A 60,948-nucleotide genomic window follows, 5' to 3' on the forward strand; every position below is an offset into this window, starting at 1 on the left:
TAGTGTTTAGCATGCACGCGAAGTAGAGGATCTGTGCAATCGAATCTCACGAAGCATATAGATTGAGGAGCTTCTTCAACCTTTATTATTTTTTACTACAAATCAAGGTGAGAATTTATAAGTATTATAAAAATTTTAATTGCTAATCTATTCTACCTTCCTGACATCTGATGCAATCGGATGAATTTTTTCTTCAATTGGTATCAGAGCCAGGTCTATATGTCATGATCGCATAGTCAAATTTTAAAATTTTTTTGATTTTTTTTACCTCATTTTGAATTAAAATTTTTGATGTGATTAAACCTTGGTCTCTTCTAATTTCTTCGATATATTTTTTATTTGATTTTGATCAAAGTATCAAATCAAAATCAGCCCCTGAATCTGGACTGCTGAAAATCTGTTTTAGCAAAATTTTTTATACAGATTTTTATGTTGATTTTATACTTGATTATGTATGAATTTAAATCTATTTTGATAATTTTTTTGTGATATAATTCAATTAGAAAATTAAAGTTTGAATCAGACTCATATCTGAATTTGTTTGACAAAGTTTCAGATCTAATTTTAGTATAATATCGATACATGTTTGATCACATCTATAATCAAAATTTTTTTATATAATCATACATATATTTGGAATAGATCTTTAGATTATTTCAGATCTAAATTAATAATTTTATATGCTATATAAAAATAATTTCAGATCCAAAATAATATCTCTGATGCGTTGATCTAATAAGATTAGATGTATAACTTGTATGATATGATCATGTTCATGTGCATGCCTAGTTTGTTTGACAATTTACATGATGATGTAATTAATTTTTGAAATTAGATTTCATATCTGAGTAGCCTAGTACTCGAATTGAGAAGATCACCAAGCCATCCGATCATAAGAGCAAGTAAGATTTAAAGATCTTTTCTTTCTATTCGATGGGGTGCTCTTATGACATGTAGGGGTGCTATTATGATCAAGTCTCATGATGAAGAATGGCAAAAAAAAATTTAAATTTATTTTGATCATGAATATATTTAGATTAGATCTAAAATAATTTATGATTAATTATAATTTTAATAAAATAAATTTAAATATAAAAATTAGATTTTATTATCTGAATTGTATGATTGCATATGATATAGAAATCTAAATTTCTATGATACATAGGATACATATATGAAATTGATATATGTTAAATTATTAAATATAATATTTAAAAAATAGTTTTTAATTTGAAACATATGGTATGCTATACATTAAACTTTAGTAAAATAATTCTACAAATTGAAACACACATTTTATATACTTAATTTAAAATTAAATTTTTAAAAAGATCTAGATTTGAGATTTAAAGATCTTAAGATACCTCATAAATCGATGGACAATGGGTTAGCACATCATCTAATAAGGTTAGACCTAGAGTTAGAAACAAATATGGACCAATTAGAAAAATTGATTATACCTAATCAAATATTGAATTAGATTAGGTTAGAATTTTTTTAGATCAACCTCATATACCTAATCAAATATTGAATTAGATTATGTTAGAATTTTTTTAGATCAACCTCAATAGTTGTAACTTGATCAAGTCCATATTTTTAACCATACCAATTGGACCATGATCGTGGCTCAAAGGTTTAGCCTGAGTCCTTTGGCTAACTGAGTTGAAACTAATCCATCAATTGATGTCTAAGATAAGTTTGGCAATATTACAAGATAATTTGATCGATGATTTTTAATTGATAGTCCACTTACCTGACCATTTCGATGGTGTCTAAGGCAACCCGAGATAGATCCTTCCATCGATCTCACTTATCTGGTCAATTCGATAGATCATATTTTGATTAGATCACTAATTGATTCAAGCTAACCCATGCCATTAAGATAAATCGATAAGACTGATTTAGGTGTCTCTAGACTAGCTTGTATGAAGTCCTCTTCATAACTTGGTGAAGTCAGTGGAAGGATTTATGACTCACAGGTCTATCTCTTTTCTTATTTTCAAATCATTAAATCAAATCTTCTAAATTATTAGATCTTTAAAATGATACAATTATGGAGATAACTAGTTCATAGCCTACCCTTAAGGTGCGTGATAATACGTCCAATATTCTAAATAGGCATTGGAGGCACCACATGCCCAATGTCTATTAGGTATTAGAATTATCATTCATCATATGACCACCTTGTTGTGCCTTTCAGATCAATGATCAGGTTAGCCGAGCCACACTCGGACCTAAACATTCATTTGTTGGATGTACTTGATGTAGTCATGTTAATGATTGGATCTAATCAGAATTTTCAGTGAAGGCACCACACGCCTGCTAAAGAGATGCCTGAGGCAAAACCTAATTGTTAAAAATTATTTGATGAAATAATTAATTAAGAATCTACCCATGGATGCACTAGGATTAGTCAAGTCACACTCAGACCCGAATGCAGTCTGTGTGGATTCTGGTACTCGCTAAGGGATTAATATAATTCTTCGAATTGGAGGTAAAGACTATCAATTCGTATAAAATAGTGAGAGGATCTTTAGATTAAAGTTCATATCTTTAAGATTTAAATAATTCATATACTAATAGGCTTTTAGTTTTCTTTTCAACTATGACCAACATATTATCGCTCTGATCGCTGTTGGACAGTGACAAGCTTATTGGATCAAATTTTGATAGCTGGTGTCAAAAGCTTAAGATTATTCTAGAGCATAAAAAGATCTTTACGTACTTACAGATCCCGCACCTGAAGAATCTGCTGCCAATGCATCCCATACTGTGAGAGACACTTATATGAAGTGGCTTAGTGACCATATTACAGTGGTTTGCAATATGAGGGCAGCCATGAATGATGAATTTAGCCGTAAGTTTGAGGATGTGCAATCCGAGAAAATAATTCAATTATTGAATGAGTCCTTCAGCACCCCTGAGGATGCTGAGAGACACAAAATCTCCTACATTATGTTCAATGCCCATATGCGAGGAGCGTCAGTCACAGATCATGTATTATATATGATCGAGTAGATTGAATGCTTGAGCAAACTTAACTTTCCGTTACATGAACAGTTGGGTAAGGATGCTGTCCTAAACTCGCTATCAAAGTCCTACATACATTTCTTGAGTTATTATAGAATGACTAAGCCTGCAGTGAACTACCATGATTTTCTAGGATTGCTGTAGACATTCGAGAAGGACCATCAGCTCCAGAAGGAGCCAATGCATGTTATGGGAGGATCGTCTGTAGGTCATCGTTCCTCCAAAAAAAGAAAGAAGAAAAGGTGCAAAAGGTTCATGCTGCCGATCCAAAACTAAAGTAGGGCAAAAAGTCAAAAGTCGATAAGAGCCAGATAGAATGCTTCTTCTACAAGAAACTGGATCATTGAAAGAGAAACTATTCTGCATATATTGCTTTCCTTGATCCAAACAGGCCAAAAAATAAGAGAAACAAGTAATTAGTTACTTCACAAGGTACTTATATGATAACTCCTTATAATTTATCCGTATGTGATACTACTTTCTGAGTATTGGATACCAAAAGTTTGATTAATATTTGCAATTTGTTAAAGGGACTGTAGGTTAGTAGAAAATTTAGAGAAGGTGAGTAGTTCCTGAAAGTTAGAGATGGAAGTCTTGTTTTAGTTCTAGATTTAAGAACTATATAGTTTGTTTTTGAATCTAGTAATGTCATATTAGATGAGTATCATTATTGTCCTTCCTTTCTGATGAATGTCATCTCTATAGACCTTTTAACCAAACTTGATTTTAAGTTTTTTTTAAAAAATAATTTTTATGATATCATTATGAATGATACTAAATCATGCAAGGACAATTGAAATATAATATATACTTACTATCACAGTCTGTTGGTATAATGTACACATCGAACAAATATCCTAGGATAGATAATATCAGTAATGCCTATCTTTAGCATTGTAGGCTTGGTCATGTGAACAAAAATAGGATAGACAGGTTAATCAAGGACGGTATCCTTAAAATTAATGATTATGAATCATTACCAACCTGTGAATCATGTCTACTTGGTAAGATGACCAAGTTATCTTTTAATGAAAAAGGTGAGAACGTCAATGATGTTCTAAGTCTAGTACATAGCAATATATGTGGACCTATGAATATAGGTACCAGAGGAGATTATTATTACTTCATTATATTTACTGATGACCTATCGAGGTATGGATACGTCTACCTTATGAAGCACAAATCTGAATCATTTGAAATATTCAAACGATTCTATAGTGAAGTAGAAAAATAAACTGGAAAGAATATTAAAACTCTTCAATCAGACCAAAGAGGTGAATACTTCACCAGTGATTTTTTGACATATCTAGAAGAGAATGAGATTCTGTCATAATGGACCCCACCTGGAATATCTCAACATAATAGAGTGTCAGAAAGGAGGAATCGAATACTATTAGACATGGTTCGGTCCATGATGAGCTTTGCGACTCTGCTAATCTATTTTTGGGGATATACTCTTAAAACTACCTACTACATACTTAATAAGATTTCGAGCAAGTCTGTAAATAAAACACCATATGAGATATGGTCGGAACGTAAACCAGTGCTCTCACACCTTAGGGTTTGGAGATGTCCAGCTTATGTAAAGTGCTTAAAGATAAATAAACTTGGATCTAGATTCGATAAATACTTATTTGTAGGGTACATTAAGAAAATTAAAAAGTACTACTTCTATCTCGCTGAAGAATAAAAGGTGCTCGTCAGCAACATGACAGTCTTTTTAGAAAAAAAAAATTTAGAGAAGAAACTAATGCCATTAAAATCGAACTTAGTGAAGTTTGTGAGGTAGAAATATCGATACATACAGAATCAAATTTGATTGGAGAATCAAATTTAGAGCCTGTAGAGGTACCATTAAGGAGATTCGATAGAGTACCACATCAATCGGATAGATACTATGATTTCTTGATTCGAGATGGTGATCCTATCAAACCAGATGAGAACGATGAGAATCTGATCATCTACATAGATGCTATGCAAAGATCCGACTACCAGAAATGGCTTGATGCCATAAAATTCAAGGTGGAGTCCATAGAGATCAATGGTGTATGGATACTAGTTAATCCATCCGAAGGGATTAAATCCATAGGATGTAAATAGATTTTTAAGAAAAAAAAAAAGCAGATGAAAAGATGGAGATCTGTAAAGCCCATCTAGTTATCAAGGGATACCGTCAGCGTTATAGTATTGACTATGATGAGACGTTCTCTCCTGTGCCAATGCTCAAGTCCATCCGAATCATGCTTACGATAGCGGCATACTTAGATTTTGAGATTTGAAAAATAGATGTCAAAACTACTTTCCTTAATAGGAAGCTGGAAGAAGAGGTGTATATGATATAGCCTGAAGAATTTACATCATCAGATAAATCTAAAGTATGCAAGCTAAATAGATCCATCTATGGACTGAAGCAAGCATCTAGGAGTTGGAACATGCATTTTGATAAGACGATCAAAATATATGGCTTCATTAAGAATGAAGAAGAGCCTTGTATCTATAAATGAGCTAACAATTCTGTAGTCATCTTCCTTACATTATATGCAGATGACATACTGTTAATGAGAAATGACATTTCAGCTTTACAAAGTGTAAAGCTGTGGCTATCATTGTAGTTCTCTATGAAAGATTTGGGAGAAGCATCCTACATCCTAAGGATGAAGATCTATAGAGATAGATCTAGAAGGTTGCTTAGACTATCCCAATCTACATATATCAATATCATGCTAAAACAGTTCAGCATAAAAAATTTCAAAAAGAACTATCTACCGATAGGCCAAGAAATTTTTCTTTCTAAGAAGAATTATCCGATAACTCCTTCGGAGAGAGAGTGTATGAGCAGAATCTCATATGCCTCGACAGTAGAATCTATCACGTACATTATGACGTATATGAGATCAGATGTAGCCTATTCACTAGGAGTGTGAGTAGGTACCAGTCTGATTTCAGAGAGAATCATTGAAAAGTTGTGAAGACAATTCTTAAGTATTTGAGAAATGCTAAAGATCAATGGCTTATCTATAGAAACACTGACTTAAAACTTGTAGGATATACTGATTTTAATTTTCAGTCAGATCACGATGACGGCAAAAGTATGTCGGGCTATGTGTTCATCATGAACGGAGGAGCAATTTACTGGAAGAGTTTCAAGCAACATACGATGGCTGACTCGATATGCAAAGTGAAATATATTGCGGCATCTAATACAGTAAAGGAGACTGTTTGGTTGAAGAAATTCATCACAGAACTTGAAGTAGTTTCCTCCATTAAAACTTGAAGTGGTTTCCTCTATTAATGATCCAGTTTCACTATATTGTAATAGTACTGGAGCTATAGCACAAGCAAAAGAGCCCAAGTCACACCACAGAACCAAAACACATTTTGCGATGCTATCATCTTGTCCATGAAATCATAGATCGAGGTGATGTTGAGTTAAAAAAGATTAATGAAAAGAGTATCTAACTGATCCCTTCACTAAAACTCTCGAGATCAAAGAGTTTGATGATCATAAGTGGAAGATGGGTATAAGATATTGTCCCGATTGGCTTTAGTTCAAGTGAGAGTTATTGAGAATTGTGTCCTAAAATCAATTGGCTTATTGTAAATAATTAGATTTTGTATATGAATTATTAATCAATGAATAAAAATTATTTTAATTTTTTTATCATAAGGTGAACATCTTCATTATTAGAACTCTTGTGTTGTGATGAAGTCCTTAGAACTATATTATGATCGATAAAGGAAGATTTATCGAAGAGTTCTTAAACATGTTCGCGACCAAATGATATGTCATTAATAGAACAATAATATTTATCGAGTGTAAGTTGTTGTGTGCCATATAGGTTGGTTATCTTTGTAACCAAAGAGTATGGAGACACTGGTATAGTATACAGGTGAGATGCAAGAGTACATTGTCACTGAACAAGTGACTCATTTACAGAATATTTTACTGACAAGAGCAGCTCGCGAAACATATGGGTATAAGTGTCCCTCAGACCTGAGATCACCATAGTAACTTGCAAGCAACTCATTGTGCTTGGGTACCGGACTACTTGCATTTCTAATGCAGTGACGGAAAGCTACTGAGTACAGTCAAGTACTTACGAAGTCTGTATGTAGATCAAGATGAGATTGATCCCTATGAATTATAGGAGTTAATGCATCACTGTATTTCAATTTAGTAAAATTTTGATTAGAATAATTTATGTGATAGATTTGAAAGATTGAAATATGATATGGATGACTGTTTCAGGATTGACAGTTAAACCCTAGGTCACTTTGAGTATTAGAATCAAAGAGATAAATTAAATGGTAACTATATGTCGAGGTTCTTGAATATTACTTTGCAAATATTCAACTTATCTGGACGTCGGGTATCATTGCTAGATGGTCACATCGATCAGTATATGAAGGAGTTCCTATGCTACCGACTTAGTGTTTGAACCTATAGAGTCACGCACAAAAGTCAAACAATATAGGAAAGACTTAACCAGATATTTATATGTTCAATTTAGAAGTATGAGACTTGATTGAATATATAGATTAACTTGATTAAAAATTAAGTTATAGGTTATACAGAATTAAACACTGATTATGTTCAGCTAGCACTATGCATGAGGTACGGATTTGATTTCGGAGATGAATTAAATCAAATTAATGATCCTAATGATTATGAAAGAATAGATTGAGTCTTAATTATTTTAGATCAAATCTAATCTAATTGGACTTAATTTTATTAAGAATTGATTGGCTTAATTTATCAAGTTGGACTTGGACATGAATCCTAATTGGATTAGGATCATCAGCCTTTTCAAAATTGGTTCGAATCAGATTTGAATTGAATTCAAATTGATCCAAATCTGATTTGATGTACTTAACCATTTTTTTCAAACATTTTCTCTCCTTATGGGCTAGTTAAGGTGGTTGGGAATGGGCTGGAAACTGCCCCCTCCCTTTGGGTGCATGCCATAATGAAAAGAGATGCTTCTCCTACTCGCATTAGGAATCCTTATGCTTTATGGATTTTAAATTTGATCCAAACATGGAGAGTCCTAATTCTTATACCTAAAGGAGTTTGATTTGATCTAGGATCCTTTGTCTATATAAGGAGGAGTGTGGAGAAGAGAAAGGCAGAACCAACCAAGTGCTTGGTGTGGAGACAATCATCCTTGGGCGTCCCCTCCTTTTGGCGTGTTCCCTTGGGCATATCCTTCGTTCTAGGCATCCTCCCTCCTTGCATGGTGGCGTGTGGGCTGCTCCAAAGGCTTGAGATCAGATCTCAAAGATACTTCTCCTTCTTCTCCGAAGAAAGAGTTCATCCCTCTCTCCTACAATATTTGGCATGCATGCGAAGTAGAAAATCCGCGCATCTGGATCTCATGAAGTATATTAATTGAGGAGCTTCTTCAATCTTAATTATTTTCTACTGTGAATCAAGATGAAAATTCATAAGTATTATAAAAATTTTAATTGTTAATCTATTCTATCTTTCTGGCATCCGTCGGATGAATTTTTCCTTCAAGAGGCCTTGAAGAAGTAAGTCAAGAAGGAGCAGGACAAGGCGGCTAAGATGGTGGAGCTATACAAAGCTTCTGAGGAGTTTGAGAATGAATTATCCAAAAGCTCGGAGGGTGCGTATGATAAACCTTCAATCAATGTCGCAACCTGATTAAAAAATTGTATCTCGAGATAGATATCTCTAAGGTCACTCCGAAAGAAACCGTCGAGATAGGGATAAAGAGAGATCTTGAGTCGCCCTCTGAAGTAATAGAAGAGACAGTGAAGGAATCTGATCGATCTCCCATCGGGGTGAACACAACTGGAGCCATCATCGTGGAGCCTACATCTGTGGTGCCTCTAGTAGAGGTCGAAGTCCTCGAGATCGATAAGAAACCAGAGTCCACCCCAGTCCCAGAGCCTACTACCGCTGATATTACTAAGAAGTCAGAGCAGACCAAGAAAGAACTAATCAAGGAAAGCTCCAATGCACTGGTGATCATCCAGTAAGAATTTTTTTCTTCTCGAAATGTACTGACCTGACATTGGTCATGTTCTTTTTTCTTTTTTCCTTTTTTGTGGAATATGTAAACCTGATATGGGTTTTTGCTTCTATACTATCTTCTCATATAAATGCTAGAAATTTTTTTTTAGGTGTTGTAATTTTATTTATGTATTCTAGTGAATTTCATTGCTTGTCCGGATAAAATAACTACATATATCTTTATAATTCAACAGGATCAAAAAATGATAATTTTAAATTCATCCATCATCAATCAACTAAAAATCAAGATTCGGATGTATCTTTATTTGTATTATCGCAGACGGATCAAGTTTTAAGATTCAATCTAGAAACCACATAAGACTTGTCGGTCGATGGGGAGATCAAGTCCTCCATGGGTTTTTTAGACTGAAATCCAGATCAATACGTATGCCCTTCAGGGCTATACTGGACTGAAATTCAAGTTGATGTGTGCCCTTCGGAATTTTATCAGACTGAAATCCGAATTGACATGTGTACCTTTCAGGATTTTATCGAACTAAAATTTGGATCAATATGTGTGTCCTTCAGAGCTTTACCAGACTGAAATCTGGATTAACATTCATGTCCTTCAGGATTTTATCGGACTGAAATCTGGATCAACATGTATGCCCTTTGGAGCTTTACCAGATTGGAATCCAGATTAACATTCATGCCCCTCGAAGCTTTACAGGATCGGAATCCAGATTGACATGTGTGCCCTTCGAAGCTTTATTGGACTAAAATCCAGATCAACATGTGTGTCTTTCAAGGCTTTACCGGATTGAAATCCGGATCAATATGTATGCCATTTAGGGCTATACCGAACTAAAATCCGGATTGATGTGTGCCCTTCAGGGCTCTATTGCTCTGAAATCTGGATCAACATATATGCTCTTCGGGGCTTCACTGGATTAGAATCTAGATTTCGACAAAAAAAAAACAAGACATATAAGAAAGAGCTCGTTAGAGCATTTTCATTGATAATATTTTTTGAGATTTTCAGAATTTTAAGTACGAAAAATAACAGATCTGTCTAAATTCTCAATTCTATAAGCCCCTGGATGAACTACATCAGTGATCCGATAGGGTCCTTCTCAATTGGGAGTTAGTTTATCTTGTTTAGTAGGCTTTGAGACTTCAGCTCATCTCAGGACGAGACCATCCTTCTGAAATGACTTCGGTTTTATACAAGCATCGTAATATTTGGCAATTCTTTGCTTATAGATCACCATTCTAGCATGGGCTTGTTCTCTTACTTCATCAAGGAGATTCAGATCAATTCTCAACCGGTTAGAATTGATTGCCTCATGAAAGTTTCTGACTCTATGGGATAATAGGTGAATTTCAATTAGAATCACAGCTTCAGTTTTGTAGGTGAGCCTGAAAGGAGTTTCTCCTATAAAAATCTGATATATAGTTTGGTATATCCACAATACACTCTGCAGCTCTTCAACCCACAATCATTTTGCATTGGTGAGCCTTATCTTCAAATCTTGAAGGATAGTTCTATTGGTTGCTTCAGCCTCAACATTCAACTGCAGATATCCAACAGAAGTGAGTCGGTGATCAATATGAAACTTGAAGCAGAATTCATTGAACTTGGGATTGTCAAACTATCGTTCATTATCAGTGATGATGACCTGAGGTAAACCAAACCGACAGATTATAGATTTTTAGATAAAATCCTATATCTTTTTCTCTATGATTTGGACTAAAGATTCTGCCTCTATCCATTTTGTGAAATAATCAATGGCTACCATCAGATTTTTTTTTTTTGGCCGCTACTACTGGGAAAGGTTCTAGTATATCCATCCTCCAAATTGCAAAGGGCCAAGAAGTGATAATAGAAATAAGCTCGACAGCAGATTGATGTTGGATATTAGCATACCTCTGGTATTGGTTGCGTTTCTTGACAAAATCGGCTACATCTTTTTGAATAGTTGACTAGTAGTAACCTTATCAGATTACTTTATAAGCAAGTAATCTACCCCCAGATGGTTTCTATATATCCCTTTATATACTTCTCGAAGTGCATAGTCAGCTTCATATGGTGACAAGCATCGAAGTAAAGGAAGAGAATAAGAGTTTTCATATAAGTGGCCTTCTTGAAGAACATACCATGGAGCTTATCTTTTATTACCTCTGACTTTAGTTGGATTATTGGGCAGAACTTCTTTAGATATATAATCCATAAGGGGATCAATCCAACTCAGCTTATGATCGATCTGAAATATAGAAAGCACCTTAATACTAGCCCTATCCAACTATTCAATCAGTACCTTCTGATTTAGTCCGAAAAAATCCAAAATGGTGAGGTGGGATAAAATGTCAGTTTGGGTAATTTCTAATCTAAGAATCTGGAGTACTTCGAACTCTTCAAAATTTTTGGATAGCTTTTTGATATTCTGCAAGTAACAGGCCATTTTGGAATCCTTGGCTTCAAATTGACTTCAAACTTGGCTGACAACAAATTATGAATTTGTAAAAATCTTTAATTTTCTGACTCCGAGCTCTTTTGCAATTCTGAGATCCATCGTTAAGGCTTCATATTCAGTGTCATTATTGAAAGTATTGAAATTGAACCTCAAGACCTGCTCAGTCACGAACCTTACAGGACTAGCCAAAATCAAATCGATGCCACTTTCTTGAGAATTTGAGGCTCTATCCATATGTAGAATTCAGAATGAATCATCATTTTTGAGACTTATGAGGATTGACCCATCATCTGGGATAGTGTATTCTGCCACAAAATCAGCTAGTATTTGACCTTTAACTACAGTTCGAGGTCGGTAGTGGACATCAAATTCATTGAGTTCAATGGCCTATTTGACGATCCGATCTGAAGTATCAACTCTTTATAATATCAATATGAGCAGCTGATATGTCAATACTATAATAGTATGAGCTTAGAAGTAAGGTCTGAGTCTCCAGACTACCATAATCAAAGCATATATCATCTTTTCGACTTTCTTATATTAGATTTATGTGTCTCACAGTAATTTGCTGGTATAGTAGATAGGTCTTTGAATGTCTATTTTTTTTTGGATAAGAACTGAGCTGACTGCACAAGATGAAATGAAAATATAGATGTACAGTTCTTCACCTTCGACTGGCTTAGAAAAAAGAGGCAGAGAGTCAAGATACTTCTTAAGATCCTCAAAAGCAATTTGACATTCTTTTGTCCAGCTAAAATTTTTGATATTTCTTAATATTTTAAAGAAAAAAAGATATCTTTCAGCTGATCTGGAAACAAATTGATCGAGGGCTGCCACTTGTCCGATGAGCTACTGGATTTCTTTGATAGAAGTCGGACACTTCATTTTCAATAATGCTCTAATCTTTTTAGGATTAGTGTCTATTCCTCTTTGATTAATGAGGAAGCCAAGAAACTTACTTGAGCTAACTTCGAAGGTGTATTTGTTGGGATTGAATTTCATCTGGTGCCTTCTAAGTTCTACAAATACTTTCTTCAGATTGGTAATATGTCTATCTTCCTCAATACTCTTTACTATCATGTCATCAATATAAGTCTCCATATTCTGATCAATTTATTGCTTGAAAACTTTGTTGACGAGACGTTGAAATGTAGATCTACATTTTTAAAATCAAAAGACATCATTTTGTAACAATACAAACCTCTTTTAATGACAAAGGCAGTATTTTCTTCATCTTTTGTAGCCATTTGAATCTGATTATAGCCTGATAAAGCATCCATAAAGTTGAGGAGCTTGTGATCGGAGTAGCATCTATGAGCTGATTAATTCTCGATGGAGAAAAACTATCCTTCGGATAAGTTTAATTGAGATCTTTATAGTCTATGCATATCCTCCATTTGCTGTTGGCTTTCTTGACCATAACCACATTGGCTATCCATTTCAGATAATGAGCTTCCTTGATGAATCATACTTTTAAAAGCTTATCAACTTCCTCATCGATGGCTTTTTGCCTTTCTGGGATGAAGTTTCTTTTTTTCTGCTGAATCAGTTTGAAATTTGGATCCACATTTAGCTTATGAATAATCACATCTCGGGGATGTTAGGCATATCAGAAATCGACCAAGCAAAGACGTCAGATTTTACCCATAAAAACTTGATCATTTTCTCTCTTAAACTAAGCTTGAGGTTTACATCGATCTAGACCATTTTTTTCGGATCATCTCCCAGAGAAATGGCTTCAAGCTTTTCTGTCGGTTTACCTCAAATTCTTTTGATCTCATCTAATGCATCTGGTATATCAACTAGCGCAGTTTCTGTCGATTGGTTTATTTTAGTAGAGATCATAAAATACTGTCGAGCCACCATCTGATCATCACGCATCTCACCAACTCCTTTCTTAATCAAGAAACACACCAATAGATGGTAAGTAGAGACAATAACTTTGAGAATATTGAGACCAGATTGATCGAGGATAGTATTATAACCAGATGGAACTCTAACTATCAAAAAAGTGAGCTACACCATTGATTACCTTGGTTCTTATCCTGTTGTAACTGGTAGAGTGATTTCTTCCTTAGCTGCCATCAGATTTTTTGAGAATCCGATGAGGGGAGTACCGATCCACTTGAGTTCTCCAATCAGATTCATTTTTAAGAAAGCATCATAGAACAATACATCAACAGAGCTTCCATTATCAACAAAAAAAAAATTTATATCATATTTTGCTACCATCATAGAAACGACAACAGCATTATTATGAGGAGTTTGGATGTCTTTCACATCATTTTCAGAAAAAGAAATAACATCTTCGATTCTCTACCTCTTGAGGAGCGGGTCATCAGCGCCAGTTAAGATGTCGGATATCATATTGATAATACCAGTAGTTGGTCGGTTGTGATCATCAGAAGTTTTCTCAACTGGAGGTTTGTATTCTTTGATTTTGGCTGACCTAACATATTTGTCGAGGTAACCCCGACACACCAAGACTTCTATCTCATTCCGTAGTTGCCTGCATTCCTTGGTGTCATGGCCATAATCTCTGTGGAAGCGACAATACTTCCACTTATCTCTCTTCTCTGGAGGGACCTTCAAAGGGCCAGGCCTTCGAAGATATCTCTCCCCTTCAATTTTCATCAAACTCTGAGCTTGAAGAGTGAACACAAGAGCATGAGAATTAAAGTGCCAAGGTGGGCTTCTTGACCTCAGATTTTTCTAGGATCGATTTGAATTTTTAATCTATTCATCATTATCCCTCGACCATTTTTTTTTATTTTTATCCTTCTTTGCTTGTCTTAAGATAGCTTCCTCCTCCTTGATTTGGACGTACTTACGCATCCGACCGAGCATCTCATCATAGGTATCCAAAAAAATTTTATTTTAAAGAAAAAATTAGACGATTGCTCCAGAGTCTCCTCTTTAAAACAGATATGACAACTGATTCATTAATTTTTTTTACTTTCAAAGTGGCCATGCTGAAATGAGCCATGTACTTCTGGAGATTTTCTCCTTTCTTCTGCTAAACAGAAAAAAATCTATCCACATACCTCAAATGTGATCTGTTAGTACCAAAATAAGTGACAAATAATCTCTTAAGCCGCTCAAAAGAAGAGATGGACCCTTATAGGAGTCCGAAAAATCAAATCCTCACTACCTTCTTGAGGGTTGCAGGAAAAGCAATGCATAATAGGGCATCAAATGCCCCTTGTAAGGCCATGAAGGTCCTATAACCTTCGATATGATCCATCAGATTAGCAAAGTCATCAAAAGACTCGATGGCGGACATCTTGAACCGATTCAAAACTAGTTCACTCAAGATCTCATGAGAGAAAGGAGATCAAAGATTGAAACTATCTTTATTCTGAGATCGACCTCCTACCTAGAGCTCCATCAGACGTCTTTCAAGATTCAGGATCTTATGCTCCAGGTCACCCCCTCTTTGAACTTTTAGAGTATTGGGGGTAAATTCGCTGTTAGCCTCATCAATGTAGGATTCATCTTGATGGGCTAGTTGAGGGCTGTACTGGGACAAAGCATTTGAGGGAGGAGCTTCTTTCGATGACTGCTCCTTCTTCTTTTGAAGTGGCTAAACAGCTGCTATCAGGGCTTAGACTTGCTAAACAAGGAAGCTGAATTATTGAGGATCAACAGCAATTGGTTGCTGTGATAGTACCTTAGGTGCTCCTTCTTCTGGAGTAGAGAGGGGGGTGCTGAGCTCATACTTTAACCATCTTTTTCATAAAAAAAAAATCAAACCCTCCTTCTAGTGCCAATCTATTACTGCAGGGCTCAAAATCTGAAGTAGGATGATCGACTTGAGTGAGATTGGACTGGAGCGACCCTTGAGACCTAGCAAAAACTCTCGCAATCTGTAAAATCAGTCAAAAAATTGGATGGGGATTCTTCGATTTTGGACCTTCTGATGCTTAAGTCAATTCGAGCCTTGAGAATAGGGATGGAAAAGAGTGGAAGATCAAATGAGATTGAGTGGAACTGGAGGAGAACTGGGTGGAAGCCAAGAGTCTAGCCTAATTTCTAACCGACAGAGTTTTTCCTAATTTCAAAGAGTAGAACTTACCGATGGAGGATTCCTGATCCTCTATTTATAGAGGAGCTGAGGAAGCCATTTCAGAGTTTGTTAAATCATTAGAGAAGTTTGTTAGAGAGTTAGAGAGCCATCTGTAAGTGAGCTGGCGTATAACTGTGCATATGAGCTGGACATAAGATCGTGGCCAGCTGTGCCTTGGTTGAGAAAACTATCGTAGATGTTTGTAGAATAATTAAGTCCGTCATTATAATAGTTTATCTCGGTAGACAACCGAATGAAATAGAGATGTCATAACATTTATCCCGGATAGTGAGGTATTAGGGTTCAGATCGATAAATTCCCGATCTGAATATTTTTTTACGAGCTGAGATGTCATCCGGATAGAATGCAAAGGCATCCTTCATTCAGGTTGATAAAAATCTGAGCTGAATATGCTAACCGATCAATTGGTCAGCTAGGACCTAGCACTTTCAAATTGACATCTTTTTAATTTTGTATGATGATGTCATATATCTTGAAGCTGGTTTAATGCATCAACAGGACGTAAACTGATAGTTGTTCTCTCCCCTCTTGCACTCCAAGTGCTAGCAAAATCAAGTAAATAAAAATTCTTAGGATATGAGGATTGACTTTGAGACTTTTTCTTCTTTTAGGATTCGATCAAGAACAAGTAGTCAGTGATGCTTTAAATTCAAAGTTTCTGAGCTTGGACTAACCTAGTTTTCTTGTGTCTCCTAGCATAGGTTGAGATATGATTAAAAAACCTAAGGGTCTATTTGGTTGGGGTACGTCAGATTACAGAATAATTTGATAATTTTTAAAAATTATTTATTTAAAAAATAATTATGGAAAAAAATAATTTTTACTATGTTTGGTTGGTAAAAAATTTATTCCAAAAAATGATATTAGAAAAAGATTATTACGTTAGGTTGGAGATAAATCTATATTAGAATATGGCCAAATTTATAAATATACCATTCAACATAAAATAATTTTTTAATATAAAGATAGCATTGTCATCTCTAATTAATTTTTATATAATAACTATAATCACATAACTTTTTACGTAATAGCATCTCCATCTTATTTTTTTTACAAAAGCTTTTTTTTGAATGAATTTGAAAAAATATCCGAACAAATTCAATAATTACATATGCAATATTATTGAGGATATTTTTAATAAGTATTGATTACCGTCACTTAGGAATTTATCAAATACAAACTCTTCATGGTATTTATTTTACCGTCTCTCTCTCTAGCAAATAAGTATGGGGTCCATCAACTTTTTTATCATCTCTTTCTTCTCTTTTTCATATCAAATATGGTAATCTGATATAAGAATCATTTTTTCATACTAGATTACCTCCAACCAAACGGCCCTAAGTTCATTATAACTTTTGAGCTAGGCTCGGGCTTAGATTTACGAAGAAGGCATTGGTCCAATTTGGAATAAAGGCAGATGAAAAGGTCTTGATAGAGACACCCATGGTGGGGGTCACCCTCCTTGGACCACTAGGGCTGCATTTGGTTCCTAAATAACTAATCAGGGAGTGACTAAAGCCAAGCAGCAATAATCATCATTTAACTAATTAATGATGGAGAGGTTAAAGTGTCATTTGGCTACTACTAAATTAAACACACTTTTTTGCTAAGATGGAAGAAATGATGTTCAGTTGTAAAAAGTATGGTTTAGGCCCATTTTGTGCTTTATGGACCATAATGCCCTCATGCATTATCTCCACTTGGATGAAAATGATTAAGAACTTCACCCATGAACTGTGACTGAAGGTCCACTTGTCCCTGCTGGCCATATTGTTTTATAAGTCAAAAATTATCAAAATGATTTCTATTGTGTATCATTGTGAAAACGACTTGAATGCATATCCTCTCATAGTTAATGCTCTCTCAACATGACTTATTACTTCCCTATCATGGTTGTTTTTACCTTTTCCAGTAGTTCACCATGTTAACTATCATATGGTTTGGGTACCATTTGGATAGGATGGCACATGGAAATGTTCAATATATCTGTGGCTCAATCATGAAGGTCATCATCAAGATCCATCCAATTGCTTGACACAAGGATGCAAGGCCATTCCAAAAATGGATCTCCACTAGCCATTATATCATCTCCTCTCTAATCTATGAGTACATTCCTATGATGTGAAAAATATGAAGAAAGAAACATGAAATATGGTATGAGCATCATGCAGCTGGATGAGAAATTATTGGTTGGACCTGATCCCAAGTAGACCATAGATAATTTGGTACTTAGGACGAGAGAAGCGGGATTAAATACATGATGATGCATGTTGTTAAGGAGGGGAAAGGTATTAAATGGATGATAAGACATATATTAAGAAGGGACAATGAAAGAAAAAGGATTAAATAATCTATGATCCATTGTGGACTAGATCCAATCAATAATTGATCCAGCTTGGAGGCCTTGCATATGGCTAGCAGGAGTGGTTGCCCTGAGGGAGGGGGTGATAATATATTGTACAATATAACAACGTGATACTACCAAGTTCACCCTTTAGGATAAGGCAACAAGTCAGAATATGATATGAATGGCATCAGCTACAATAAGTAGGATGAAAAGCAGAGCAATGACTGTCATGATATAAAAGTATCCATAGTTGTATGGACATTGTGATCGGCCTAGGGGCCATCACAGTCAAATTTTTTTACCACTATCTTAGGAATGGGTTCAGGTTTGTATTTTTCATGCCTACGAATGAGTTCTCTTATTTCGCAATGTCAACCATTGAATTTTGCAATAGTTATTTCGAGATCTGTGCAAGTAGATGAAAGAAAGAGATTAAGATGCTTTTGAGAGGTAAGCAGCATGCAATCCAACGGCTGACATTACAAAAGAAGGAGAATCATTTTTTCACACAAAAGATGCAACATAAAATCCCCTACATCCCATTCCCTATCTTCCTTCCCATTCTATGGCTTGTAAATACGTGCATCCATTGGACAAATATACAAGATAATAAACACATGCATTTATAAATTCAATTAAACATTACCTAACCGAAGGAAGTTCTTGCATGATGATCCTATGTAGAATTGTGCCCCTCCACCTCTCATTTGGACCCACTAGAACAAGTGGGTCATCCTCATCTAGATCCTCTATCCACGTATTGAAATATCCTGGTTGCTTCTTACGAAATTATGAGTCATGCAACAATGTCATGACAGTAGTCCCACCTCCAAAGGACATGATGTGGTTGTGAATGCCAAAGGCCTTCTCCATGTCATTTCTAAGTTGAACATGCCAATAATTGAGCCTATCTGTGTCCTACTAGTATGTCCAGTTTTGAGATCTTTGATACTCATTTTAATTGTAGCTTAGCCCTTGATAGGGAGCTACAAACTTATCCATAATAGAATATCCAAAGTTGATGAGATAATAATTTCCTAAAATTGTATGCGAAGATGCTAAGTGGTAACAAGACATGTCATATGAAAAATGCTAGGTGTATACCATGTGGAATAGTGAAGCCTCCCTCTTTACACCATGGCGCTCGGCAATCACATGTTGGCTGCGGAACCCTCCCATAGTGCATACAAAACATAAACTAGTAATCAAATAAGCATACATTCGTGACATTTTGGATGTGATTCCCTTTCTACTTTAATAGCGTCCTTGCTTGCTTTTGTGAACTGTTGTGGAAGATTTCCGATCATGTACAGACAGGGCTGGAATAAGCCAGGGACCATCGGAGCAATGTTCCTACAAAACAAGTTCCGACTGAAGTTGTCTCCAGCAAGGACTCTCCGACGGTCACGTCAGGAATCTAGCACAATAGAGAAGGAGTTGCAAAAGAGCATAAGGTGTATTGAGTACAAGTGGGGTGTACCTGGAGGTCTCTTTCTTACCTCCATTCATAGGGAGATTAATGATGATAAGCCGTACATATTATATCAATTGGAAAATCGTCTTTCATCTGACGTGCAACCGATAAAGGGGACGACATAACATGGGCTCAATAGGCATGTGGGTGGCGACTGAGATGGTAGTGATGTATTCTGACTTGACATATTTAGACAAAAATCTTTATTAATCCTTGGGCTTGTTCGTGGGATGGTTGTCTGCTTTCCAGTGCCCGATCCCTCCTTGAATGCTAAAGTCAAAGGACCAACAAGAGTTTCTACTATTAAATGGGAGGCATCGGCCAAAGAGGAGGATCAATCGATTGGCTTGAGTTTGTCCATCCACTAGTTGGTAGGGATTAGAATCGGTAGCGGAGATATGAACACCAGAAGGCTTCCCACAAGGTTTTGTTCGGAGGGTTGATATTGTAGAAGCTAACCGTTTAGGAATAATTAGTTGTAATAGTAAAAGATCTCTAATCTGATTAGGAATAAGGATTGGTCAAGAATTTCAAAAAATAGTTGCACCTTTTTTGATTCAATACTCAGTGCCTAGAAGTTATCCTAGGGGAGGATCAGCCACCGTATGGTTCGATGAGGCATGAAAATATGTGGCTAAATTGGGGGATTGGTATTGCCACTTTAGCCAAAGTCCTTCCAAGAGAGAATTGAGGTCAAAGGTGAAAAGACAAAAGATTATTATGACTGTACCCTATCGCATAAAGTCATGTGAGGTATTTAAATATCTCTGACAGTAGCCATAAATTGGCTCGGCATGCAGTTAGCCATGAAAGAGACGGTGATAAGATATGGTGTGCAACAAATGAGCAGAGTGACATGACCAGATGATAGAGCTTTTTGGATCAATAGGACGGATCGTCAGACGTTCTTCTACTTGAATTTCGGATAGGGATCTGGGAGGAGATGGTGGTACCGAACCCCTATAAAGGGGATCAGTTCTGTTCAGCGATCGATAAAAATGAATTCAGTTACCGAACCTCTATGGAAGGATCAGTTCTATCCCTTCTAGCAATATGTGGTGTCATCCATCTTCTTTTCTTACGGGTGCTCCTCAAGGACACTTAGTCGGCGGTTCTTCTAGGCCAACCACTAATGAAATCTCAAGACGCATCTTGCCAAACAAGGTTGAGGGTCTTAACCATCCCCATTAATCTGTAGTGGCTAACGTATTATCCCCCCAACATATGCCTCCTACATTCAAATCTGAAGCTTAAAGAGTTCGTAGGATGGGAGTATAGCAAATTATAGAAAGCGTATACTAATTTGGAGTAGAAAGGATATTTTTTCGATGTGAGAGGCTATCAGATTATTCAGCCATTAATGGTCGAAAAAGGAGGATTAATTTGGATGGGGTTCGAAGGGCGGTGTATGCTTCGTTTCCAAGACTTTCTATTATGGGTTGTTTCTTGATTTGCATTGGCCAATAAAAGAGCATCGATGAATGCCTAATTATTAGTCGCCTGAAATTTTATATTTGAATCACCGTCTGCTCTCCATAAAAAAGGAGGTTTAGAGTACATGATTTTTCTTTCAACATTTTAAGTATGCTTTGGGGGGTTTTTTGTTCTTGAAAGATTTTTCGCTCTCAGCTCTCCAGATCATCAGGCACTTTCGCCGGCATCCTCCTCCTTTGCTTTCTTATTCCTTCAATTGATAGGTGGGTTTTTATTTCTTCCCACCACTTTCTCTTTTTCATTTCTTCCTCCTATTTTTAATGGCGGGCACCGAGGGTTCTATTGGGAGCTGGTCTTCTAACCGTTCTCCAACATCCAATGAAAGTGTTGGAGAAAATGATGTCAGATAAAAAGGTGGATCAACCTTCATGCCGGACACAATCAAGTCGGTCATAAATTCAAGAGAGCTAGATTTAGTCCGAGCTTGCTTCAGGATTTCAACTTCCTTCAAGCTAGAATCTCTAGGTGCCGATCGCAGGATTGATAACCCTCCAAAATGGTGGATTGATAAGCCTTTATAAGGAGTTATTTCGAGCCAAATTTTCGATTACCTGTACATCCTTTCGTCGTAGAAGTCTTCCATTTTTTCAACCTCTCCCTTTGTTCTCTTGTTCCCAATTTCTTTCGCTTCATCATAGGGTTCATAGTTGCTTGCTTCTTGGCCAGTGTCTGCCCTTTAATCTCTCTTTTTCGATCCTTTTTTATCTTAAAAAGATGTACCCTAGATTGGTGGTATATTTCTCTCCTGCAGGATGCTTCTGTCCTGCTAAAAGGGGCTCCTACCTCCATTCACGGATGGAAGGAGTGATTTTTTTTTATCTCAGATCCTTCTCTCGAGTCATTAATGTTACTGAACTAGAACCGGCTAAGGAAGGCTGTATTTGATGTTCCGAAACTGAAGGAGGAGGATCTTCGTAATTCTGAGATATTACGGGAATATAAGATCTCTCCCGTGAAGGAGCTACTATTGGAGCAAGCCCTCTTCCGTGCCAGGCTAAGTTTGATCGATCTTGGAGGTCAGTTTGATCGGCTCCAGTTTTTTCCTTTTCATTTAGTCTTTTAATGCGTTAACTATCGGACTATACAGGGATGAGGCCAGAAGAAATGGAGATGCTCTGAAAGGTGAGTGCCCAGTGAGAGGCTGAGGTGCTTCAAAAAGAAGATGCCCAATATCAGTAAAAAAGGAAGATAGTCATTCCAGCTGCAATGAGGGTTGTGAAGAAATCACGCCTGCAAGAGTGAGTGCTGGGGGAGCACCTTTGGCCTCCCAGCCACCGGCTGATACCCCTCCCATGCCACCTCCAGAAGCTGCTATCTTCAATCTGGAGGTTCTTCCTACCCCCCAAGGAGGGATGACGTTAACTGACTCTCCAGATTGAGTGAGTCTATTCGAGTATTTAGCCGAAGTCTCTAACAATACTACTATAGAGAATTACAAGAATACCCAAAGGGCTTTGGAGGGGATGTTGCATGGGTCTGATGTTTCGAGAATAAGACAACAAGATCTCAAGCTACAATAGAAGGAATCAGTATCTTTTCTAGTCCGGATGAGTTCTTTTGAACTCTTCTTTGAACTCTTAATATTTTTACTGATCCATATTCAATTGATTCAGCTGGAGCATCAGATTGCGGCTTTCATTGTCTCGATAATAGAAGTAGAGTCAAAGCTTGCCGAGGCATACGAAAGGCTAAGAACTGTTGAAGCCAAAGCCAAATAGCTGAGGATCGAATTAGAAAGGACGAAGATGGATAAGGAAGAGGCCACAAAGGAAGTCGAAGCAGATGACTGTCAAAAGAAAGAGACGTCAGGCAGCGCAGGCCCTCAACCCTCAACGTTGGGGGGGCAATACATTAGCTAGTACAGATTAATGAGGATGGTTAAGACTCTCAACCCTGCTTGACAAGGTACGTTTTGAGATTTCGTTAGCGGTTGGTCTGGAAGAATCGTCGACTGAGTGTCTTTGAGGAGCGCTCGCAAGAAAAGAAGACGGATGACACCACACATTGATGGAAGAGATAGAACTGATCCTCCCATAGGGGTTCGGTAATGAGATCTGCCTTCGTCGACCGCTGGACAGAATCAATTTTCTTTATAGGGGTTCGGTACCGCCATGTCCTCTCCGATTCTTATTCGAAATTCAAGTAGAAGAATGTCTGATGATCCCTCCTGTTGATCTGAAAGGCTCTTCATCTAGTTGTATCGCTCTACTCACCTGTCGCACACCATATCTTATCATCGCCTCTTTCACAGCTAACTGCGTACCGAGCCAAGTTATGGCTACTGTCAGATATATTTAAATATCTCACATGGCTCTATACGATAGGGTACAGTCATAATGATCCTTTATCTTTTCATCTTTGATCTCAATCTTCTCTTGAAAGGACTTTGACCAAAGTAGCAACATTGATCCCCTAATCCAGCCACATATTTTCATATCTCATCAGACCATATGGTGGCCGATCCCCCCCAAGATAACTTCTGGACATCGAGTATTAAATCAGAAAAGGTGCAACTATTTTTTGAAATTCTTGACCAATCCTTACTCCTAATCAGATGTAGGATCTTTTACTATTACAACTAATCATTCCTAAAAAGTTAGCTTCTATAATATCGATCCTTCAAACAGGATCCTGCGAGAAGCCTTCCGGTGTTCATATCCTCGCTGCCAATCTCAATCTCTACCAAGTAGTGGATGAACGAACTCAAGCCAATCGATCAATCCCCCTCTTTGGCTGATGCCTCTCATTTAATAGTAGAAATTTCTGTTGGTCTCCTGACTTCGGCATTCAAGGAGGCATCGGGCACTAGATAGTAGACAACCATCCCACGAACAAATCCAAAGGTTAATAAAGACTTCTGTCTAAATATGTGAAGTCAGGATACATCACCGCCATCCCAGTCATCGCCCACATGCCTACTGAGTCCATGTCATGTCGCCCCCTTTATCGGCTGTATGTCAGGCGAAAGACGACTTGTCAATTGACATAATCTGTATGGCTCATCATCATTAATCTCCCTATAAACGAAGGTAAGAAAGAAACCTCCAAGTACGCCCCGCATGTGCTCAATATTCCCTGTGCTCTCTTGCAACTCCCTCTCCTTCTTCTCTGTTATGTCAGATTCCTGACTTGATCGTCGGAGGGTCCTCGTCGGAGCCAACTTTGATCGGGACTTGTTTTGCAGAAACGCCGTTCTGATAGTCCTCAGTTTATCCAACCGTGTTCGTATGTGGTCGGAAATCTTCCACAATATGAACCATTGTTAAGGATGTGCATGCCCTAAATGACACCCATCGCACTTTGCAAGAAAATACGGACTTGTTCCGCAACAATAATATGGGATAACACAAGATTGAAAAAATTGACAACTTGAACTCTTTTCTTCTTGTTTTGTGTCGGATATGAGAATGACCAATAGGATTCTAGCTAAAACCCAACAATCTAGGGAGACCATCGGCCGATATTTTAACAATACACCCTAAAATTTTATTAACGTTCCAAACCAAATTTGAAGTATGCGCCTTTTCGAGAAAAGATGTTCTCTCAAACACTATCAAATTAGTATGTAATCCACACTGCATGACGGGGTTCAAGTGGAATGAAAGAAAAAGACACCAGATATTTTGTCAATATTTTTTTTATGATGAAAGATATAGTATGCTTTTTAGTTAATGAACTTAGTTTGGTCTTAATCTTCATCAACCGTAGGTTGTATCATAAAGAAAAACAAAATATCAAAAAACAATATAAGATTGAAAATACCTAGCTACAAGAGGAAGGCGATTTAACCAGGGTTGAGGTCTAACTAGCATAATAATGTTGCTCGTATTTCTTTTCCTAAAATAATTTGAACCATGGTTATAAGATTAATGTGCATTGTCTGATTAAAATTGACCGCTCAAAACATACCGCTGTTTAGCTGGTCAATCGAATGATAACCAGCCCTCACCAGGATTTAATGAGGAGCCAAATTCCACGTAGGAGACCATGGCGAGCAGACCGAAGGGATGACATATTCGCAACCTGTGGTGCTGAAAAGTGCGTGCAAGCAAACCACTAGACAGCAGTGCTCCTCTATGCGCGTGGGTCCAACCGTGGTCTCCACATTGTCATTCAAAAAAGTTCAAATCCTGGGCTCCCCCACGAGCGCCTCACCGCCGACCCGAAACCCCACCTGGCCGCCCAATCTAGCCGCGTCCAATTCTTGCGGAGCAAGTCCAGCACATCCCTCTTCCAAGCACGCGCATACAACCCCTATGCGGAAACAATCTCGGCCGTCATAATGATCCACAGAAATCCATCTCATCCGCTCGTATAGACGGGTTCAATGCAGCACTTCGACTCCATATTCGAACGGCTGTTACTTACCCTTATACAAACTTCTCTACAAATATTTGCTCTCTTATCATCGACCGGAGGAGTCCACAGAAACCCAGCTCCGTATACGTCCCAACGAGACCCTCCTCCGAGAAAACCCAATTACCATCCTACCCTCCCGCTCCTACCCTCATGGCCTGGTAAACAACCCAACATATCGAGGCTATTTACGTCATTCACCCACCACCGGTTCTGACTTTCGAAAAGCAAACGCTGTGGGCCGTAAACCGACCCGGTCCACTTCGAACCGCTAGGAGTAAAACCTCGTACTTTGTGTATGGCATACGGCAACCCGGTTTGGCGCCCATACCGTGCACGCTACTAGGGGGTCCGCCAGGCAGTGCCGTTCCGAAATTTCTCCACCCCTCTCTTCGCCCTCTTCGCTGCTCTCCTCTCGAGTCTCGACTCCTCTTCGCCCTCCCTGAAACCTTTCGGGGTTATTGCGAAGAAACCCTCCTTCGATCGGCGCCAACCCTCGATTGCGTTGTTCGGAGGAGGAGGATCCGATGGCGGAGGACGCGGTGGCGCCCGGAGCATCGCCGGCGGCAGCGGCTGCCGCGGGGACGATCGGGAGCTCGGTGATTCCGATCGTGAACAAGCTGCAGGATATCTTCGCCCAGCTTGGCAGCTCCTCCACCATCGATCTGCCTCAGGTGTCGGTGGTTGGGAGCCAGAGCAGCGGGAAGTCGAGCGTGCTCGAGGCGCTTGTCGGCCGGGATTTTCTACCGCGGGGATCGGATATTTGTACTAGGAGGCCACTCGTGCTCCAGCTCGTGCACTGCCCTCGGCGGCCGGAGGTGGCTGAGGGGGCGGACGAGTGGGGGGAGTTCCTCCACTTGCCCGGGAAGAGGTTCTACGATTTCTCAGAAATCCGGCGCGAGATCCAGGTGATAAGGGTTTAACACTGCTTTTTTTTAGGGTTCTTGGATCGATACACCTTTTCCCCTCTTCTTAAGAGTTGTTTGGCATGGCTGCTTGTAAGAACTGTTAAGGGTTATAATAGCTTGTTCTCCGCATTACTTTTTGTTACTTGTTATGGTGATTATTGGGAGAGTTTTTTAGTGGATTGGGGTTTGTTGAGAACGCCATTGGCATGGATCTTTCTTTCTTTCTTTTTTCAGTTTACCTTTTTAAACAGTTGTAATGGTTGAGAAAAACCTGAATTAAACATAAAACTATATGCCTGGGATTGGCAATGCTTGCTATCAGGTATTCATGTTCACAAAAGATACGGGTGCTGTTTTTTGGTTTAGCTAGCAGGTTCCTTTAGCTACACCATTTTTAATTGCTCAATGGAAGCTTTGCTGCATTGAATCCAGATTTATGCGAAGGCAATTTGTCATCTTCGGTGTTTTTAGTATGTCATAAAAAATCTTTCAAGCATCATAAGATAGAAAAAGTTATTTGCAACATCATGGGATCAAATGCAGATTTAACAATACCTGATATGGATCACTTGAAAAAATTGTTTCACACAGTACTTTTGTTAATGCTTTTGAATTAGTAGTTCTGATGATAAACTCGTGTTTAACTCTGTTAATGTATTGTTTCTTCTTTAGTTATATAAGATACCATCTTCACTTATGTAAAATTCACTATCCTAGGCCTTTTGACTAATTTTAATCGTTAGCATCTGCCTCAAGCTGTTAGTTTCTATGAGTTGTAACGTTTTATGTCAACCAGTCATTCTTTGTTTAAGAAGTGCTTCTGTTTTTTGTACTTAAAACTCACTTTTCAGACAAATTATTTTGTGGTTGCATTAGTATAGTTATTTTTTTTGGGTATTCTGCAATAATTTGTCATGGTGGTTGTGCCTTTATCTTGTGCCAAGCCATGAGTGGACTCTTTATTACTTGCAGGCTGAAACAGATAAGGAAGCAGGAGGGAACAAGGGAGTTTCTGACAAACAAATTCGCTTGAAGATTTTTTCTCCAAATGTTCTGAATATTACTTTGGTTGATTTGCCTGGAATAACTAAAGTGCCAGTTGGTGACCAGCCAAGTGACATCGAGGCAAGAATTAGAACTATGATCTTGTCATACATTAAACACAGGACTTGCATAATATTAGCAGTCTCACCAGCGAATGCAGATTTAGCAAATTCTGATGCACTTCAGATGGCTAGGATTGCTGATCCAGATGGTAAGTTTATTCAAAAAAAATCATAATTTAAATATTAATTTTGAGTTTTAACTTTTAACCGTTTATTAAAAAAATACTAGCAGCTGTGGTAAAACAGTGGAATGACCTTTCTTTCTTTGGGAACAGGTTCTCGGACTATTGGTGTCATCACGAAGGTCTTATTTGTTTATTTTCATAATTCTATGTTCTAAAAATTGTCATAATTATTCTGGGATGAGACATAACTTCCATCTTTATGGTTCAGTTAGATATAATGGATAGAGGCACTGATGCCCGCAACTTTTTATTGGGAAATGTGGTCCCCCTCAAACTTGGATATGTTGGTGTTGTGAACCGTAGTCAACAGGTACCTCTTTTAATTCGATGAAATGGGAAGTCTAAAATGACCAAATTTCCATGGTATTTTCTCAGTAAATTTGTGTACATATGTGTAATTACATACAAACAGTTTTTCAGATTAGTTTTCATGTACTATTCCTAGAAGGAATAAAAACAAGTGAAACAATGCAACTTAGCTAGCAATAAAATAATTGTTTGAAGATGAGCTGTTGTAACTTGGAACCCAGATGCTTAAAAATTGTTCAACTGCAACTATGAGTTTTGACTATTTACCATGCTCCATCAATGCTTACATAAGTGACGTGTCCCAAAATGCATCCATATTCTTCATTTAACTTCAAAGAACTTCTATGTGCCTATATATTGGTTCAAACAAATAAAAGTAATTCAAAACCAATCCTAATTATCCATTTAAAATTTTTAAACCTTTTATCCTAGAAAAATAGATCTGTGGGCATCTAAGCTATTCCCGTATCTGGAATTTCATATTGTGTTTTAGAAGTTGTTCCACAGAAGTCTGAAAATACATTTGTGTGTATACAAGTACTTAATGTTGGTTAGAAACCCAGGACAAGTTATGTGAATCTTGGACAACTGTAATAACTAGAAGTGAGAAGTTGTCTGGCAACCTTTTCTTTTTATTTTTTTCTAAAGAAATAGGTTCCAATCTAGCCAATTCATAGATGTGCACACATCCGTTCATGATTCTCTAATTTATTTCTGGCTTGATGATGCAGGACATTAACTTTAACCGTAGTATCAAAGATGCATTGGCCTTTGAAGAGAACTTCTTCCGCAATCAGCCTGTATTTTTCTCAGAAACATTCTTTACTTTTCTTAACTATCATTTCTTTTCAAATATATATGAAGTTCTCACACTGTTTGTAGGTGTATCATGGTCTTTCTCACTGCTGCGGCGTTCCTCAGTTAGCCAAGAAACTGAATCAGGTAAATATCACAAATAACCTTTATTACCAAATGACCATTATTGAGATAATTAGGCTCTTCTTTATTGACCATGACCAGCAAGGCTTTTCCCATATCTGACATTTTGGTTATCCTTTCCTAGCTCCTTGAAAACAGTTTCTGGTCTTGTACCATTTGGTTAGCCATACTCATTAATCCTGATAGGAAATTCCTGAATGCACTATTATCTGCAGATTTTAGTACAGCATATCAAGACTGTCCTTCCAGGACTGAAATCTCGCATAAATGCTCAATTGGTGGCTGTAGCAAAGGAGCATGCTGCTTATGGTGATGTCGCAGAGTCAAAGGTATATGCTTTTTTTCTTTTTTGTTACTGTGGCACATAGTAATGATACCCTTTTTGTATTCAAATGCCCTTAAATCATATAAGGATGCTTTTATCTGGTCACATCATAGATCACTTGCAACTATGTGATAGAAAGGAGTGTCGTCATACATTCTTTTGAAAGATCTGATCCTCAATGTCCCAAGTTGAATTTAAGCATTTTGGCAAAAATTTCAAAATTGAGAAATGCTTGTATTTGTTTCTTTGGAAAGTTACAATAAAGGCGCATGCCTCATCAATGTCTTCTATTGTGGATTTTGTCATATTATACAATTATTCAGTAAGAATCACTGGAGACTGGATGAAGATGGTTGCCATTCAACTTTCTTTGATGTTTACTAGATGCCCTAGAATCCCTTCAAATAAATCCTAAAAGAAGTTTTTTCACGTTTGCTAAAATACCTTAAACAAATGGCCAGCCCCTCCAGGAGAAGAGAAGAGAGGCACAGGTGAAAGGCTGTATTGTTACCTCACTTTTCTCTCCTTCTCTCTACCTAAGATATTCTCACAAGCAAAAGAAGGCTGATATGATGATTTAAACAAGTAACCCATTTTGTTGCTCATCCAACCCTCCAATGACTCCTAAGTTCTTTTAATCTCATCACACTTTAAAAAACCCACTGAGGACCCGACACAATACTGTAAACAACAAAAGCTAATAACGAAAGGCTAGAAAGAGCGATTGGCTTCTGTGGAACTGATTTTGTGAAATATCATCCTGAAAATGGTGTCCTATGATGAATGTGAAATGTCACAGCTCTGATGCATCAATGTCTTTTAGAGTTTCAAAGAATGCTTCATTCTTGAGATGGTGCAATTTTTCTTTCACTATAATGTATCCATTTTGTTATGGTTGGCCAGCTAAGAAGATTATGTGTTGGAAAGAATAAATTCTTGCATATCCATCCATATATTTCAAGAATGCTTAAAGATGTTGCTTGAATATCAAAATTCATGCTACAATTGTACAATGCCGACATTTTTTTAATATGGACAAGGGATGATTTACTCATTTGAATATTAACCTTCAGCAAGTACAAGAATCTGCTAATGCATCATGAGAGAGACACTAAATTCTTGCATTGGTAAAGGGTTAAACGAGCTAAAATAATGGCCTAAACAATGCAAGGAATATTGATCTTGACAACAATAAGCCACAGATATCAGATGATTCGAGTTATTGTTAAGCATAATGTTTTAGGTATATGACAGCATTTTCTTGGCATGCCTTCAATACATAACCAGAAATGCTAAATACCACCTGGCAAGAATACTCTCACTTGAGCATCAGCAAGCTTTTATTTTCAGAAACTAAACTCTCCTACATTTTTTTTTTTTGTAGCATCTTACATTTTATTTTATTATCTAACAAACTGTAAACTTCTAAGGACTTGCTCCTGTAAATTTGCGATCATGTGCTTCAGCTTTCAGTGGTGCTTGTATGCATTTATAGTAATGCCATGACAATTGATATATTATTATTAATCATATGATATTCATTGCCTGCTTGATTTTCGCTGCAGGCTGGTCAGGGAATCAAACTCTTGAACATTCTTACAAAATATTGTGAAGGTAATTGGTTTTGCTGATTTTCTTATAAATGATCTGTCTTCCTTTTATACGCATGAGATCATGGTTTTTTCCACAATTCACTTGACATATATGTTCTTTAAGTTTTCCAATGACCTGATCATGGAACTTGTGCCTAAACCTTTTATTATTTTGCAACCTTGATGTACAATGGATTCATAAATGCAAACTTGCACTGAAGAAAAATAAAAAAGAGCAAAAGTGGGGTGTTATACTTGTTAATGCTTGAATTTATTGTACTTCTATTTGCACCATATTTGTGTGTTTTGTTATGTATTATTTACATTCTTGGAACTTGTCATTATTTGTTTGTTGCAGCTTTTTCATCAATGGTGGAAGGAAAAAATGAGGAATTATCCACAGCGGAGCTTTCTGGTGGAGCACGAATACACTATATTTTCCAGTCCATCTTTGTGAAGAGTTTGGAGGTCCACATAATTACTTTTACATGTTAAGTTTGAAATATTATCTGTTAGATATATTTCAAACTTTCACCAATTTTTGTTTTTAGAGTTGTTCACTACCTTCTTGATTTTGAAAGTGCTGTTTGCTTAAAACAGTTTAACCAATAATATTTATAGGATTCTTATGTGAATGTGCTTTTCTCTTGGTTGCTTCACTTTTGAGCTTTCTTTCTTCCTTTATGTCGAATATCATTGCTGACTCACTGTATTCTGTTGAAGGAAGTTGATCCTTGTGAAGATATAACAGACGAAGATATCCGCATGGCTATCCAAAATGCAACTGGTCCTAAAAGTGCTTTGTTTGTACCAGAGGTGATAGTTGTCAACTGATATCATGCTTCTTTGGATGCGAAGAAAGAGATTTACGTTCTGCTTTTATCCTCTTGTTTGAATGCTTACGGTGTTCATTTTTCTGGAACAAATATTTAGGTGCCATTTGAGGTTCTTGTACGAAGGCAAATAGGCCGTCTGTTAGATCCAAGCCTTCAGTGTGCAAAATTTATCTACGATGAATTAATTAAGGTATAGACTCATTCCAAATTTAAAATATAATAAAAAATTTTTAACTTGGTACTGAATTATTCCTTTGCCTTTTCTTCTTCAACTTCATTGTAGATGAGCCACCGTTGCTTAGCTAGTGAGCTTCAGCAGTTTCCAGTCCTTCGAAAGTGCATGGATGAGGTAGTCGGGAATTTCTTAAGAGAGGGCCTTCAGCCTGCAGAGACGATGATAACCCACATTATTGAAATGGAGGTTAGGAAAAGATAATGGTTTCATTCTGTTTTGTGCTTGGTGGATACTTTTTGTGAATTGCATGAAAGCGAACAGGCCTGAAAAGCTTGCATTCATCAATGCTTCGTATTTCCCATTTTTTCTTCCACTTATCAATTTTTGTATGCTGACTGCTAACATTCATTCCTTAATTCAATTTGTTATGAAACTAGTTTGGTTTTAAACACATCCCTCACTGGATTATGTTGTGAAGAGGTTTGTTGAACTGTCTCAACAACTTATATGAATTGTTAAAAACCCTGTGACATGTAACACTACTACGGGCTGTACCCTCTGATCCCCAAACAAAAGGACAGTATCTTACTGTAAGATGCCATATGCGCCAGTACTTAACATGTGCAAACCTTCAAGCTTAGACAATGAAATAACATGTATTTCCTCTTTTGTCACCAATGAAATGTTTTCCTAGATATAAAAAATTGAATGAATTGCCAACCTTTTGGCCTTATCTGGTCAATAGCTGTGAGAAAAATTGGCTAATATCGTGCCATTTTATGCTGTATTCTTACTTTTTAGCCTTTTCCTGTAATACATTTGTTCTCTTCTTGGAATTGGGCTGTATGCATTTTCACTGATCCAGTGGATGTGTGCGTTGATTTGAGTACTTGATTTTGCAGATGGATTATATAAACACTTCACATCCAAATTTTATTGGTGGCAGTAAGGCTGTAGAAATTGCACAGCAGCAAGTTAAATCTTTTAGGTTATCAGCATCAGTGCCCAGATCTAAGGTGCTTTTTTCTCTTTTTCTTAATGTTCCTGAGTATGCCAAATCTTGAATCTTAAATGTTTGCTGGTGTTTGGACTTTGAGCTGAACTAACAGAAATGATAAATTGTGTTGGATATTGTATCACGGCATATTTGCTTTTTCACTATTGTTTGTTTTAGTGTTGTTTTATTATATAATGTTAGATCAAGGCCTTATTCTGAACAAGGCTGAAACTTATGTGTAAGCATAAAGTCTTTTTTCCCCCCTTTTTTCAAAAATTGCTATTCTAAAGTAGCTAACTACAGACTAGACTTAGGGGTATGTTAATTCTATGAAACTCTATTTATTTTTTCCTTTTTTTCATAAGAACTTATTGAGAACATATAGCAATACTGTTGGACTGGCTAACTGTTTGAGAATTTAAACATTCCATGTTTGCTGCTTTTAGTGGAAGTATAGATCTTTTAAGCAAACACAAATTTGCAAACCCAACCATAACAATCAAGAACTTGTTTTGACCTTCTAAGACCAGGTGTATATATCCACATTTCCTTGGCCTGATATAGGTTAAAGAAATAGACCCATTTTGTTCAAAGTCTTGGCTACCTTGACTCTCTGATTTCATGCCTAACTGTTTCATGCAATTTTCATTTTTCCAAGTTAAAAAGACCAGCAGCCCTTTGGAAGAGCAATAGTCATGTTTGGCCTATTGGGCATGTGATTCCTCCTCCTAATGCAACGTTCATCGTGTCATTTTATTGCTCTTTGGTATTATTGTCTATTGTAAGTTTCATTTAAATCTTATTACAGTTTTTGATTTTGTTTTTGCCAAATAAGCTTTAAAGTACATCCTCAAATTTAAGAATGGAAAGCATGTTATTGGGTCGCAATTTTAAAAACTTTTTTTGGAAAAGAAAAAGCTATTTGCTTTTGGTACAGTCTCCCTTTCAACTCATTTTAAGTGACTTTTGTTACTAAAATCCATCTTTATGAACTGTATTTCTAGTTCAGATAATTCAGTTGTGATATTCTTGTTAGATAAGATGCCTACAACATAAACCTCATGAATCATTGTAATCCAATTGCATCTGAACATCTGTCTTCTTATTGTAAGATAATTTCACATGTATTTGCAAATAGGCCAATGAGATTGTTAAAGAGGTCATGAGCATCTGATTGAGAGGGATTATGATCGTTTGACAACTATTTTTGCCATGCGATTTACAAACGGATGCATGCATATATTCAAGAGTTAAATGCACAAGTTATCAGATCATGCCAAAAATCTATGATGTCCTTGTTGTTTTCTTTAAACTTTATCCTTTCTTGAGATATCCTTAACAATGTTATTTTTGGAAGAAAATATGAGACAGTAGTTTCATGTGAAGAAAGAAAAATGAAAAAGAAGGTTTGTTGTTGGAATTGTCATAGGGTTGATGTTAGTGACCGTGGGTTTCATATAACAGTTGAGTATTTGCATCTAATCTAGCCTTGAATTTTGTTGGCGAATAACAAATTACCTTATATTATTTTCTTCACCATTATTTTGATTTCCTTCAGAACTGGGTCAAGCTTTTTCGTGAAAACTACTGTTTCTTTCCCTGATATGTTTTTGGCTTTATCAGATCATGCCAAAAATTTATGATGTTCTTGTTGTTTTCTTTAAACTTTGTCCTTTTTGAGATATCCTTAACAATATTATTTTTGGAAGAAAATATGAGACACTAGTTTCATGTGAAGAAAGAAAAATGAAAGGTAGGTTTGGTGTTGGAATTGTCATAGGGTGATGTTAGTGTCCCTGGGTTTCATATAACAGTTGAGTTTTAGGCTTTTAGCATCTAGTCTATGCCTTAAATTTTATCGGCGAATAACAAATTACCTTATTTTATTTTCTAAACCATTATTTTGATTTTCTTCAGAACTGGTTAAGCTTTGTCATGAAAACTACCGTTTCTTTCCTTGTATGCTTTTGGCTTTATCTTGGAGCAACAATATATGTTCTGTTGCAGGATGGAATAGATTCTGATAAGCTACAATCATCTGAAAAGAGTCTCAAATCTCGAGCTATCCTTGCCAGATCTGCTGCAAATGGTGCTGTTTCTGATGCCCTTCAGGTCAACTTTTGTTTCTATGCTGTTATTATTAATATTCGATATCTCATGAGATATGCAAATATGTTCTGTCTGATGTGGTTTTTTATCTTCTGTGTTTTCTGGGTAATGACCAGGGAGTTCGACCTTCTGGAGATCCGGAAAGGCCCGGTTCATCTGGTAAGCAAATTTTTTAGGTTTAATTTAGAGCAAGGAAAGGTGTAAAAGTCCAATTTTTTGATGCCTTTGATTATTTTCACCATTGAAAAGAAAATATATATATATATATAAGCAGGAGTTGGATATCTTATTTTCTAGGGAGAAGTATTAGAACTTAATGCAGAATATCTCCCTCTAGAACTAATCTGAACTATCAAATAGGAAGGGTTCTTTTTTGAATTTCTTATTAGTCACATGCACTTGATATCTGGTCAATTTTAGTTACATTAAGCTCCTCAGCCACCATTGTGCATTCTTGTGTGCATAGCCGTGAAAATTTGGACTTATATTGCAACTACACCAAACTTCCTCAGTACCATCTAATTTTGTGACTGCAGGAGGTACAAGTGGATCAAGCTGGGGGATTTCATCAATTTTTGGTTCTAGTGAGGATCGTGCACCTGCAAAAGAAAGTTCAATGAACAAGTCTTACAATACCCCTTCTCACACCTTTGAACATTCCCTCACTATGATCCAGTTAAGGGAGGTAAGTGTTCTTGCATCTTGTCTAACAACTGCTTGCTTCATTATTTGATTGCATGTATCCAGTGTGTAATTTATGTTGTTATTGCTCAGCCACCAGTCGTCTTAAAGCCGTCGGAGAATCAGACAGAGCAGGAGGCTTTGGAGATAGCTATCACAAAAATGTTATTGAAGTCATATTATGATATTGTAAGAAAAAATATCGAGGACTCTGTGCCAAAGGCAATTATGCACTTCCTGGTAAATGGAGTTATTTAGGATATGAAGAATCTGTTAATCTGTTTGTGTTTATTTTTTTTTATTCCAGCTGATCCATGTGTTCTGTTAAGATATAAAAATCACATTTTCTTCCAGTTTCCTGCATCCTTGCCTCTTGATTTCAGATTGTCTAACATTTTAGAAAAGTTTAAACTTCATCTGTAAGGAGAATATATAAATGTTCTAAGCACTTAAATAAACACATAGATTTACAGTCGTTTTAACACCATTAAAGATCAAGTGCAGTATGTTTAGGTTAATTTTGACTTGAAGATGCAACTCTAGTCTAGTCAAGTCATGATATTGATTTATTTGCATGTGGTATTTTCTTTGGCTGTTGTTACTGCATAACTTGGTATTTTTAACAAAAATATTGTTGTAATCAATGTTATAAGTTTTGGTCCTGAGCCCAGCCTTACCACTACGGCATGGTAGGTACAGTTCACCCTTGCACCGACACATGGTATTATATTGGAGATGGGATGGCAAAACCATGTGTTGGTATGGAGGTGCACCATGCCCTTGTATAGGTTCCAACAATTTCCATGCTGCTTGGTATGGTTCAATACTTGAAATTTTGGATGTGGTTGCATTATAGAACTACTAACTAATGTTGTCGATTATAAATTTAGGTCCCCTTTGGCATTGTTTTCAAAGGGGCAAAGAGTGCTTCTTGGAGGGACAAAAGCTCTTTTGGGTGATTTTGATGTGTTTGGTAAAAAATTTAAATAGCTTTCTACTTCCTCTAAAAGCTTAAAAGGTCTACCAGGGAAAGCTCTGATTTTGGATCTTTTGGATAAAAGCTCTATTTCACATACATGAGGAAGATGTTCTCATTTTAATAAAAATTCCACAGAGACAAAAAAACTCATGATAATATAATAATGATATAAGTAGTAATATAATATCATTATATTATGTTATTCATAAATAATGTATTACAATAACTTATTATATATTATTATATTATATTTTAATTATATTATAATAATTTACAAAAATATTAGAAGATAACATTCTTATAATATTTTTATTATATTATAATGTAATAGTGTTATGGAAATATTTATATCATATATTTAATTATATTATATAGACTAAAATATCAAAATAAATAACTTATAAATTAAGAATCCTTTATAATATTGGTTTTCTATAATACAGTCAAATAATTGAAAGCAGTACATGATGTCTTTTATTGTCATTTCGTAATAATAAAAGCACTTTCTCAGTTTACTGAGCAATAGATGTTAAAGTTCTATAATACTTCAGAAATGTGGTTACCAAACTGTGATCAGATTTTTATTAAAAGCTCTACCAGCAAGAGCTCTACTGTCCAAAACTCTATAGATTTTTTAAAAAAAAAAACTTTGCTACCTATAGCAATGCGAAATGGGTCTTTAATGTTCAACAACATAGAGAAACTTAATCATGAATTATTATAATTTCTGTTGCTAAAATAGGTGGAGTTCGTTAACTTAGTAACTGGAAGTGCATAGCTCATTGCTTCCTTGTGCATGTGCAATATGAAAGACTGTACTTGCATATTTACCTATATATTGGGTGTTTCTGCATGCACTTTGAGACATTCGCTCCATGTTTCCCTTGTTTGGCAAAATGATTCTGTTCCTGAATGTGTTTCCGATGAGCACCGAATTATGTCAAATTCATCCCAAGTACCATTCCATTGACTGCATTGTATGACATGTTATTGTGATTTGTTATTATTTACTGCAAATTTATGATTACTCCTATTATTTTATGTATCTGTCATTGTTATGTCATTATGTGTCCATGTTGCTTCTTGTTTCTTTTCCCCCTTTTCCTATGTAATATATAATTCATACTAGATATTTTCTAATATTAATGACAAACAAATGTTTTAATGAATGATTGATATAGACTTCTTTCAGATTTGGATGGATTTAAATTATTTGAATTTGTTGTCAACTTGATGTTTCAGTTTGTCAGCTTGATATTTCTCAATCTGCTCCTTGCATAATATGTTTGACTACTTGCGATGAAATATTGCATTTAGAAAATCAGTGGTGAAAGTGGAAACCCTATATAACTATAGTTATAGTTAATACTTGTGAGACTACTAATTCCTTTGCCACTTGTCTAGGTTAATCATACAAAGCGGGAGCTGCATAATGTTTTTATTAGAAAACTTTACAGGTATAATGGCTGATCACTCTTGAAACTATGATTCTAAGCCCGTTTCATTTCATTTATGACAATTCTCAATTATACCACTAAACTTCAATGTCCCCACAGCTTAAACCGGGAAATTAAGATCCATCAGTATATCATTGTTCTCTGGGGAAAAAAAAAGTTAAGAACCTTGTGTGATGGTTGTGTTGTCAATGCAGAGAAAACCTCTTTGAAGACATGTTAAGAGAACCTGATGACATAACTGCTAAAAGGAAACGGATCCGGGAGACACTCAGAGTTTTGCAACAAGCTTACAGGGTAGGCATTATTTCTATCTAAAAGCTGGAACACTAATGTGTGATTAAATATTTGCATCTATGCTTCTGTGCTTATTTAATTCTTTTGGTGACCAGACATTGGATGAGATACCACTTGAAGCTGAGACTGTTGAGAAGGGTTATATTCTAGACACTGATGGAACTGGTCTGCCAAAGATCCACGGGCTTCCTTCATCGTTCTATACTAGTAATGACTACAGCACATCATATGCTGCTTCTCCTAAGAATCCCAGATCCAGGAAGTCAGCTCATTCAGGAGAGCAACCATCACCATTGTATTCAAATGCTGATGCCAATGGATTGGGATCCTATCCAAGAATGGATGCATGAGTTGTTGGATCTATTAATATTCCATACTGAAGTTTAGTGGTTCATTAAAGCATGCATAAAGTTGGTTTTGCTTCCTCAAGGAAATATCTAATTTTATTCTTTAGTGCTGGTTCGTATCCAGTGAGAGCAGCGCAATTAGATATTTGCTTGATGTATAGGAAACATATTCATTTATTTTCATCAACATATTTGTTAAAAAGTTCACCAATGAGAAATAACATGGCTGTTTCCTTTATGACTCGAGAAGATTTTCCTTTTTGTTGCAGATTAGCTACTGATAGCTGTCAGAGGCCATATAAGAAAGCAGTGGTGTAAAGTTCTAGCACAACCTCGTTGATGCTATTGATGTATGTCAATGGCATGCTAATTATTGTCTCGTGTTAACATTGAGGTTTGTATCATTCCTCAAGTATTAGAATGCGGTATTTCCTCGGGAACTGATTTTCAGTTTGTATAGCTTGTAAGATTAGACATCAGATTTTGTGTGTTGAAGCATTATCATGAAGTGTTTCTTGTATGCTTTAGGTGGCATGCAGGATTCTGCTTCCCTCCGTCTGGACAAAAGATGGAAATTAGCAGAAATGGGCTGCCTAGAAGAGCAGACTGAAGTGGAGCGTAGTTGTAGTCAGGGAAATGGCCTTAGGTAGCATGAACAGATTTTAGATGCTGAAACTTGGATCAAAGTGGAGCAGGCTAAATTGTGTTATACATAAATGCAATAATTTTCCCTTGGGTTTGAAGTGAGGTTGGTTCCATTCCCAACTCTCAGGATCGATGGTATGTGTCATCTTGTGTGTTTAATTGCCCTCGTCTAATCCTCTCTATTTCGATGCCTTATAATAACAAGCAATGCTTGGGAATTAATGAGCTCTGTTTTACATGCTCAATTTAACACATTTGCCTACGACAATGGAACGGTGCTTATCCTAGCTAAGATCGACAGAGTCAGAAGTTTTTCCGGACTATATCTGAGATTATTATGTCTGACGAAGAAGAATGGTGCGCATCTTTCAAACATCAAAATCAAAAGTACGAAGTGTCCAATTTTTCTTGCCACTTGATGCTGCCAGATATTTCAAGTTGCTTCGAAGTACATAGCAATGAAGAAGGATAACTTCATAGAAAATAAACAGTTATTCGTTAGGTGGTAGCCAATAATATTGCCATCCTGCTTTCTAGACTTGAATAAATACTTGCATGCAATCACAAAGAACAATATGGGCAAGATAAATAGGAACCTGGAAATTATAAGCACCAAGCCTAGGATATTAAGCGCTGAAGTAGCAGAAATAAGTAGCAAAATCTTGGTAACAAGATGGTGAGGTCAAGGCTTCTTTGGCATAAATAGCAAGGAAGAAGGGTAAAGAGAACTTGGTAGAGAATAGACAATTAGTATTAGATAGTAACCGGTAAAACAGCCATAATAAAGACCCGCAGTCTATTGGATAAGCAGAAATAGCGAGACCTCATCTCTAATTTCCTGCTGTCCAGATTTGAGTAAATACTCAGTATGCAGTAATAAAAACCAACACTACCACGATAAACATAAACCTGGGAATGACAAACACCTGATCTAAGACAATAAGCACAAAATTTGTAGAAATAATCAGTAAAAGCCCGATAACATAATGATTAAAATCTTGTTTGGTTAAGCTTTTAAAGTACCATAAAACACTTTTTGACCCTCAGAAAGTATTTTTGGATGGTACAATAATATTTGATAAAAAATCGAAAAGCTATTTTTGTTTTGCCTGAAAAGATCTACTTGAGAAAAATTATATTTTAAATTTTTTTTCAAAAATACTTTCTGACTAATGTCGAAAATCTATTTTGATTTAAATGAAAGTCTTTTAATGACTGAAATATCCACTAACAAATCTTATAATTACATCTTATTATATCATATTATATTATTATACTATAAATATAATATAATATAATAATGAATTAATATTATGATATATTATAAATATATAATATAATGTATTATAATATTATTATAGTATTAAAATACAATTTGATATAACAATATTTATTAATAATATAATATTATTACATTATAATAATATAATAGAATCTGTTATATTATAATTTATTATTAGATTAGATTAGATTATAATCCATTATATTTTATTACATTATATGATAATAATATTATATAATAAAATAATATTTTAAAATGTAATAATATTTATGTTATAGACATATACTATAATCTATTATAATATTATTATACTATAATAATACAATATAATATAATAATATTTTAATAATAATATAATATAATTATATTATAATAATTTATTATTACATTATATTATAACTAATATATTATATTACATTATAAATTATTTATAATTATAATATTATTATTATATAATAATATTATTATATTATATTACATTATATTATTCTTCATTATACAATACTATGTAATGCCTTTTATTATCATTTTATCATATCAAAAGTACTTTTTTATTTTAGTTACCAAACATATGTTAATATTCCAAAGTACTTTATAAATATAGTTACCAAACAACAAATAGCTTTTTGTAAAAACTCTACTTCTAAAAATTCTACTTCTCAAAAGCTTTACTTCCAAAAGCTCCAAAAACTCTACTGCCGACCGCAATCCCAAACAGGATCTTAAGTCAGGGTTGCGTTGTAAGTAAATAGCAACAAAGAAGTGTAAGAAGACACCTAACAAGAAATAAATACTAAGTGTTAAACTGCAAACATTGACATCAAAATAGTAAACATTTGCAAAGGAAAAGCACAAAAAGTAATATTTGATCTTGGACCTCCAGCTTTCCATATTAGATTGAATGCATAAAATGCAAAAACAAAGACAAACCTGCAAAGATAAAAGGGAACCTGTAACGGTCAATGCTAAATTTGGTGAAGCAAGCACTAAATTGCTTGAACAAGCACCAGAAGTCCAGTAACATGATGGTCTGGTCAGGATTGTTTTGAAGTAAATAACAATGAAAAAAGGTAAGGAGATAATTCAGTGAGGAATAAACAATTAATGTTATTGACTAAATGTTCGCATTAATGTAGCTTACAATCTACCAAATAAGCAATAAAAGTGATGCCCATATATATGGACTATGCTCATCTCAAGAGGAGAAGTTATATAGTTCTTTCAACTCTACAATCAATAATAGCGCATCCAAATCGAAGATCTACACCAATGATCATGATCTATATAATTAAAATACCTAAAAGCCAAAAAGCACATATTTTGATGGTCTCTAACCTATGCATGAAGCGGACAAATAATAGATGTTTTTCCATGTCAATATACTGAAATGCAATTACTGATTATCCATAAATTAAAACATGTATAGATTAAACATCAAGACCACATCAAGACTTTAATGCTTAGATTACAAGAAGAATGGGCCTAATATCATAATAACAATTCATTTTTGCACCAACTTGCAAAACTTAGAGACCACCAAAACGTGTAAGTTTTGCTTGTTAGGTATTTTTAGTAGTATAGATCATGATCATCATTGCCGACTTTCAATTAGCATACCTTATTAATTTTAGAGTTGAGAAATCCTCCTGAAAAGAGCAAAGCCCACGACTATGCTCCCCTTGGTAGGATAAGGTATCCAATCCTCTAAGACCAAAATCAATGTTTAGAAACCAAATTTTATGTATTTAAATAGTCACTAACCTATGCATCATGCCGACAGAAAAATGAATGGTTTTGATTATATTAGAATGCTAAAATATATGAAAAAGCATTTAAATTATAAATCTATCTTATTAATAATGATTTAGATATGCCACAGTATATATATAGATTGAAAATCAATAGATTTTAATCCTTAGATAATAGTAACACAGTCTCACATCATTTTAGCTGTTCATGCACCCATTTGATGAATCAGAGACTACCAAAATACATGATTTTGATTTCTAAGCATTTTTAATGGTAGAGATCATGATCAATTGTATGACTTTTCTATTTGTATAACCACTATTAATTTTGGGGTCAAGAGAAGTAAACACCTTCTCCTCTATAGAGAAGCAACCTCTCTCCTCTTTCCCCTTCCTCTACAACCACTCCTATCTTTTGTTCTTCTCAATTAGGTTTATAATTTTTGGGAAAGAAACTTGCAGTAGAGATCTGGAGCTATGAAAAGAAAAAAAATTGATTAGCTAAATACAAAAGCGAAAACATAGGCAAGAGGATGAGATGGAGGACATGAACTTCACATGCATTTATTTCATCTTTTTTTCTGAGTGAAACTTCACATCACAATAGTATTAGTGGTTGGAGATAGATTGCCAAACCAAGAGGATCTGATGCTATCCTTGGTGAAGCTTCTGTGTGTTTATACCAGTCCCATGGAGAAAACCTAAGACTCACAAGGAATACAATAAAAATCATGAAATTATCAGAAATGAAGTAACACCATCCAGCAAACATGCCTGGTAATATTTGCTTTCTTTGCATATCATTTTTTATAAAAAATACTCAACTCAGTTATGTACATATTGTACCAAAAAAGTGAGATTAACATATGTAATTGCTCTCCTTTCTTAAAGCAGTTCAGGCATGTCAGCATATTCAAGAATTTTTTTTTTTAATCTAGTATCTTGTTCTTTTTGTCCAGAAAAAAAAGGACACAATAGGAAACCAGGAGTGCACTCCATTGCTTATGTTTACAAAGTACACCAGTTACCACTGCAATCAGATGCGGAGAGAGATCATGATTCTTTTGAGTAGTTCCATGCATCTTCCTTTGGTTTTTCTTTTCCGTGTATTTTTGAACTTGTCAATAGCCAGACGTAGTGAATGAGAACACAAGATCTCAGAACGCATGACATTTCTGCTGCCTTCCCTTACCTAGCAAGTAGGACAAGAATGAGAACCACTAGAACTTTGCTAAACATGTAAGGTGCCAAAATCATTCTTATGATCCTGACATTTTTTAAAAAATATTCATCCATAAAGAGGAAACTCTGTCCAACACATTATCTGTAACATGGTATAAAAAAAGGGTATATGAAAATACCTTGTCATCATTCAGTGAAAAACTTCACATAGTTGCAGTTTTAGGTGCGCTGTTTCCTCACTTGTTTCTCTTTGTTTTTCTTCTTTTCTTTTTCTTTTGGCCCACCCATGGACCACGTTTGAACACACCTAGAACTTCAATGCTGCATTCACATTATAGTTTATCATCAAATAGGTAAGTAGTAGGGCAAACTAGCTGCATAATACAATGAATCAGACTTACAGAAAACATGTGGTTAACTAGTGATAAGTTCAGGATGCATCACAAGTAGATCTAAGTTATATAAAAGCAAGAAACTATCAAGTTTGATTCATGGTATACAATTAATTTCTTGCTCAGCTCATCCACCCAGGTTTGTTATTACTTGTCAGTGGGAGGACACAATATATGATTGTGATGACTAATGAACAATATTGTCAAGAAAGTGATGGAGTTAAAAATCTTAATAGTAATTTATATAGGTGTACTATGGATCAATTTATGGATAATAAAAGTTCTACCAGTTCCTTTGAAAAAATCTAAAACTATAAAATATCAAAATTAAAAGCAAAGGAGTTAATTGGAAACTGAATGAAAAATGAAAAGCAATCACCTTAAACATGAGAAGGCTCTTTCTTTCATCATAACACAACATAGCATGTCTAATGGGACAAATGTCATGACCAAACAGTGAAGATAATATAACAATATTTCCATATATTTATCCAATTAACCATTGAAGTTAAATTTTTTGGAAGAAAACAAAATGAGATTTTGACCAATGACAATAAGGATAAGAAGGTTTTGCCTTGTCTCTATGAACTCCAAATTCTTTATCTTTTTCTGAGAAAGATAGGGGAAGATACTATCTAGGTTAATCTGATTAAGATGATGAAATAAAAGCCACAATAGAAACCCCCAGTGAGGTATAGACTAACAAAAGCGCAAAAATGGAAGAGGAGAAAAAAAGGAAACCAAAGACTGATACCCACCATGAGATTCAGAAATTACAAAAACCTAAGACCAAAATTTGAAGATAAACCTCCTAGACATAGCCTGCTTCCACAAAATTCTTTTATCTTACTTTTCACAAATTGAAAACTTTTGAAGGGACTGCGAAATTTATGAGCTGAAGGCTAAGTGACAAATAAATATTCTAAAAGCCAAAAAAACAAGGAATCATATGAAAAGGATCTCCAACTTGGCCTAATGTTAACATAATCAAGTTGGATCTCATGATCTATATATAGGATTGTATGATCAGATACAAAATGCAGACCTTATGATCCTTTTGCAAGGGTGCAAGTAGGAACATTAAGGGCTTTCTGATCTGGATTGTAGAAGTTTATATCTTGAACTGTAAGATTCTGGCCATAATAGTAATCAATCATCACAACCTCAGCAACGGACAAGAAGGTTGTACAACTGAAAAAAATGGTATCAGAGAGCTCTTCACCATGGAACATCAAAGACATAAAATTGCTGGTCAACTATTAAAGTCTAGCATCCAAGTGCACAAGATAGACTTTGCAAAGGATGCAACCAACATATTATAAGAATGAATAAAGGCTTACATTCAGATATTGAAAGGGTTCAGCAGATCTGCATGGCATGTCAAATTTAATCTAGCTCATAGGTTCATGATCTATGCTACATGGACTCAGTGCTGGTGCGTGATTTGAAGTTAAAATCAGATCCTTCTTATATCTAAGCCTGCAAACCTCCCCCCAACCCCACCAATAAAATTAAAAAGAAGAAAAAAACAAGGGGCACTTGAATCAATGATTCATACCAACAGCCATGTTTTCAAGTGTCAGGTGCAAGTACCTAAGGCCAAACTGAAGGATCCAGGTAACATAAATCATTGAAATAGAACAGTTCATCTAGTTGTGAAATTAAAGATAGTAAGGTTTTATATGCATACAATATCAAATGCATCATGCCATCTAAGGATTAAGATTTCGATAGGACCAAATGCTGGGAGAACAAAGAGGATTCTCCAAGCACATGAAAAGATAAACTTCCCTGCACTGAACCACAGTGCAAAATATACGGTTGCACATAACTGTTGAGGAAGGATTCAGCAGAGTTGTATAACAAAGACAGATGGAGTTGCACCAATCTAACTAGATGGACTTGTCATTAAACCAAGACAGAACTACTGGAAAACCACAATCTTGCTGCAGTCATTCAACATTGTTGTTCAGAAGATGGACCTATTATTTCGTAGGTTTTTATAAAATGCATAATCTAAATCATATATGACATCCTCACCTAAATAGAAGAAATTTGACCTCTTGAGTAATTTAAACACCCCAAAATAATTTCCAAGTTATTCCATGAAATCATATTATTGTCAAAATATTCAATAATATCAATGTTATTGATTCGTTGCTATTATTGCAGTTGTTGAGAATTTGAGATTAAGGTGAAAGATGAAAAGATAGAATTATGAAGATCTAGAGGATAACACTTCAAAATTAGTTGAACCAAAAGAAATGCGATGACCTGCAAAATGCCACAGGTGCCATATTAGCAATGAGGGGTGAGAATGACCAAAGTCACTTCTGTTACATGACATAAACACTACAGAAGAGGATCTCTCTAACAGGGTTAAAAGGAGAGATGTAGTTGTAATGCAGCTCCAGAGTGCACATGAAGAGAAATTTTACAAAAGAAATAAATGGGCTCTTTTTTTTGCCTTTTGAGTCATTAGAAATCAATACCTCTCAGTGCCGGGAAACAAGTTGAAAGCATGAGCCTTTTCCAAATGCCAAGCCTTACTAGATAGCAAAGCCCTGCAATCCTGTTGAATAAGTATCCTAATCAAAAGAATGGGCAAAAAGGAATTTGCTGAAAAATATAACAAAAACATGATACTCTCCACAAAAACATAGAGAAATATCAAACTGAAATATACACAGCTAGTACAAGCAAGAAGATTCTCACAAAAACATAGACAAAAGTGAAAATACCCAAGCAATGGTAATTATCCAGTTAGAATGCATTGACTGCAATACCTCTTTAAAGCTTTCCCATCTGCAACTAATATAAATAAGAGTCTCGGGCCATGTTTGATTTTTCTCCCAAGCTGTTTTGCTGTCTATGTGAACAGAAGCTTCCCTTGCACGTAGAATCCATGGCCGCTTTTCATCTTTCACCTTCAGGATGGAACTGAGTGCAGAAGACAAAAGATGTCGTTTATGTAAGTTAATATATTAGCAGGGAGGGGTTGAAATTTGCGTTCCAAACTTTTTTCAATTGCCACATATCCGACAACTGCCATGTGGAATACAGTTTATGTTGAAAGCAACTTGATAAAAACATTGAAGAAACCAGGATCTTAAAGAAATTAAAAAGCAATGTTAAGCCATTACCCTCTAGGTTCCTCGTTACTCTTATGATCAGACCATGCAACATTGCATAAAGCATCAATCAGGGATGGGTGCAATCCTTTTCTTGGAGGATCTACAACAACGACATCTGACCCCTTGAGCCAGTAAAGGGGTTCCTGTTAATCATGATGCACATGATGACAGATTAGATTTCCAGAACTCTAGTCAAATATGTTTGTTAAGGGTGATAATTTCATGCTTCTGAGTGAATGAGTGCATACAACTGAAGCATCTGTGTTGTGCCAACTGATATTGCTATCTATAGTTTTTGGCAAACGGCTTATTGACTTCTCAAAAGATAGTTTAGACTCTTTGTTGATCTCAACACATTTCACAGACCTGTAAACAAGAAATTAGTACTTCAAACTACTGAGATCAGATTAGCACTAATATGCTCCCACACAGAATGTAATTGAATATTAGAACTTGCCTACATTTCCTAGTGGCAGATATAGACAATCCAATGATACCAGCCCCTGCATACAAGTCAACAACAGATGATCCATATGGAACATACTTCTGCAGTTTCCTTAATACGGAATTAAAAGCCTGCAAGAATAGTCATAGTGGTTTAGCAACATCAACCAGCATCAACAACATCTTGCAACAAAACATCTAATACATTTAAAATTAATCACTGTTTTCGAATAAACCAGGATAATTATTGTAAGTTATAATAATAAACATAGATATGCATATCAAGCTCTCTCTGATCTAATCATGATCAGCTTTATAAGCCCTATCTTCACCAATGATTCCCACTAAAAGCTGTATTAATTGTCACTAGAAACTTCTCATGACTTTCATCCATGTTATCTCATCTTCCCCTCCACTTTCCGGATCCTTTGATGCAAATTTAAAAATCAATCATATCAGAGCATTAATAGATTTTCATGCATTTCCTGACCATGTTAATTGATTCCCACAACTTGAACATTACTAGCTCCTTATCCTATCCCCTCGATTTTTGCCACACATTCACCTTAAAATTCTGATATTCGTCATGATCGTCTTGTGTGCTGGACCTCTGCAATACTGTTGTACTAAAAACCAATATTGTTGTACTTCTAGCCATCCCGTGATACTTTTCTTTGACTCTCAAAGGATATAATGGTAACAAAACCATATAAGGATGCTGAAATATAAATACTTGGCACAAATATTTTGTTTTTATCTGTATCTCTGTTTCCTTATATAAGTGATCCAAGATAATCACATAATCATGCTATGTATCTCTTGGCCATTAATGTCGATTAGAGCCTCATATAATTTTAATGTTCTTTGAAGCAGCGTATTATGTCCTTTGTCTTGATTCTATTGATTTTTGAGACCTATATTCTCAAGAGCTGCTTTATAAACCTGACTTCATGAACGATTCCTACTAAGAGCTATGTCAATTGGCACTACAAGATTCTCACAATTTACATCCATGTTATTTTTTATTTTCTCCTCCTTCCAATTCCAAATCCTTTGATGCAAATGTAAAAACCAATCATATCAGCAAACTTGTATCATTGTTAGGCATTCCTAGACCCGTCGAGTGATTTTCCACTACAACTACAAGGCATGCTATAATGTGCTAGCACCTTGTCCTCTCCTTTACAGTTTTGCCACAAGTTCACCTCAAAATACCCATGTCTGCCATGATCAACTTGTGTGCTGGACCTTCTGTATTTCTAATATACTGAAAAAACAATATTTCTGGACCTCTTACCATTTTTTTAATAGTTTTCGTTTACTCTCAGAGGGATGCAATGATGACAAAATATCATCTAAGCACACCGACACTTCATATGCTTGGCACAATTAGATTTGTCTTCATTCATATCTCTGTTTTTCTCTATAATAGATCCAAGATGATGAGATAATCGCACTGCGGTATCTCCTGATCATTAATATTGAATGAAACTCACTAGTTTTAATGTTCCTTGAAACTGGATACCATGCTCTACATCTCAATTCTATTGTTTTTGAGACCTAAATTCTCCAAAGCTTTCATCCACAATTCTGGATTCACATTTAATTCAACCTTGCCTCATCAATGACCAGTAAATAAGAGAAATCATGATGCTTTCTAGCATTCAACACATTTATAATAAGTGGAGAAAGACATAACCTCCAGCCTATCTGGATACCGGGCCCCATACTAGTGCCACCCTATCACCATATTGGTATGCCCGATATAAGGGCCAATTCGATGGACCGAATGTTGATATGCCCCCCATACCATATACCAGTACAGTATAATACCAGATTTGTACCTTGTACCTGGTTCAGTATGGTACGGCGCACCTCATCTCTAGTAAATCATGATGTATATCAATGAAAAACATTTACCAATCACGTTACAACTACTTATAATACTTGTCAAAGATCCTTCAAACTTGTCATTAAAAATCTCAAGTCTTGCTCTTTCTTCCTTGACCCCTAACATTTTGTAACACCTAATAGTGTTGTACCAGATATCTTTTTCTCAAAAGTTGATTAGGCAATGTGTTCCACTTTTTCTCAGTTGCCTAAGCAAGAGACAGTTTCAACTAACCTTCTTTGCATAAAACCTATTGGTTTTCTGCTATTGTTGTCAGTGAATCTTTGTTTCATCACACTAACTCATTATTTCATGATGTAGTTCATAATTAATTTTTACAGAAGGTAAATATTGGATATCAGTTTCCTTATTACAAGTGGGCATCAAAATAGTTCTCCAGTCTTTAGTCGAAACAGACACATGCACACATATACATAGTTTGCCTACTTCTTTGTCATTTTTTATCTGCATGCATTGGATCCAAAAGATACTTTTGACTAATAGGCAAAGGAAGTCTAGACGTACCAGTGTATTTGCCTGGCCAAAGCTTGATGGATCCAGGGAGATATCAACACCTCCAATATGTTCCCAGAAATCTCTTTCTCCCAGGAGATGTCTCCACCTATTACCGAAGATTATCTGTTCATGAAATTGAAAATTTAATATCAGAAAATATGTATTTGATCATCCACACTATATTTTTGAAGAAAAGGCATGTTGTCTTGAGGTGCCATTCACTGAAGCTAGAAAATTAGAATTTCACATAGGTGATGGAGTAAAACTCTTCTATATAGTTAATAATATTGCCAAGATTAAGCAAAGTCTTAGTCCGAAGACCAGGGGGGTGTACACAAAATGAACCATAATATAATCAGAATGAAAGGTAAACAGCATGTTTGGATCCTCTAGTTGGGACCAACATGTTTCTTTAGATCAAGAGATGATATGATAAAATGGAGATAAGATCCAATTTTATCATGTTAAACAAATAAAACCATGTGAAAATTCAATTTTTATCTCAATTCAATGTCAGACAAGAAAGCGATGTCAAACAAAAAAAGAGAGAGCCGGGAGTTTGAAGGGCTACTTAAGAGAGCTCTTGTATCTTTGAGACAATTATCAGAATTTGCTTCCTCCTTTTAAGAAAGTCTACCATCTATATTAGTAGGAAGAGGATTTACTTTGTTCAAAGGGGAAAGAAGATTATTGGAATGCCATATAAGGATCAACAATTGGATGAGGGAAGAGAGCATAGTTCTGTCTCAAAAAATAAAGGCAAAGAAGTGTATAGAAACTGCAAACATGTTTACGATGAAATATCTTTATCTTGTCTCATTATATGGGCCTATTACATTGGCACGTAATTATCCTCTAGCACATGTAATGCATGGGCCTGAAGTAGCAAAACTAAGTTTTGTATGTTATGGATATTATAACTTTACTCTTCATTCATTCAAATCAAGGTTCGCTATCTCAGTACTGAACCCCGTGTCAATACCATCCTATAATAGTGGCGATATGCAGCATGGTACAAAATGACAAGATGCACTGAGTATCGATATAATAGAGACTGCATATTAGTTCAGTACTAGTATGGGACACCCAATACAGTATGGTACCATATGACAAACTGACCATACATTTTTGCTGATGGCTCGAGAGGACAAGATGTCAATTTGGTTAGGCAATCTTAATTATCAGAACTATAAACTTGTATGCAAATTATGTTTTCCGTTAGTTTAAACTCCATAAAAAAAAAAAAAAAAGATTCCAGACAAAAAATTTCGCAAGAATGATTTTATTAGTTAAACCGGTACTAGAATCGAGTCAATTTAAGAAACTAACACATTTGTATCCGCAAAAATATCAAGCAACGGTTTAGCATCGTTATGAAAATTTTGAATGTTGTTTGAGGCCAAACTATATAACAAAAAATCCACTAATATATACAATATATGCTTATGCTACAGCTGAACAAAAGAAGAAAAAGGAGGAAAGTTTGCAGTCCCTGCTTTGAACAGTCAAATATTGCGCCAGATACTAGATAGGATAAGAAAGTATGCGGGGTAAGCCTTGGCGTAACAGTAAGGTTGCTCTATTGTGACTTAGGTGTCATGGATTTGAAATAGGGAAACAACTTCTCCACATGCTGGGGTAAGGCAGCGTACATCTGAACCCCATTATGGCAAAGCCCTGTACACTAGGCCCCCCTTTTGATAGGATGAGAAAGTAGGATGTAGAAATCATAAAATCAAACAAGTTCAGTCATGGCAAACATTTTAAAATTAAGCAGAAAGCATTTCCAGTAGGTCTAATCAATCCACATCATAGAGTAAAGATCATTGCACATGTGTGTAGACAATGCAATAGGGCTAGATGTAGATTATATTGCTCTTTGGTGTCTGAAAGAATGTCAAGTTGCCAACATTTGAGTCAAACAGAGAAGCATTTGCCAACAAATGACATCCTAGTTCATCTAAAATTCAAGCTACACCTTGCACAAATAGATAGAACAAAACATGCATTCTTCTGTACAAAACCTATCCATTGTGATTTGTAGATGATATTATAACTTTTCATATTAAGCAACATCAGCGGTAAAATACAATTCCAAATTAGAGAACCATTTCCAGTAACAATTATTGGACCACCATTTAATGTGATGTCACAAAACCATAGCAACATGTAACATAGACCCAGATAGCTTACATTGCTAGTTGATGTCTGAAAATTAGCCCATATAGAGTGGATTAAATGCGTGTTACTGCTTGGTCCACCATTTCCCCACAAGAACTGCAAAGTGACAAGACAGACAACAACAACTTAACAATACAAATATCTGAAATGATGTTTCTCAGCAAAATGTTTGATAGGAATTAAGAAGTGATGTGGGCTTGTGATATATGTAGAAGATGTCAATCGACCAGTGCCCCTTGTGCTTCAATGTTGAAAGGACAACTTACATTCGACAAAGCATGCAACTTATTAGAATTCTCTGAGTGCTCATTTCTTGAATTCCAAACCAATGAAAGCTGCACTTTCCCTGGAAACAAACAGAAGACTTTCCTATCATACAAGGCAACCTCTTTATCACATACAAATAAGAGGGATGATTACTGCTTAGAAGAAACATATATTTGTATGCACCAAACCTTTCTGGTATCGTTCAGCAACTGGTAGGGATGTGTTATATGTTGTCACAGCCATCTGACATATAAGAATTTAAAGCTGAATCAGTATGAGGCACATCATACACCATACACACTTTCTCATCGCTGGTGAAACTAATAACAACATACAATCATTATTATGTCAGGAGCTGAATTCCATCAGATAGCATCAAACCATCAATTATCTCTTTACAACTTTCTGGAGCATTTGATATGCAAGGGGGTTCCATGCAGTTAATTAAATAATAAATAATTTGCCGAAGTAGTTGTCACTAAACAACATACATTAATCATAACTACCATGACTACCAGTAAATTCCAATCAATTATCATTTGAAACAAGAGAAGATAACAAAGTGATATGCAAGAAATAAATGTTGCATATTAGAAATGGCAGATTAAAATTTAATTGTTGGAATAACAGGGAAACAAGTCAGGATAACGAGAAGTTTTTTTGCTGCTTCTTCTGAATTCCTGTTACCGGAACAAGTAATGCAGATTAGGATTATGATGATGTAGAAGAGCTGGATTGGAGCCGACAGTAGAGAACAAAATCCCACTGCTTTCTCCTCTCACTAGGACATGATATAAGTTTAGGTAGTCTTTATGTAATCACATGATTACTTGAAAGCAAGCAGCCAAGCATCCTTAAAATGTAGGCAAGCTAAAAAGAGTTACAGCAAGAAAGAGTTTAAGTTATAAAGTCCAATGGTAATCCTCATCTAGATGTATAGAAAGTCATATGCACAACTAACCTGCACATACCGCAGGTCACCTGTACCCACATCTTCATCATATGGCTGAACATTCAGCTTAGAAATACCTAAAAAATTGAAGACAATGTGATAAAAAGACATAAAAATACATTAAAAAAACAAAATGCAAAATGCTATCCTTAATTTATAGAAAGGAACTGTGTTAAGAGCATGCCTTGTTTTAGGAGTTCAACTGCAGCATTAATGTTTGGATGATGTGCTGCACAGAAAACACAATTAGATGAAAAAAGACCAGGGACATTAAAAAACAATCTGAAAACTAATTGAGTTATTTTTCGAGAAAATAGACATACAATGTAAGCAAGCACCAATGATCTTATTAAATGGATGTCATAGCTTAGCATGGACAAAAGGTGCATGCTGCACCAGGTGGCACGGGCCAGCAATGTACCATGCCAATACATACAGACTGGCACAACATCCACTGCACACTAGCACTTGGCTTCATAGCTGTAAAAGTAAATTTAATTCCCACTAGATCGATTTTACAGATGGGTTTTCTGTTAAATTCCAACCAAAAAGCTTAAGCTAGTAGGTAGATGCACCCATGAGTATATAAGACCGACTAGAGTCCCTAGTGTATCCAATGTGGGACTGTTCTTCAACACCTTCAAACTACATTTTGTTAGAAGAAAGGGAGGAGAAAAATGGTTTTTGTGGTCCCACTTTCACAGAATATTAGAGACTGAATTCAAAGGAATGATATAGTATTCTCCACCAAGAAAGGAGAGGGTAGTTATGGTCATGGATATCTACAGGTTGATTGAATCATACCCCTTTATGAGAAACATAGTCCGTTACAGAGTGGAAGTTACATGTGTGATGTACATGATATTTTTCTCTTTAACCAACAAATGAAATTTATGTAAATAAAGAAATAAATGCTAGAAGAAGGACTCAAACAGCTAATCTCATGGTTAAAACATGGAACTGGGAGAGGCTAGGGGAGGAAATGCATGCAGTGGGAAAAAAATAGTGTGTGAAAATGCACACGACAGGGGAAAAAAGGAGTAGGACACACGGACAGTTAAGACATGCCTCATGCATCACAGGAGTTCACATTGTATAGTAGTATAGATGAAAAGCTATTTCTACATAGCTATGTAGCTATTACTGGAGGAAATAATTTTACAAAAAAACAAGTATCAATATCATCCTGGATAAACAGTATGATTTAGATCATTGCACACAAGAACTGTTATATTATTAGCAGTTACCACTTAGTAAACAATTTACAAGTCTTCGCAAGCTCTCTATTTCACGAAAAAATGGTTGGGGTGAATTTCTTTCAGCATTAAGATGCACTTTGGGTAGAAGTAAATATCATTAAAAAATAATATTAGCATGCTGGAGTAGACAAGCATCATCATAAATTAAATTAAAATGTGAATCTCATGTCAATAATCATATCTTCAGATATTGAATTGAACCTATGCTAAGACCTTGTTTCCTAGATCAGCTCCCAAACCACTGTACTAAAACTCGCAGAAGATAATGAAGGTTATTTGGCCCTTATAGCCTATATATGATTTCCAGATTAGAAGGACAGCATTCTTTTCTAGCATAAATATAAAATTCATACATTTGAGTTAAATAGTAAATATATGACAGGAGAAAAAAATGAGTGGGACGCACGGACAGTTAAGACATGCCTCATGCATCACAGGAGTTCGCAATGTATAGTAGTATTAAGCTATTTCTACATAGTTATGTAGCTATTACTGGAGGCAAGTACCAATATCATCCTGGATAAACAGTATGATTTAGATCATTGCACGAGAACTGTTATATTATTAGCAGATATCACTGAGTAAACAATTTGCAAGTCTTCGCAAGCTCTATGTTTCACGAACAAATGGTTGGGGTGAATTTCTTTCAGCATTAGGATGCACTATGGGTAGAAGTAAATATTATTAAATAATAAGATTAGCATGCTGGACTAGACAAGCATCACCATAAATTAAATTAAAATGTGAATCTCATGTCAATAATCATATCTTCAGATATTGAATTGAACGTATGCTAAGACCTTGTTTCCTAGATCATCTCCCAAACCAAACTGTACTAAAACTCGCAGAAGATGATCAAACTTATTTGGCCCTTATAGCCTATATATGATTTCCAGACTAGAAGGACAGCATTCTTTTCTAGCATAAATATAAAATTCATATATTTGAGTTAAATAGTAAATATATTATACTAGCTAACCTCTGCATAGCGGAATATCCACAACATTGTGTGTGCCCTCTTGATATAGCCCAATCAGCGGGCTTTCTGGGGTTCCACGAACAGCTAGCTTTGCCCGACATCTCCATTCCCACTACAATACAACAATTAGAGATTGAAATATAAAACAACAACAAAAAAAAAACTAAGCAAAAACTAGCATTAAGACTATATGGAATTGTTAAGGATTGTATGGAATAATGGGCAAGTGTATTTCAAAAATAAAATATGCAAGCTTAATTCATAAAAGAGCATGGTATTCCATATCGGTCCGAACCGGCCGGTACACCCCATACCATACCGTACTAGTGGGAAATTGGTCCGATTCAGGTCAGTTTTTCGGTACATGGCGCGAACCATACCTTACCGGTCGGTTCGGTATAGTTTTAGCCCAAACCGCCAGAAATCAGATGGTTCAAGCCAATTTTTCGGTACATGGCCCAAACTATACCTTACTGGTCGGTTCGGTATGGTTCAACCTGAACCGCTAGAAATCGGACGGTTCAGTTTGGTTTGGTGCACTATGGATCCTGTTCGGTACGGTTCAGCACGGTTTTCTTTTTTTTTTAGTGGTGATAGACGGAAATTTTTTTGATTTTTTTAATGTCGGTACAATATGGTGCAATACCATACCGAGCAGGAACCGGTACGGATCTCGATATCAGTTCATGAAACCTTGTAAAAAAGTATCAATATTCAAGCTAGCAAGTACCAAAAGCAGACTCTCCTTGCACCACAAGCTAGTAGATTAAAGCAGAAATGATAATAGCTACCAAGATTCCTCAAGCCAAAAGAGATGAATGCAGTAATCGTTTCCACCTTTTGTCCCAAGCAAAACAAATACACTTATCTCTATTTCTTTAATACTGCATCCAAGACCATGCAAAAGTAAAAGAACACACTCTTAAATGTTACATGTCAAAGCAAAATGGTTCCAAATCATTAGTTTAACGTTTGTAGTACCTATGCTCATTGCCCCTTACCAAGTGTCCCGTACAAAACTGGCACCGAACTGGTACTTTGTACAAGGGGTGTACAGAGTGGGCATGCCGATTCAACCCCGAAGGCTTTATGGCCTGATATGATAAGAGGCATTCGACTGTCCTCTCCCATTTTTGTGAGAAAACGGGATTAGAACAGGATTGGAACTCTGAAACTCATCCATGTAAGGAGAGAAGAAGAAAGAGGACAGAAAAAAGAAAAAAAACATGAAGAAAAGAAAAAAATGAAGAAAGAAGAAGAAAAATGAAAGAAAGAAAAGAAAGGAGGAGAAAAAGAAAAGAAGGATGGAAGAAGGAAGAAGAGAAAGAGAAAGAAGAAGAAAAAGAAAAAAAGGAAAGAAAGCAAGGTGGAAGAAAAAGAAAGAAAAGAAGGAAAGAAATAAAAAGAAGAAAGAAAGAAAAGAAGAAGAGAAGAAAGACAAGAAGGATATCTATCGGATCGAATGTCTAGGACCGCCACTGAGACAGGACGGAACAACGGGGCGTCTCATTCTATGGATCCATCCCACGGGATTTAAAATTTGGCCACAACTCCTACACGGGGTGCACCAACAATGTACCAACATGGTGCTGATACGATATCTGATATTGAGATTGCAAAGCTAGGATCAGTTATTCTTTATTCCAAATTGGAATGAGGGTAAATTAAATCATTTTAAAATTATCATCAAGAGCTTCAAAAAAAAGTCCTATTGCAATTATCCCTTTTACCACAGAATGTAAACTTTTTTATGCATTCATATATTGCCTGTTGAAATCATCCAAAGTTCAATATTCTTTCAAACTGATCAAAAAAAGGTTAGATTTTGTAATATATCAGTAGATTTTGAAGCAGCATTTACCATTCACAGACCACATGCACTCATCCTACAAGACTGCAACCTTACAAAATTTCCATCTCAAAACTTGTTAGTTACCTTCCCTTCCAATCACCATAAGCTCTTCAGAAGAGAGAGAAGAAGGTTAACTTCTAAATCCCATCAACAAAAATTTCTTCCAAGTGCAAGAATCCACATCCCAACATCATCCCATACCTCCATATGAGCATGGAAAAGGGGAGTAGTACCAAACAGTTCTAGTAAAATCAGACAATTTTCAGTGCCTTACCCAAGTTTCTCTCCTAAAATCCCCTTAACCTTCAATGACAGCGTCATAGCACATATTGTAGAGAAGCCACTATATCACAACCATGTCTCTCATCATTGTCATAAGCATGGTAGGTTTTTCCAACAACATCCATTTTACATCTCAAATGCACAAACATCCATTATCTCCTTGCTATAGCTTAAAGAACTAAAGAAATAAAGCAAAGAAGATAGAAAATGGTGACTGTTCACAAATATAGAGAAATCAAACATTATTATTGTGCTTCACCTCCCAATTCATCCAAATATCGACTTTATATACCAATAATAAACATTAAACCAAAGACTTTTTCAATCAATTTAAGGGGACAAAATACAAAGGACATGTTCCACTTTTGAGGTTGCATGAATAACAACATATGATTTTAGACATCAATAACTCAAATATCTTCCAAATCCCTTCAGCAAAACTTCAATTAACTGTATAAAGATAATTAAGTGCTAGGTTAATAGGGTCATCCTTAGAAATCAATATGATAAGAATACACTGTTATTCTTAAACGTGATAGCCTTCTACAACAAATTACAAAAAATGTGCTAAAACCATTAATAAAAAGGTACGGTCCAATCCTCCAAGCTGCAAGCCTACTCCCCTACCACATCATGTATAAGATGGTTCACACATCTTTATATCCCTTCTCTACTCTCATTATTTAAAAATAAAAAATATCTCAATTTTCTCAATTATCTCTTTCATTTGTACATGCATGCATTTAGCAACCTCAATTTCTTATGCACAGCAGTCCATAAAGTTCAGAACTTCAGATTGGTCAGAGTTATAAACTATGGGTTCTTGCCTCCTTTGGATACAATGCCCTTAAATTTCCTCAATAAAAATACACCTTTGGAATCTAACCGTTGTATACAAGCATATAATTGGCTTCTTGATCCTCCTTTCACTGCAAATTAACATTGTGTTTTTGTTGCCCTCCTTCCACCATATTGCTCTTAAGTCTTAAATTTTCTATGTCAGTTGCTCTATATGAGTCTCATCCTTATAATCCAATTTAAGCTGCTCTATATGAGTCTCATCCTTATAATCCAATTTAAGCTTGCCCTTGTCAATCATATGCTCATCTTAGATATCTGCCTATTCTCTGACATCTATCCTTTATCACCATTGTAATACAACAATAACTCCCCAGCAAATCTCCAAGGGATCCTTTTTCTCCAAAATTTATCTTTAACCAACTTTAATTTAATCCCCAGGAAGCTCACAAACTTCCTCTCCTCCTAAATCAACTGCAGTGCTGTCAAAATCCTTTGTCCTCAAAATTCTTCCAAACTTCTCCAACTATATTTTGCAATTTAGGTTCTCAAAGACATCATATAACCAAACAGCAATTACCCACCCTCTGCAACGCCGAGAACCACCAAGTGTGCACGTGTTTTCATGGATAACAAAATATTGTGAGTTGCCAAGTTTTTGACAACCTTTCTCAGCGCATCCAACAAACCTTTCTCATAGTCTTGCCTCGCTAATATTTGTCCAGTACAATTCTACATGCCAATCCCAACAATTCCAAAACCAGGATCCCCATAACTGAGCTCTCCAACCTCAGTCTAACCTACCATTCATACCTAAAATTCACCCAGGATTTTCCATCAAGAAATGCCATTCAAACCAGCAAGCACTTATAGAATTCCGGTAAAAATAATAAGTAAGAATAATATTTCCAAAAAAAAAAAAAAAGGTGACGCCCACCAGCCTGCCGCTGTCAAAGGTGAAATCTTGCACGCCACGGTCCCTGAAGAACTTGCTTGCCTCTTGGAGCACCGGCGGCTGGTCCAAATTCCACTCGTAGGAGCAGCCCGAGCACCTGAAAATTCTCAAAAAATGAAAAAAGAAAAAGAAAAAAAATAGAGAAAAAGAGAGGATTGGACGGTGGGTGAAGTGAGAGTACGATTGGAAGTGCGGGCATTGGAGGGCAGTGGGGGCGGAGGAGGAGGAGGGCGATTCGAGGAGGAGGTTAGGGTTTCGATTGGGGAGGTGAGAGGTAGCGACGGGCGGCGGAGTGTTTCGGGCAGCGAGGCGGGCAGTGACCAGAGAAGGCGGGAAGAGCGAGAGAGCCATCTCGGAGGCGTATCTCAGCGCTCGCCGCTGACAGCTCGTAGCTGGTGAAAACATCGCGTGGATTATCTATATCACGTGCGACGCACCTGATGGCAAGGTCGGCTCTAGTCTTCTACCGCATCTCTTTCTTCTTACCAAAAAAAAAAAAAAATATATATATATATATATATTATATAAAATTTTAAATTTTTTAAAAATTTTTAATTTTATCATAAATTTTTATTTAGTACAATTAAGTCATCAAACTTTTAAATTTCTTCAATTCAGATTTTGATTGTGATTTTCATCGATATATCAATTTCATCATAAATTTTTATTTAATACAATCAAATCATCAAACTTTCAAATTTCTTCAATTCAGATTCTGATTGTGATTTCTATCAACATACCATGACAGAGTTATGACGTGACTTATCTATATGACAAAAATTTACCTATATAACAAAAATCGATAACGTTGCAAATCGATGACTTTTATTCCCCAAAATAGCCCCTCTTCAATTAGAATTTTGATCTATTTCGATCTCCTCAACTCTTGTCACCTTCTTGGCACTTGAACACTAATAATGGTCTTGAGAGAAATGGTATTTGCCTTCGACGATGAGCATCAATGACCAATCCTCGATTATGATGACGAAGATAATATTTTCAGCTTATATTAGATTGTACCCATAAATGTGTTATAATTTTAGATTTTTTTTTTAATCTCTGATCCTTACATCATGAATTCTAAAATTCTATTTTATGTTTCTTCTTAGAAAGTTGTGATCCCAAATATTTCTTCTTTAGCAAAATATGGTCCCAAAATTTTTATTCTATTTTATTCCCACGTAAGGATTAATTTAGTATTGGTATTGATTTTGAGCAGAAATTGATCCAAAAATTTATTTTGTCTTGTTTCTATGCAGTCCCATAACTCGAATTTATGTTTCTTATTTGAAAAAATTGGTCCCAAATGTTTCTTCTTTAGCAAAATGTGGTCCCAAGATTTTTGTCCTATTTTATTCCCACACAAGGATTGCTTTAACATTGGTATTGATTTTGATCGAAAAATTATCCAAAAGTTTGTTTTGTCCTATTTCTATGGGGTCTCAAGACTCTCTTTGATGTTTTTTCTTTAACAAAATGTAGTCTCAAAACTCTATTAAATATTTCTTTTTGAGCAAAATGTGGTCCCAAGATATTTTATCCTATTTTATTCCCATTTTGAATTCTTGATTTGTCAACTATTCCTTTGCTTGGTAAGCTGATAAGCCAACTAAGTATAACTTTTATTTATGACTATTTCTAAATTTTATTTGCTAGTAATCTTTTTGTTTATTACTCATCTTTTCGATATGTCATGTAGAATGGACATCTT

The 60,948-nt window shown here is 35.8% G+C and overlaps 2 protein-coding genes across 9 annotated transcripts; one reads left to right on the forward strand and one right to left on the reverse strand.

Annotated features, from left to right (window-relative positions):
• Positions 1-25,576: 25,576 nt before the first annotated feature.
• LOC105048922 (dynamin-related protein 3A) lies at positions 25,577-39,221 on the forward strand. 5 transcript variants are annotated; one of them, XR_832703.4, is made up of 22 exons: positions 25,623-26,147; positions 27,120-27,402; positions 27,529-27,557; positions 27,647-27,748; positions 28,479-28,547; positions 28,630-28,689; positions 28,902-29,015; positions 30,577-30,625; positions 30,962-31,071; positions 31,327-31,419; positions 31,537-31,629; positions 31,723-31,860; positions 32,517-32,630; positions 34,619-34,723; positions 34,837-34,879; positions 35,257-35,405; positions 35,495-35,641; positions 37,785-37,837; positions 38,032-38,131; positions 38,227-38,338; positions 38,729-38,872; positions 39,007-39,221. XR_832703.4 is itself a non-coding variant. In XM_073261123.1 (21 exons), exons 1-21 carry the CDS (start codon positions 25,767-25,769, stop codon positions 38,750-38,752), a joined length of 2,349 nt encoding a protein of 782 aa, XP_073117224.1. In that variant the 5' UTR covers positions 25,623-25,766; the 3' UTR covers positions 38,753-38,872. The 5 variants fall into 5 exon arrangements, 3 of the variants coding, with proteins under 3 accessions (XP_010926713.1, XP_073117224.1, XP_073117225.1); XR_832704.4 differs by having other exon boundaries at positions 39,018-39,221; XM_073261123.1 differs by lacking the exon at positions 39,007-39,221 and having other exon boundaries at positions 38,748-38,872.
• A 3,703-nt stretch (positions 39,222-42,924) lies between these two features.
• LOC105048923 (uncharacterized) lies at positions 42,925-59,657 on the reverse strand. Of its 4 annotated transcripts, none has more exons than XM_073261125.1 (16): positions 59,419-59,657; positions 59,280-59,334; positions 55,351-55,462; positions 53,297-53,341; positions 53,122-53,189; positions 52,349-52,403; positions 52,160-52,239; positions 51,906-51,989; positions 49,722-49,835; positions 47,319-47,437; positions 47,110-47,227; positions 46,871-47,004; positions 46,514-46,667; positions 46,220-46,299; positions 43,515-43,656; positions 42,925-43,345 (listed from the first exon to the last, which is right to left on the reverse strand). In XM_073261125.1, exons 1-15 carry the CDS (start codon positions 59,640-59,642, stop codon positions 43,572-43,574), a joined length of 1,527 nt encoding a protein of 508 aa, XP_073117226.1. In that variant the 5' UTR covers positions 59,643-59,657; the 3' UTR covers positions 42,925-43,345; positions 43,515-43,571. The 4 variants fall into 4 exon arrangements, with proteins under 4 accessions (XP_073117226.1, XP_029121527.1, XP_010926714.2 ...); XM_029265694.2 differs by having other exon boundaries at positions 46,220-46,291; positions 59,220-59,334; XM_010928412.4 differs by having other exon boundaries at positions 59,220-59,334.
• Between the last annotated feature and the right edge of the window lie 1,291 nt (positions 59,658-60,948).

This window comes from Elaeis guineensis, chromosome 7 (assembly GCF_000442705.2).
Source record: "Elaeis guineensis isolate ETL-2024a chromosome 7, EG11, whole genome shotgun sequence".
NCBI lineage: Eukaryota > Viridiplantae > Streptophyta > Magnoliopsida > Arecales > Arecaceae > Elaeis > Elaeis guineensis.

Coding starts and splice junctions, on each gene's coding strand:
- LOC105048923 (XM_010928412.4), bottom strand. CDS start 59,642: ATGTTTTCACCAGCTACGAGCTGTCAGCGGCGAGCGCTGAGATACGCC. Junction 46,668..46,870: donor AGTAACGAGGAACCTAGAGG/GTAATGGCTTAA, acceptor TTCTGCACTCAG/TTCCATCCTGAAGGTGAAAG. Junction 43,657..46,219: donor TTGTTTCCCGGCACTGAGAG/GTATTGATTTCT, acceptor ATGTGAATGCAG/CATTGAAGTTCTAGGTGTGT.
- LOC105048922 (XM_010928411.4), top strand. CDS start 25,767: ATGGCGGAGGACGCGGTGGCGCCCGGAGCATCGCCGGCGGCAGCGGCT. Junction 27,749..28,478: donor TTGTGAACCGTAGTCAACAG/GTACCTCTTTTA, acceptor TTGATGATGCAG/GACATTAACTTTAACCGTAG. Junction 35,642..37,784: donor AGGCAATTATGCACTTCCTG/GTAAATGGAGTT, acceptor CCACTTGTCTAG/GTTAATCATACAAAGCGGGA.